Source organism: Bombina bombina, chromosome 7, assembly GCF_027579735.1.
Source record: "Bombina bombina isolate aBomBom1 chromosome 7, aBomBom1.pri, whole genome shotgun sequence".
Taxonomy (NCBI): domain Eukaryota; kingdom Metazoa; phylum Chordata; class Amphibia; order Anura; family Bombinatoridae; genus Bombina; species Bombina bombina.
In genome coordinates, this window is record NC_069505.1 from 100,451,693 (window position 1) to 100,523,781 (window position 72,089).

Consider the following 72,089-nt stretch of genomic DNA (forward strand, 5'->3'; position numbering starts at 1 on the left):
TGTAAAATTTGGTAAAAGTGTGTAGTGAAGACCAAGTCGCTGCCCTACATATCTGATCAACAGAAGCCTCGTTCTTGAAGGCCCATGTGGAAGCCACAGCCCTAGTGGAATGAGCTGTGATTCTTTCGGGAGGCTGCCGTCCGGCAGTCTCGTAAGCCAATCTGATGATGCTTTTAATCCAAAAAGAGAGAGAGGTAGAAGTTGCTTTTTGACCTCTCCTTTTACCTGAATAAACAACAAACAAGGAAGATGTTTGTCTAAAATCCTTTGTAGCATCTAAATAGAATTTTAGAGCGCGAACAACATCCAAATTGTGCAACAAACGTTCCTTCTTTGAAACTGGTTTTGGACACAGAGAAGGTACGATAATCTCCTGGTTAATGTTTTTGTTAGAAACAACTTTTGGAAGAAAACCAGGTTTAGTACGTAAAACCACCTTATCTGCATGGAACACCAGATAAGGAGGAGAACACTGCAGAGCAGATAATTCTGAGACTCTTCTAGCAGAAGAAATCGCAACTAAAAACAAAACTTTCCAAGATAATAACTTAATATCAACGGAATGTAAGGGTTCAAACGGAACCCCCTGAAGAACTGAAAGAACTAAATTGAGACTCCAAGGAGGAGTCAAAGGTTTGTAAACAGGCTTGATTCTAACCAGAGCCTGAACAAAGGCTTGAACATCTGGCACAGCTGCCAGCTTTTTGTGAAGTAATACCGACAAGGCAGAAATCTGTCCCTTCAGGGAACTTGCAGATAATCCTTTTTCCAATCCTTCTTGAAGGAAGGATAGAATCCTAGGAATCTTAACCTTGTCCCAAGGGAATCCTTTAGATTCACACCAACAGATATATTTTTTCCAAATTTTATGGTAAATCTTTCTAGTCACAGGCTTTCTGGCCTGAACAAGAGTATCGATAACAGAATCTGAGAATCCTCGCTTCGATAAAATCAAGCGTTCAATCTCCAAGCAGTCAGCTGGAGTGAAACCAGATTCGGATGTTCGAACGGACCCTGAACAAGAAGGTCTCGTCTCAAAGGTAGCTTCCAAGGTGGAGCCGATGACATATTCACCAGATCTGCATACCAAGTCCTGCGTGGCCACGCAGGAGCTATCAAGATCACCGACGCCCTCTCCTGCTTGATCCTGGCTATCAGCCTGGGGATGAGAGGAAATGGCGGGAACACATAAGCTAGTTTGAAGGTCCAAGGTGCTACTAGTGCATCCACTAGAGCCGCCTTGGGATCCCTGGATCTGGCCCCGTAGCAAGGAACTTTGAAGTTCTGACGAGAGGCCATCAGATCCATGTCTGGAATGCCCCACAGGTGAGTGACTTGGGCAAAGATTTCCGGATGGAGTTCCCACTCCCCCGGATGCAATGTCTGCCGACTCAGAAAATCCGCTTCCCAATTTTCCACTCCTGGGATGTGGATAGCAGACAGGTGGCAGGAGTGAGACTCCGCCCAAAGAATAATTTTGGTTACTTCTTCCATCGCTAGGGAACTCCTTGTTCCCCCCTGATGGTTGATGTACGCAACAGTCGTCATGTTGTCTGATTGAAACCGTATGAACCTGGTCCTCGCAAGCTGGGGCCAGGCCTGGAGAGCATTGAATATCGCTCTCAGTTCCAGAATATTTATCGGTAGAAGAGATTCTTCCCGAGACCAAAGACCCTGAGCTTTCAGGGATCCCCAGACCGCGCCCCAGCCTATCAGACTGGCGTCGGTCGTGACAATGACCCACTCTGGTCTGTGGAACATCATCCCTTGAGACAGATTGTCCAGGGACAGCCACCAACGGAGTGAGTCTCTGGTTCTCTGATTTACTTGTATCTTCGGAGACAAGTCTGTATAGTCCCCATTCCACTGACTGAGCATGCACAGTTGTAATGGTCTTAGATGAATGCGCGCAAAAGGAACTATGTCCATCGCCGCCACCATCAACCCGATCACTTCCATGCACTGAGCTATGGAAGGAAGAGGAACGGAATGAAGTATCCGACAAGAGTCCAGAAGCTTTGCTTTTCTGGCCTCTGTTAGAAAGATCCTCATTTCTAAGGAGTCTATAATTGTTCCCAAGAAGGGAACCCTTGTTGACGGGGATAGAGAACTCTTTTCCACGTTCACTTTCCAGCCGTGAGATCTGAGAAAGGCCAGGACAATGTCCGTGTGAGCCTTTGCTTGAGGAAGGGACGACGCTTGAATCAGAATGTCGTCCAGGTAAGGTACTACTGCAATGCCCCTTGGTCTTAGCACCGCTAGAAGGGACCCTAGTACCTTTGTGAAAATCCTTGGAGCAGTGGCTAATCCGAAAGGAAGCGCCACGAACTGGTAATGTTTGTCCAGGAATGCAAACCTTAGGAACCGATGATGTTCCTTGTGGATAGGAATATGTAGATACGCATCCTTTAAATCCACCGTGGTCATGAATTGACCTTCCTGGATGGAAGGAAGGATAGTTCGAATGGTTTCCATCTTGAACGATGGGACCTTGAGAAATTTGTTTAAGATCTTGAGATCTAGGATTGGTCTGAACGTTCCCTCTTTTTTGGGAACTATGAACAGATTGGAGTAGAACCCCATCCCTTGTTCTCTTAATGGAACAGGATGAATCACTCCCATTTTTAACAGGTCTTCTACACAATGTAAGAACGCCTGTCTTTTTATGTGGTCTGAAGACAACTGCGACCTGTGGAACCTCCCCCTTGGGGGAAGTCCCTTGAATTCCAGAAGATAACCCTGGGAGACTATTTCTAGCGCCCAAGGATCCAGAACATCTCTTGCCCAAGCCTGAGCGAAGAGAGAGAGTCTGCCCCCCACCAGATCCGGTCCCGGATCGGGGGCCAATATTTCATGCTGTCTTGGTAGCAGTGGCAGGTTTCTTGGCCTGCTTTCCCTTGTTCCAGCCTTGCATTGGTCTCCAAGCTGGCTTGGCCTGAGAAGTATTACCCTCTTGCTTAGAGGACGTAGCACCTTGGGCTGGTCCGTTTTTACGAAAGGGACGAAAATTAGGTCTATTTTTTGCCTTGAAGGGCCGATCCTGAGGAAGGGCGTGGCCCTTACCCCCAGTGATATCAGAGATAATCTCTTTCAAGTCAGGACCAAACAGCGTTTTCCCCTTGAAAGGAATGTTTAGTAGCTTGTTCTTGGAAGACGCATCAGCCGACCAAGATTTCAACCAAAGCGCTCTGCGCGCCACAATAGCAAACCCAGAGTTCTTAGCCGCTAACTTAGCCAATTGCAAAGAGGCGTCTAGAGTGAAAGAATTAGCCAATTTGAGAGCATTGATTCTGTCCATAATCTCCTCATAAGGAGGAGAGTCACTATCGAGCACCTTAAGCAGTTCATCAAACCAGAAATATGCGGCAGTAGTGACAGGGACAATGCATGAAATGGGTTGTAGAAGGTAACCCTGCTGAACAAACATCTTTTTAAGCAAACCTTCTAATTTTTTATCCATAGGATCTTTGAAAGCACAACTATCCTCTATGGGAATAGTGGTGCGTTTGTTTAAAGTAGAAACCGCTCCCTCGACCTTGGGGACTGACTGCCATAAGTCCTTTCTGGGGTCGACCATAGGAAACAATTTTTTAAATATGGGGGGAGGGACGAAAGGAATACCGGGCCTTTCCCATTCTTTATTAACAATGTCCGCCACCCGCTTGGGTATAGGAAAAGCTTCTGGGAGCCCCGGCACCTCTAGGAACTTGTCCATTTTACATAGTTTCTCTGGGATGACTAAATTTTCACAATCATCCAGAGTGGATAATACCTCCTTAAGCAAAATGCGGAGATGTTCCAATTTAAATTTAAATGTAATCACATCAGATTCAGCCTGCTGAGAAATGTTCCCTAAATCAGTAATTTCTCCCTCAGACAAAACCTCCCTGGCCCCCTCAGATTGGGTTAGGGGCCCTTCAGAGATATTAATATCAGCGTCGTCATGCTCTTCAGTAACTAAAACAGAGCAGCCACGCTTACGCTGACAAGGGTTAATTTTGGCTAAAATGTTTTTGACAGAATTATCCATTACAGCCGTTAATTGTTGCATAGTAAGGAGTATTGGCGCGCTAGATGTACTAGGGGCCTCCTGAGTGGGCAAGACTCGTGTAGACGAAGGAGGGAATGATGCAGTACCATGCTTACTCCCCTCACTTGAGGAATCATCTTGGGCATCATTGTCATTATCACATAAATCACATTTATTTAAATGAATAGGAATTCTGGCTTCACTGGCTAAGATATACCACAGGAGTCAAAATATTAAAATCAAATATTTATACAAGTCTTTAATAATTGACAAAAAATGACAAAATTTGACAAAAATTAACAAAAATTAACAAATGATGAGATCAGAATGTTGAACCAAACTAATAAACTCACTATAGTACAGAATCTAGGGAAAATAACCCTTTAATTCCTACTACATGAATATAATCCAGAAATGGATTGGTACAGCTCATAAATTTAAATAGAGTCGTGAAACATAAATGTCAATATAACCATAAAAATGAAAAACTGATTTCAAATAAAGAAAAAAATATAATAGTGAAGATAACAATCCAATTAAGGATTAGTTTCTTAGTGAAGGACCCATATTTTGAGCCTCAAAATAAATTCATTTATCAAATTTGGAATAGATAGTGATAGAAAATGGGATAAAAAATGTATAAATATATAGGAACAAATCAAATCCCTGCAATATATAATACTCTTGAGTGTAATGTGCAATAATATAGTACAATCCAAAAATAAGTGAATTAAAACAATACAATCAAATTATTCAATCAATGCAATACTATCAAAGTTGGGTGGGTCTCACCATTTAAAAACCTAAAACTCAACTAGGCTGGTACCAGCTGTAATTCTATTAGCTTTGGGACACACTGGTCTATTCAAATAATAAACTTACATAATAATTGATATAAATCTAGTTATAAATTCATATCAAGTAACAAATTAGATAATAAACTTTTCCAATAATTGATATAAATCTAATTATAAATTCATATCAAATAACAAATTAAAAAACAATTAAAACATTTTAAATGATAGAATGAAATTATTGAATGAAATTATAAAAACGAGTAAGAAAAAATTGTCCAAAAAATATAGTCCAAAAAATATATCAAATCCTGATGAAATGTAAATGGTAGTTCCTTCCTTAAAAGTAGAAGTCCTTGAGTCTATTGAAGTCCAAAGTCCTAATCCTTTGATAGATGTGTATACATAAAAAACCTAGAAAAAAGGAAAAAAGTGCACTAAACAAAATGTGCTTACTGGGTATGGACTATTGGAAATAGTCTTACCGTTCAAAAAGCCCGGTCCTGGATATGATTAGCCTCTCAATCTTAATTTTCGGATAGTCGTCTACGCGTTTCGGCCCTCTCAATGGGGCCTTTTTCAAGACATGTGGAGGCTTAATCAATATTGACCTTTTATATATTTTTGTATTGGGCGTTTCACAAAATTGCGCCAAAAAATTGCGCCAAGGAAATCCCGCCGAAAATTGAGTCCGATATTGCCAGTTTGTTTGTTGCCACTCTGTCTCACTTCCGCTCAACAACCGGATGTCTGTTGTAGGTGCTTCCGGTTTTTTACCACTTCCGGTGTCGCGGAACGGGCAAAGAGGAACAACAAATTTTCGGCTAGACCGGATGTCAATATGTGCGGTTCTTCCGGTTTGAAGAAACCATTTTGGAAAAGGGCAAATTTTGTCTGATATCGGGCTAATATATCCAGGACTTACAATGTTTATCATGTATATTTATTTCCATGACAATATAACCCTATTTTATGTTGTATTATTCAAATCTCATATATAATAAACTTAAATACCAATTGAAATAAAATCGTTGTTATATAAAATTCATAAGTGGAGTGAGTATTTGAAAATTAAAAAATAATAAATAAATAAAGTTTGCAAAATTATATATATAAAATATATATATAGAAAAATATAAAAAATATATAAAAAATATATATAAAAAATATATATATATAAAAAAGATATTTAATATCTTGGAGGGATTAAAGATATTTTTTATTTTGTATTTAACTTTCAATGTGTTTTAATCTAGGTCTAAATTCATTATCTAATGATGGATTTGTGCATGATATTAGGTATTATCTAGACTGAATTCAATGCTGGATTTGTGCATTATACTTTCATTAGATATTGTTTACTACCTTTATTTGGCTAATTAACAATATCTTTTTCTTTAAGAAGATACTGAGACATATTACTCAATATGGATTACTTTTGATAAACTCCAATTAGCTTAAACAGTTTACAAATGAGGTTCACAAAATTTCTTAATCTAATGTTAGACATCTTTTCTTTACTGTTGAATAATCAGATGAATTTTATACTGAGACCTATAAGTATTTTTCAGATCTTAAAGAGAATGCTAGGACCTATAGATTTCTTTGGATTGCCCTATGTGGGTTATTTTTGTGGGATTCAAATTAAGTTTAAACTGAGGTTCAAGAAATGAATGAGAAAGATTGATTTGTTTATCAGAAGAGGTGGACGATCTCAAAGTCAGCATTGAGACCTTTTGGATGGATACAGTCCAGGTTAAAGATCCATTTTGATTCTATTTTCAATAATTTTGATTCCATATCCCCTCCTCTCCAATCTTTATTCACTTTACATATTCCCATATATTTCAAGCTCTTATCACTTCCATCATGTACTTCTTTGAAGTGTTTATAGAGTGGTAAATCAACCTTCTTCCATTTGATCTGTAGCAGATGTTCTCGGATTCGGTCTCTCAGTTTTCTAGATGTCTGGCCCACATATTGCAGGCCACATCCACACTCGACCAAATAAACTACAGAATGGTCAGTACATCTTATAGTTTGTTTAATGTGAAAGACTTCATTTGAAACTTTAGACTTGATCGTGCTGGTTTTTATTCCATGTGAGCATGCTTTACAAAAATGGCATGGATAGAAACCGCATAATTTTTTGCCCATAATGTCTAAGGAATTTTTAGCTTTATTTTCTTTGGGTATACTTGGAGCCAGAATGGATTTTAGATTATTGGCCTTTCTATAGACAAAATTGGGTTGTACTGTTAGATGTTCGCCTATAATATTATCATTTCTGAGTATATGCCAGTGTCTCTTGATTATATCTTCAATTACCTTTTTCCTTTCACCATATTGGGTTATAAAAGGAATTTTTAGGCCTTCAAACTTGTCTTTAGTTGGTCTCACTTTGTATGTGAGAAGAGAATCTCTTTTTATGTTGTTCACTTCTGTGATGGTATTATCCACAAGGGATTCATCATATCCTCTTTCCAAGAATCTGGTTTTTAGCATTGATGATTGCTTGGTCCACATTTCTTCACTTGAACAATTTTTTCGGATTCGTAACAATTGTCCTTTCGGGATATTCGATATCCATTTCTTATGATGGCAGCTTGTGTGATGGATATAATTGTTCGAATCTACTTCCTTGAAGTGGGTGGATGTTACAATTCTTCCCTTTATCACTTTTATGTCCAGATCTAGAAAGGTGATGTGATCCTTGCTGATGGTATTAGTAAATCTTAAATTGGACTGGTTCAGATTCATAACTTCTAGTGTGTGTCTTAGATCTTCTTCACTCCCCTTCCAGATGATTAGGAGGTCATCTATATACCTTTTATATAGGACCAGGTCCGCGCCCGCCGGACAGGAATCCCAGAAAATACCTTCCCATTTTCCCATATAGAGATTGGCGTAACTAGGCGCGAACCTGGTCCCCATGGCTGTCCCACACACTTGTCGATAGAACACATTATCACAATAAAAATAGTTGTGTTGAAGGATATATTCAATTCCGTCCAGTATGAACCTCTTTTGGGTTTGTGGCATACTGTCATCTTTATCTAAGAAGTGACTAATGGACTCTAATCCCTTCTCATGTGGGATTGAGGTGTATAGTGATGTTACATCACTAGTGATTAAGATGTAGCTTTCATCCCATTCCATGTCATTAAGAATATTCAATACTTCGGTGGAGTCCCTTAGATATGATGGTAATGATCTAACGTATGGTTGAAGTTTTTTATCTATATATTCAGATAAATTGCTCGACACCGATCCTATGCCTGATATTATTGGCCGTCCGGGTGGGTTGGCTAAGTTCTTATGAATTTTAGGCAGATGATATAGTACTGGGATCTTAGGATGTTTCACGCTTAAATAACGGAATTCATTATTGTTGAGGATACCCAATTCGTTAGCTTCAGTGAGTAGATCATCGAGGGTTCTCTTGTATTCATTAGTTGGGTTGGCTTTCAAAACTTCATAGGTAGCTTTGTCTCCTAAAATTCTTCCAGATTCTTTCTTGTAGTCTGTCTTGTTCATTATCACAATCCCCCCACCTTTATCGGCCGATTTAATGACTATGTCGTGGTTCTTTTCTAATTTAGATATGGTGTTGAATTGTTGGGCACTAAGATTCCTTTTATATGCCTTGTTTGCTTTTAATTTCTTTATGTCGTTGCATACCATTATTTCGAATGCTTCGATAGCCGGTCCTTTACAGTGGGTGGGGTAGAAATGCGACTTCGGTTTCAGATCAGAGTGTTGGAATTGGTCCTCTGTTGTGGTGATTCCTGAGGAAAAAGCACTTCTCTCTATTGGTGACTTTAAGAAATATCTTTTCAATGTGAGTTTTCTAATAAACTCCTTCGTATTTAGATATGTTTGGAACTTGTCCAATCCTCTGGAAGGAGCATATGAAAGACCCAACCCTAACAATTCTTTTTCTTCACTTTCCAAATTTATGTTACTCAAATTAAAGATTCCTTTAACATCCCCTTTTCTATCCTTATTTTTATCTTTTTCATCTGTGGCTTGTCCAATTTTTAGTGTTTCTGATGTTGTTTTGACCAGATGGGGTCTGTTCTTATATCTAGATCCCGACCTTCGTCCCCTGTGTGTCTTCTTTTTACTGGGGTATCCACATCTTCCAATGCAATCTGCTTCCTTTTCCCTCTTTGTTCCAACACTGGAGGATCGTTCCGACCCACCTCTAAAAAAGGAGTGGTGGATGTGGATGCTGCATAATTATCGTCTCTAGGTGTATCAGTTGGTTTTCTTATGTTTGGAGTTACCAGAGGGGAAAATCTGTTGGTTACCTCAATGGTGTTGTTTCTCCAATCTTGGTGTGGTCCCCTATAATTTCTTTGGGGAGGATGGTTCATCATCTGGTCACTATATTGGTAATCGCCCTGTTGGTCTCTTGGTCGATGTTGTTGGTCAAAGTCTGAATTACCATACCTTTGTGGGAACTGCCCATGATTTCCTTTATTCATAAATGACTGGTGAGATCTATGGTTATACCCATTAAACCAACTTGATGGTTGGTAATTTCTTCTTGATTGGTGTTGAGATGTGTTATAAGGCTCATAGTTCCCATAGTTCCCATAAGATCTATAATGGTGACGGTAATTATTATGCCAATTTTCTCCATGTGTGTTGTAACCTCTATGATTTCTATTGTTCACATAGGGTCTTTGATATCCCATATTTGGATTTTCTCTTTGTTGGTAGTCTTGATTATTATCATCATATGATCTTCTTAATTGTGGTCTGTAGGAGGAGCTGTTTGTCATATTTCTATGTGCTCTTTGTCCTCGTATGTTGTTAATAGGTCTGTTTGGGTGACCCTCTTTGGGATAAGTCTCTATCCAATTTTCTTTGATTGAAGCCTTTGTTGAATTAGTTGTTATCACTGATTCAATTAACATTGGATCGTTCCCGTTGTTTTCAGGGTTTTCAGAATTCTCTTGAATTGCGTTAAGGTCCCTATTGATTTTTTTGGTTTTTTTAGCAATGGTGTCGTCTTTAAGTTTGTTTATTTTAGCATAAAGATGTTCTTGTTTCTCCTTAAAAGTCTGGGAGTCTTTATATAATTCCATATTTTTCTCTTCAATCGATATCTCAGAATCTAATTGAGTTAATAACAGCTCTCTATATTTGATAATGAGTCTCATTAAATCTTGTGAAGCCTCAGTAATAACTTTATTCCAGTTATCAGTAAACTCTTTTGAGTTGGTATTGAATGAGCAATCTTTGTTTATCATCAAACCTTTAGGTACAATATTCAATTCGAGGCATTTTTTCAAAAAAGAAATCTCAATTTTATACTTGGTCTCAGATATCAACAACTTTTCTAAATTCTTGAAAATAGTATTAATATCAGTTACAATATTTGTACCTGTAGCGTTATCCCTATTCAGGGCTATATTTATATCAGAACTCACATCAGCTCTTAGATTTCTAATAGAGAGAGAAGTTTCCATTTTTTAAATTAAATTAACAGATATTTAATGTATATCAGATTGTTTCTAAAATGGTAACTTCAAAAATTGCTAAAATGCTTTAAAAATTCCTTTACGAAATTATTATAGAGAAATACTACAAATAATGACTTCAACAAATTATAAATTCCGAAAAATTCCCCAAAAAATTCTCAAAAAATCTCTAAAAATCGCAAAGGATCGACTCCTGTGTCCGGCTGCTGTTACTTGTTTAGGTAAAGACAAAGCAATTCTGTATAAAAATAAGTAACCAGCGCCCAGGACTGATATCTGCTCACTATAATAAAGACCCCCTAAATAGGTCTAAAGAACAGAACATAGATTAGGATATATAGGAGCGCCACTGGCTAAGATATACCACAGGAGTCAAAATATTAAAATCAAATATTTATACAAGTCTTTAATAATTGACAAAAAATGACAAAATTTGACAAAAATTAACAAAAATTAACAAATGATGAGATCAGAATGTTGAACCAAACTAATAAACTCACTATAGTACAGAATCTAGGGAAAATAACCCTTTAATTCCTACTACATGAATATAATCCAGAAATGGATTGGTACAGCTCATAAATTTAAATAGAGTCGTGAAACATAAATGTCAATATAACCATAAAAATGAAAAACTGATTTCAAATAAAGAAAAAAATATAATAGTGAAGATAACAATCCAATTAAGGATTAGTTTCTTAGTGAAGGACCCATATTTTGAGCCTCAAAATAAATTCATTTATCAAATTTGGAATAGATAGTGATAGAAAATGGGATAAAAAATGTATAAATATATAGGAACAAATCAAATCCCTGCAATATATAATACTCTTGAGTGTAATGTGCAATAATATAGTACAATCCAAAAATAAGTGAATTAAAACAATACAATCAAATTATTCAATCAATGCAATACTATCAAAGTTGGGTGGGTCTCACCATTTAAAAACCTAAAACTCAACTAGGCTGGTACCAGCTGTAATTCTATTAGCTTTGGGACACACTGGTCTATTCAAATAATAAACTTACATAATAATTGATATAAATCTAGTTATAAATTCATATCAAGTAACAAATTAGATAATAAACTTTTCCAATAATTGATATAAATCTAATTATAAATTCATATCAAATAACAAATTAAAAAACAATTAAAACATTTTAAATGATAGAATGAAATTATTGAATGAAATTATAAAAACGAGTAAGAAAAAATAGTCCAAAAAATATATCAAATCCTGATGAAATGTAAATGGTAGTTCCTTCCTTAAAAGTAGAAGTCCTTGAGTCTATTGAAGTCCAAAGTCCTAATCCTTTGATAGATGTGTATACATAAAAAACCTAGAAAAAAGGAAAAAAGTGCACTAAACAAAATGTGCTTACTGGGTATGGACTATTGGAAATAGTCTTACCGTTCAAAAAGCCCGGTCCTGGATATGATTAGCCTCTCAATCTTAATTTTCGGATAGTCGTCTACGCGTTTCGGCCCTCTCAATGGGGCCTTTTTCAAGACATGTGGAGGCTTAATCAATATTGACCTTTTATATATTTTTGTATTGGGCGTTTCACAAAATTGCGCCAAAAAATTGCGCCAAGGAAATCCCGCCGAAAATTGAGTCCGATATTGCCAGTTTGTTTGTTGCCACTCTGTCTCACTTCCGCTCAACAACCGGATGTCTGTTGTAGGTGCTTCCGGTTTTTTACCACTTCCGGTGTCGCGGAACGGGCAAAGAGGAACAACAAATTTTCGGCTAGACCGGATGTCAATATGTGCGGTTCTTCCGGTTTGAAGAAACCATTTTGGAAAAGGGCAAATTTTGTCTGATATCGGGCTAATATATCCAGGACTTACAATGTTTATCATGTATATTTATTTCCATGACAATATAACCCTATTTTATGTTGTATTATTCAAATCTCATATATAATAAACTTAAATACCAATTGATGTGAGTTCTGATATAAATATAGCCCTGAATAGGGATAACGCTACAGGTACAAATATTGTAACTGATATTAATACTATTTTCAAGAATTTAGAAAAGTTGTTGATATCTGAGACCAAGTATAAAATTGAGATTTCTTTTTTGAAAAAATGCCTCGAATTGAATATTGTACCTAAAGGTTTGATGATAAACAAAGATTGCTCATTCAATACCAACTCAAAAGAGTTTACTGATAACTGGAATAAAGTTATTACTGAGGCTTCACAAGATTTAATGAGACTCATTATCAAATATAGAGAGCTGTTATTAACTCAATTAGATGCATTGATTGAATAATTTGATTGTATTGTTTTAATTCACTTATTTTTGGATTGTACTATATTATTGCACATTACACTCAAGAGTATTATATATTGCAGGGATTTGATTTGTTCCTATATATTTATACATTTTTTATCCCATTTTCTATCACTATCTATTCCAAATTTGATAAATGAATTTATTTTGAGGCTCAAAATATGGGTCCTTCACTAAGAAACTAATCCTTAATTGGATTGTTATCTTCACTATTATATTTTTTTCTTTATTTGAAATCAGTTTTTCATTTTTATGGTTATATTGACATTTATGTTTCACGACTCTATTTAAATTTATGAGCTGTACCAATCCATTTCTGGATTATATTCATGTAGTAGGAATTAAAGGGTTATTTTCCCTAGATTCTGTACTATAGTGAGTTTATTAGTTTGGTTCAACATTCTGATCTCATCATTTGTTAATTTTTGTTAATTTTTGTCAAATTTTGTCATTTTTTGTCAATTATTAAAGACTTGTATAAATATTTGATTTTAATATTTTGACTCCTGTGGTATATCTTAGCCAGTGGCGCTCCTATATATCCTAATCTATGTTCTGTTCTTTAGACCTATTTAGGGGGTCTTTATTATAGTGAGCAGATATCAGTCCTGGGCGCTGGTTACTTATTTTTATACAGGAATTCTGGCTTCCCCACATTCAGAACACAGTCTATCTGGTAGTTCAGACATGTTAAACAGGCATAAACTTGATCAGAAAGTACAAAAAAACGTTTTAAAATAAAACCGTTACTGTCACTTTAAATTTTAAACTGAACACACTTTATTACTGCAATTGCGAAAAAACATGAAGGAATTGTTCAAAATTCACCAAATTTTCACCACAGCGTCTTAAAGCCTTGAAAATATTGCACACCAATTTTGGAAGCTTTAACCCTTAAAATAACGGAACCGGAGCCGTTTTAAGCTTTAAACCCCTTTACAGTCCCTGGTATCTGCTTTGCTGAGACCCAACCAAACCCAAAGGGGAATACGATACCAAATGACGCCTTCAGAAGTCTTTTATAAGTATCAGAGCTCCTCTCACATGCGACTGCATGCCATGCCTCTCAAAAACAAGTGCGCAACACCGGCGCGAAAATGAGACTCTGCCTATGCTTTGGGAAAGCCCCTAAAGAATAAGGTGTCTAAAACAGTGCCTGCCGATATTATTATATCAAAATACCCAGATAAAATGATTCCTCAAGGCTAAATATGTGTTAATAATCAATCGATTTAGCCCAGAAAAAGTCTACAGTTTAAATAAGCCCTTGTGAAGCCCTTATTTACAATCGTAATAAACATGGCTTACCGGATCCCATAGGGAAAATGACAGCTTCCAGCATTACATCGTCTTGTTAGAATGTGTCATACCTCAAGCAGCAAGGGACTGCAAACTGTTCCCCCAACTGAAGTTAATTGCTCTCAACAGTCCTGTGTGGAACAGCCATGGATTTTAGTTACGGTTGCTAAAATCATTTTCCTCATACAAACAGAATTCTTCATCTCTTTTCTGTTTCTGAGTAAATAGTACGTACCAGCACTATTTGAAAATAACAAACTCTTGATTGAATAATGAAAAAACTACAGTTAAACACTAAAAAAACTCTAAGCCATCTCCGTGGAGATGTTGCCTGTACAACGGCAAAGAGAATGACTGGGGTAGGCGGAGCCTAGGAGGGATCATGTGACCAGCTTTGCTGGGCTCTTTGCCATTTCCTGTTGGGGAAGAGAATATCCCACAAGTAAGGATGACGCCGTGGACCGGACACACCTATGTTGGAGAAATTAATTTCTTTCATAGTGGCAAGAGTCCATGAGCTAGTGACATATGGGATATATATTCCTACCAGGAGTGGGAAAAGTTTCCCAAACCTCAAAATGCCTACAAATACACCTCCCACCTTACTCATACTTCAGTTTAACTTATAGCCAAGAAGTGAGGTGTAAAAGTAAGGAGTAAAAAGCATACAAAAAGAGGAACTGGAAAAAATAATGTGCTTTATACAAAAAAATCATAACCACAAAAAAATAGGGTGGGTCTCATGGACTCTTGCCACTATGAAATTAATGAATTTATCAGGTAAGTTCTTACATAAATGATTTTTTCTTTCATGTAAGTGGCAAGAGTCCATGAGCTAGTGACGTATGGGATATAATACCCAAGATATGGAAGTCCACGAGTCACTAGTGAGGAAGGGATAAAATAAAAACAGCTATTTCCGCTAAGAAATTAAATCCCAAAAAATAATTAAGTTTTCTTAAAAATTTCAGAAAAACTCAAATCAAAGGCATTAGAATTAAACTGAGACAACTGCCTGAAGAACCTTTCTACTAAAGGCTGCTTCCGAAGAAGCAAACACATCAAAATGGTAAAATTCAGTATAAGTATGCAAAGAAGACCAAGTTGCTGCTTTGCAAATTTGATCAACTGAAGCTTCATTCTTAGGAGCTCAAGAAGTGGCAACTGATCTAGTAGAATGAGCTGTAATTCTCTGAGGCGGAGACTGCCCCGCCTCTAAATAAGCTTTGTGAATCAAAAGTCTCAACCAAGAAGCCAGATAAATAGCAGAAGCTTTCTGACCTTTCCTAGAGCCAGAAAAAAATTACAAATAGACTAGAAGTCTTTCTGAAATATTTAGTAGCCTCAACATAATATTTCAAAGCTCTTACCACATCCAAAGAATGTAAAGACCTTTCAAGAGTATTCTTAGGATTAGGACACAAAGAAGGATTAACAATTTCCCTATTCATGTTGTTAGAATTCACAACTTTAGGCAAACATTTAAAGGAAGTCCGCAAAACAGCTTTATCTTGATGGAAAATCAGATAAGGAGACTCAAAAGAGAGAGCAGACAATTCAGAAACTCTTCTAGCAGAAGAGATAGCCAAAAGAAATAATACTTTCCAAGAAAGCAATTTAATGTCCAGAGAATGCATAGGCTCAAAAGTAGGAGCCTGTAAAGTTTTTGAAACCAAATTGAGACTCCAAGGAGGATAAATTGATTTAATAACAGGTTTGATATGAATCAAAGCCTTAACAAAACAGTGAATGTCAGGAAGTTTAGCAATCTTTCTATGAAATAAAACAGAAAGAACAGTAATTTGTCCTTTCAAAGTATTTGCAGACAAACCCTTATCCAAACCATCCTGAATAAACTGTAAAATCCTAGGAATTCTAATAGAATGCCAAGAATAATCATGAGTTGAACACCATGAAATATAGGTTTTCCAAACCCGATAATATATTTTCCTTGAAACAGACTTACGAGCCTGTATCATAGTGCTTATCACTGAGTTAGAGAAACCTCTATGACTAAAAACTAAGCGTTCAATTTCCACACCATCAAATTTAGAGATTTGAGATCCTGATGGAAAAACAGCCCCTGAAAAAGAAGGTCTGGCCTTAAAGGAAGTGGCCAAGGCTGGCAACTGGACATCTTGACAAGGTCTGCATACCAAAACCTGAGAGGCCAAGCTGGTGCTATCAGAAGCACATAAGATCGTTCCATTATGATCTTGGAAATCACACTTGGAAGAAGAACCATAGGCGGAAAAATGTAAGCAGGTTGGTAAAACCAAGGAACTGCTAGAGCATCCACAATCTCCGCCTGTGGATCCTTGGACCTGGAAAGGTATCTTGGAAGCTTCTTGTTCAGATGCGAGGCCATTAGATCAATTTCTGGAGGACCCCACATCTGTACTAATTGTCTACTCCTGGGTTGGATTCTGACCAAGAAAGTATCAGAGATACTTCTTTCATTGCTGAAGGACTGTGAGTCCTCCCTTGATGATTGACATATGCCACTGTAGTGACATTGTCTGTCTGAAATTGAATATAAAGTTCCCTTTTTAATAGAGGTCAAGCCTGAAGAGCTCTGAAAATAGCACAGAGTTCTAAAATATTGATTGGTAACCTCGCCTCCTGAGGTTCCCAAACCCCTTGTGCTGTCAGAAACCCCCAGACAGCTCCCCAACCTGAAAGACTTGCATCTGTAGTGATCACAGTCCAAGAAGGACAAACAAAGGAGGCCCCTTAAACAATAAGGTGATGGTTTAACCACCAAGTCAGAGAGTGTTGAATGTTGGGATTTAAGTATGTCAACTGTGATATCTGAGTATAATCCCTGCACCATTGGTGCAACATGCAAAGCTGTAGAGGTCTCATATGAAAATAAGCACAGGGGGATTGCGTCCGATGCTGCAGTCATGAGACCTAAAACTTCCATGCACATAGCCACTGAAAGGAATGATAGAGACTGAAGGTTTAGACAAGCTAACACTAACTTCATTTGTCTCTTGTCTGTCAAAGAAAGTCATGGACACTGAATCTATCTGGAAACCTAAAAAGGTGACCTTTGTCTGAGGAATCAAGAAACTCTTTTGTAAATTGATCCTCCAACCATGTCTTTAAAGAAACCACACAAGTTGTTTCGTGTGAGATACTGCTAAATGAAAAGATTGAGCTAGTACCAAGATATCATCCAAATAAGGAAACACCACAATACCCTGTTCTCTGATTACAGATAGAAGGGCACCGAGAACTTTTGAAAAGATTTTCAGAGCTGTCGCTAAGCCAAACAGAAGAGCAACAAATTGATGATGCTTGTTTAGAAAGGAGAATCTCAGAAACCGATAGTGGTGTGGATGAATCAGAATGTGAAGATAAGCGTCCTGTAAGTCTATTGTGGACATTAAATGACCTTGCTGAACAAAAGGCAGAATAGTCCTTATAGACATCATCTTGAAAGTTGGGACTGGAACAATCACCCCTGAAAGCTCTAGATCTGAAACACACTTCAGAAAAGCCTGAGCCTTCACAGGATTTGTTGGAACAAGGGAAAGAAAGATTGTTCCCTTGGAAGGTCTTATTCTGAAACCTATTCGATACCCCTGAGAAACAATATCCTGAATCTAATGATTTTGGACAGAATCTGCCAAAATGTCTTGAAACAATTTCAATCTGCCCCCCACCAGTTGAACTGGTTTGATCACCGCACCTTCATGTAGTTTTAGGGGCTGTATTTGGTTTCTTATAAGGCTTGAATTTATTCCAATTTGTGGATGTCCTCCAATTGGAACCAGAGGCCTTAGGGGAAGGAGTGTTTTTTGTTCCTTAATCTGACAAAAGGAACAAAAATGATTGGGAGCTTTAAATTTACCCTTAGATTTTTTATCTTGGGGCAAAAAAACTTCCTTACCCCCAGTGATAGTGGAGATAATAGAATCCAATTGAGAACCAAATAAATTATTCCCTTGAAAAGATATAGATAGTAATCTAGATTTAGACACCATATCAGCATTCCATGATTTAAGCCATAAAGCTCATCTAGATAGAATAGCTAACGACATAGATTTGATATCAATCTTAATAATATCAAATATAGCATCACAAATGAAATTATTAGCATGTTGAAGTAAAAGAACAATGCTAGACAAATCAGGATCTGATAACTGCTGCGCTAAACTGTCCAACCAAAAAGTTGAAGCAGCAGCAACATCAGCCATAGAAATAGCAGATCTAAGAATATAGCCAGTATGTAAATATGCCTTCCTAAAATAAGATTAAATCTTCCAATCTAAGGGATCCTTAAAATAAGTACTATCTTCCATAGGAATAGTAGTACGTTTAGCAAGAGTAGAAATAGCGCCATCAACCTTAGCGACTTTCTCCCAAAGCTCTAAATTAGACACAGGTAAAGGATATCGTTTTTTTAAACCTAGAAGAAGGATTAAAAGAAGTACTAGGTTTAGACCATTCCTTAGTTATTATATTAGAGATAGTATCTGGAATAGGAAAAACTTCAGAGATAACCTCAGAAGTCTTAAAAACAGAATTCAAATGTTTGCTATTCTTGTTATCAGGAGGACTAGATTCCTCAACACCCAAAGTAAACAATACTTCCTTTAAGAAAAAACAAATATTATCTTAAAAAGAAAGGTTGATTTATCAATTTCAGTGTCTGAAGTAGGATCCTCTGAGCCAGAGAAATCCTCATCAGCAGAAAATACTTCACAGTATGCTGTTGATCAATACAAACTTCATCAGATTTATGAGAAGTTAGGAGATACCTTTTACGTTTATTTGAAGGGGGAATAGCAGTCATAGCCTCCTCTATGGCTGCAGCAATATAATATTCTATATCTACAGGAATATCATGTACATTAGACTGTGAAGGTTTAACAGTAGATGTATTTGTACTTATAGAAACATCAGCATGAAATAATTTCTCATAACAAATACCACATATTTGAGCTGAAGAAGGAAGATCAGCTAATTTACAACATACACACTTAGCTTTGGTAGATTTGTTTTCAGGCAACTTGGTTCCTACAGTAACATCAGAGGCAGGATCAGTTTGAGACATCTTGCAAAATGTAACAAAAAAGAAAAATTAACATTTAAACAAAATATCCAATTTCCTCAAAATAGCAGTTTCAGGAATGGGAAAAAATGCTTATGAAAAAATACTTACATGCAAAACAAAAGCAAACATCATAGCCCTCTGTAACAAATGAAAGCAGAGAGCAAAAGAGGGAGAGACTTAATATAACAATTTTTTTGGCACCAAGAATGACTCCAAAAAAGATGACGCAAATGCAGAGAAAAAAACCTTTTGGTGCCAAAGTTAACAGGAAATGAAACAATTTGCGTCATGACAGGCACGACTTTGCACCAAAAAAATGACGTGACTCACGTCACAACGAACGCAACCTCCACGCCAAAAATATTTGCACCAAGAATGACACAATAAATAGAAGCAAGGGTAAATAGGTAATAGTAAGCGCTAAAAAAGCTTAAAAGGCTCAAAGAGGTAGATACAGTTTAATACAATATAAACACTAATATAGGTAACATACATACAAGGTTAAAACAAAATGCATGGATCCATGTCTCACAAAATTAAAAACTTGCAAAGGTTAAAAATATACCACAGGGTAAAAGACGAGAGATTGATCCTAAAATACTATGACTTGCAGCGAGTAGACTAGTATTGTTCTACATGTAGGGTAGTGTATACAAAATAATAGTGTGATTACCACAGACTAACGATAGATTGGCTAAAAACAGAATTTATGTTTACCTGATAAATTTCTTTCTCCTACGGCGTGTCCGGTCCACGGCTTCATCCTTACTTGTGGGATATTCTCTTCCCCTACAGGAAATGGCAAAGAGAGCACACAGCAAGAGCTGTCCATATAGCTCCCCCTCTGGCTCCGCCCCCCAGTCATTAGACCGACGGTTAGGAGAAAAAGGAGAAACTATAGGGTGCCGTGGTGACTGTAGTGTATGGAATAAAAATTTTAAACCTGACTAAAAGCCAGGGCGGGCCGTGGACCGGACACACCGTAGGAGAAAGAAATTTATCAGGTAAACATAAATTCTGTTTTCTCCTACATTGGTGTGTCCGGTCCACGGCTTCATCCTTACTTGTGGGAACCAATACCAAAGCTTTAGGACACGGATGAAGAGAGGGAACAAGTCAGGTTACCTAAACTGAAGGCACCACGGCTTGCAAAACCTTTCTCCCAAAAACAGCCTCCGAAGAAGCATAAGTATCGAATTTGTAAAATTTGGCAAAAGTATGCAGAGAAGACCAAGTGGCTGCCTTACAGATCTGATCAACAGAAACCTCGTTCTTGAAGGCCCATGTGGAAGCCACATCTCTAGTAGAGTGAGCTGTAATCCGTTCAGGAGGCTGCCGTCCGGCAGTCTCATAAGCCAATCGGATGATGCTTTTCAGCCAAAAGGAAAGAGAGGTAGCAGTAGCTTTCTGCCCTCTCCTCTTACTAGAATAAACGTCAAACAAGGATGATGTTTGTCTGAAATCCTTTGTTGCTTCTAAATAGAATTTTAAAGCACGGACCACATCTAGGTTGTGTAACAAACGTTCCTTCTTCGAAACTGGATTCAGACACAGAGAAGGAACAACTATTTCCTGGTTAATATTCCTGTTGGAAACCACCTTTGGAAGAAAACCAGGCTTGGTACGTAAAACTACCTTATCTGTATGGAATACCAGATAGGGAGAAGTACACTGCAAAGCAGATAATTCAGAAACTCTTCTAGCAGAAGAAATAGCAACCAAAAACAGAACTTTCCAAGATAGTAACTTAATATCTATGGAATGTAAGGGTTCAAACGGAACCCCCTGAAGAACTGAAAGAAATAAATTTAGACTCCAAGGAGGAGTCATAGGTCTGTAGACAGGCTTGATTCTAACTAACGCCTGTACAAACGACTGTACATCTGGCACAGCTGCCAGATGTTTGTGCAACAAAACAGACAGAGCAGATATCTGTCCTTTTAAAGAACTAGCTGACAAACTCTTGATAGAAGAAATAAAACTACAACTAACACCACATACTCTTTACCATCCCCGTGGAGATACTACTTGTTCAGAGCGGCAAAGAGAATGACTGGGGGGCGGAGCCAGAGGGGGAGATATATGGACAGCTCTTGCTGTGTGCTCTCTTTGCCATTTCCTGTAGGGGAAGAGAATATCCCACAAGTAAGGATGAAGCCGTGGACCGGACACACCAATGTAGGAGAAATTAATACATACAAATTCCAAATACAAACTTCAAATTTGAGTGCTTCACAAAAAATTGGGTGTAGGTGCTTCACAAAAGAATCCAAACGGGTGTGGGATAAATGAAATAAGATAAACAAGATAGAAATAGAGCCTGATGGAGTTAAAATGAGACCCACACCAGTGGGGGATGTGGAGTGTCCAAATGCCGCTGAAATGAATAATACAGTCACGATAATAGTTCCATACAAAAGTCTATCAAAAGATCCTCCCGGTGTCGTAAAGATGTGCTGTTAGGGATTAGGTGTGTTTAAAAATATAAAAATGTGCAAAAAATATGAAAAAGTGAAAAATACTGAAAAATAAAAATAAAAATAAAAATATTGAAAAATAATGAAAAAAACGTGTATTGTATGATCTCCACCAAAGAAGGGACACACCTAGTGCCAGGGATAAAAAACAAAATCCAAAATCACATATGCATGAATGAAGGCTGAGTGTCTAAAGTCATATAAGCATAATAAACGTTTGAAAACCTGAAAATGAGAAAGAGAGAAAAAAATAGTGCAACACTGTATACAAAGAACAATATTGGTAATTAAAAACAAGCTCACCAGTATGCCAACGCGTTTCGGCCTAAACTAGGCCTTTCTCAAGACTAGGATAGTCTCAAGACTAGGATAACTAGATCATAAATGCTACAAATCACTATTCAGTGACCCTACCACAGACTTTCTAACTCAGTATAGAAGAATAATTGAAATGGCTAAATCAGATTAAATTATTAACAACAAGGAATATAAGTACTTAACTGTAAATAAACCTAAGACGGCAACATTGTATCTACTCCCAAAGATCCATAAAAACTGAATGATCCCCCCAGGTATAGGAAGTCTATGCGAACAAGATACATAGAATTTTATACTGCTTCTACTCAGATTTGTCCTTAGCCACAACTATTTTGTCTTTAATGAAAAAAAATGTCTCCAATTACGGAGGTACTGCCATGTGGATGGCCTGTGCCCCCACATATGCCAATATCTACCTAGGATGGTGGGAACGAGAAACAGTATTTGGAGAAAAGATGGAGAAATACATAGATTATATTTTGTTGTGGCTGAGGTACAAAGATGACATTTTCCTTCTGTGGAGAGGGGATGAACATCTCTTTAAAACTTCAATAAGTGAATTGAATTTGAACTGAACTAAATCTGAAATTAACATGAAATAAACTTTAACAGGGTGACGTTTCTGGATCTAAGTATATCCATGGATATGTTCAGCAAAGTAAAGACCGAGTTACACAGGAAAGAAACGGCAACCAATTCCATTTTGGGATTTGAAAGTGCATATCTTGACACAAAAAAGCAATCCCTTTTGGGGAATTCTTACGCTTACGTCGTAACTGCTCAGAGATAGAAACTTTCAAAATGCAAGCTAAAGATCTCAAACTAAGACTGAAAGAGAGGGGTTACCCTAATTCTGGCCTAAAAAGGGCCTATCACAGAGCACTACATACTCCAAGAATAGAACTATTGATACCTAAAGTAAGGCATAAAAATGACAAAGTGAGATTTATTGGTACCTATAATGAGGCCCATAAAGAAATTACAGAAATTCTGAACAAACACCTATACATAATACATATAGATGTGGATATGGCCAAAAATGTGGGAGATAAAGTGTCAATAAGTTGGAGGAGAGCACCAACCATTAAAGACATAATTGCCAAAAGCAATTTTGTGAAACATGTGAGCAGGAGGAATGAAAACCTTAAAGGCACATACCCCTGTGGCATTTTTAAATTCTGTCCATACATGTACTGTGAATGAAATGGAAATCTTCCCCTGTGGAAAGAGATACATGAATGAAGTATATAACTGCCGAACCAGGAATATTATTTATTGCCTGGAATGTATGTGTGGAAAAAAGTACGTGGGTATATCCACTAGGGAGCTAAGAACTAGGCTGGGTGAGCGTTTGAGTAACATCAGAAATGCTAAAAAATGACCTTGAGAAAGAAAGAAAAATTACAACAGTGGCCAGACACTTTTTGAACCAACACAGTGGTAAACCGGAATTAAAATGTTGGATCCTACAAAGGGCTAAATTATGTCTTAGAGGAGGCAATATGGAAGCAGCTCTCTTGAGAGAAGAAACAAAGTGGATATTTTGGTTGCAAACTTTGGCCCCTACAGGCCTAAATGAACAAATAACATATGGTCCATTTTTGTAATTGTAAAATATAGGTAGACACTATACAGTCCCTGACAGACTCTGAGGAATAGGACTCTATGTAATAAGCTATACCTACACTCTGTAGTTTAATACATATGTACTAAAAATAGGAGTTATAACCCAAATAATTGTGATTGAGGGCTAATAATTACTAGACTTGGAGCATATCCTATCCTGATTCGCCTTGACAGATACATCAATACGTTAGCATTACCCACATAGGGAGAATATGCTATATGATGATTTTTGAAAACCATATATATGCATAAACAACTAAGGAGCAAATAAACCTTAAGTAAATGTGTAAATTGTGGAAAGAATATAAACACACTAGTTGCTATGTATTAAATTTTAAGAGCCGACATTAACATCCACAACGATTGATAACTGGAAGATCTATGATAAAAACTGTATGATTAACACTATGGATAATTGATATCTCAGCATAGGTTGCTGTAAAATGACAGATCAATACGTCATATGTATACTCTATATAATAATTAATCATAGGAAATGAAGATCTAACATCATAATACATGACATGAACAAAATAAAAAATACATATGAATCAACCTTATTGCGATGAGATAATGACATTTCAACTTGATGTGCCCTGATAGATACACCTATACATCAATATAATAGGCACAGAGAAAATAACCACTATGATGATTTTTGACTACCAAATAAGGCATAAATGATAAAGGATCCAATAAAAAACCTTATGTGTATGTGTAATTTTATTAAAAAGTGAAGAGAATTACAAATAAGTATGATTGAGAACCATGTAATTAATATAAAGACACTAATCGTTATGTATTAATAACTTACAAGATTACATTCATAAACGTTAGTGACCAGAACATCTATGACAAAATATGCATGATTGACATCATAGACTACCGATGGGTCAGCATATATGACAAATACCATATACTACCGATGTATCAGCATAAGACGTACTGATATGTTACATGTATATGTTTTAGACTAATGTCTGCACTCATAATAATTCATTGTATGAAATGACGACAATTCCTCTTTTCATAATTTGACATACATAATACGCGTTTGTAAAAAGGGAAATACAATCGATCAACATCCTTTCGCATATCGGTCTAAGTATTATCTGATCAGTCGTATAATAGAATAGACTTGTGTGGTGATTGGTGGAAGTCTCCACACACCTCCTTCTGATGATAAATCAGTAAGGGAACTCCAGATGACTTTGACCACAATCTGATTGGCTGCCAGAATCACATGATCCGGACACACCTCCCTTCTGATTGGAAAAGTGCTCTACAAATGAGCAACGATGAGGGTGATCAGCGCCTTTGACAAAGCAGTAGGCAAAATGCGCGTCAGGCATTCGTACTGCTTCTCCACAACAAGCTAGCTTAATCTGTTGGCCTTTATTGGCAATATAGGGGGTATAGCTAGAAGTCCGAAGTACTAATATAACTCTTTGGTGTCACGGTTCTCACAGCTTATTATTAGATGTAGTGGGTGTTATATATCTCCCTATCACATAAACTTTATAAATACATCCGTAGCTGGATACTTGGGAAGCGTTTATACTGCCTCTCAATACACAGCTGGTTTAATCTGTTGGCCTTAATTGGCAATAAAAGGGGTTGTAGCAAGGTATTTGAATTACGTCAGGCTTCTCTGGTCTTACGGCTCTCGCGTTTTATTATTATATGTAGTGGGTGATTTATACTTACCCTTCCAACATATAGGATGGTACTGCAAGACCTATTATTACCTGATACTTATATTTGTTGACACAGCCCTTATCCCTAGCCTATTCTATTAGCTAGTCCCCTATCATATGTATAGTATAGATACATTTCTAGCTGGATAATGGAGAAGCAATTCTTTTGATGAGATATACATATGTGTGTTTTTTAATAAAAAAATTTAAATGTGTGTACTAGTTAGATGGGTTATTGTACCCACTGCTATATATTTTTTATTCACCATTTATTAATAAAAGTTAGATTTTATTTACATTCAGTCCTCATCCATAGTTAATTGCTACTTATCTAAACTCAGGACTAAGGGTGCCAAATAATGCTTCTACTATTTCCTCTCTCTGTTTAAACCTATAAATAAATATTATAAAGAAGATGGACATGAAATATAAATACAAACACATATATGAAATTAAATTCAAGCTGTCTGCAGAAGCCTATAAATTTAAGATTAGCTAAGGGGTAGCATTTGCAGAGTATTTCATCTCTATTAGCTCCCATCTGTGTAAGTGACTATCTTTAAGTGACAGCACTAAGAATTAGACAAGAATTGAACAAGATTTGAGGAAGTTTTGAGGCAAGCAATATTTTCCTTTCAAACACAATTTTATGTATTTAATGTTTTGATATGTTTTCAGGACTGCTTTTCATTTTAACAGTCTAATGCCTATTTTACAGGCAGGCTCACACACTCATACCGTACCTTTCTCCACGTGCAGTTTTTATAGGCCCCTCTCTCCTTTCTTCTCAATACCTTAGCTTTCATTAACTACTTTCTATTTTAAAATCACTAAACTGCATTAACTCACAGAAGTACCCCCATTGCTACAAATCTCCTCACTACTCTTACTTTCCATCTTGCTGCTATTAGTATCAGGGGACATCTCTCCAAAACCTGGACCAACCCTCATTCCCCCCATTACCCAATCATGCACTCCTTATAGAAACTTTTCATAAAAGCAACACACAGTGTTGGGATCCTGCTCTCCCCCTCCTGCGCCTATCAGTACCTACCCCCAATCCCATCTCTCTCCTTCTCCTCCTTTGAAGTCCACTGAATTAGTTTATTCTCGCCCCTCTCTCTCTCAGAGTGGCAGTCATCTATCACCCTCCTGGACCAACCTCCCAATTTCTTAACAAACTTTGCCGTCTGGCTTCCTCACTTTCTCTCTATGAATATACCAACACTAATTCTTGGGGACTTCAACATTCCCATTGACAACCCATCTGCCTCCAAAGTTCTTTCACTCACATCCTCCTTTGGTCTTTCACAATCCATCCTATTCCCTACTCACCTTTATGGACACTCTATTGACCTGGTATTTTCCTACCTCTGTATCTGACCTCACCTATCACCCTTTTCCCATTTCAGACCATCACCTGGTCACTTATAACCTTAATGCAAGAGCTAAACCCAATTATCCATCCCACCCCCACACCTGTATAATTCTACACGCTGTGGATCTACTCCATTTTTTAAAAACCTTCCCTGATCTCATTACATCCCACTATAACAGTGCTTTCCAAACTGTGTGTCGGGACACACTAGTGTGTTGGCAGCAGTGTGTAGGTGTGTCCCTGCTTCAGCACAAATTTTTTTAAATTTAATTTTTTTCAACAATTTTTTTTTGGTTTCTGACTTTCCGCCTGCCTGCTACGCATATCACATGGTTGACACGTGATTGATACCTAGGGGGTCACAGATCATCTTAACCTATTGGCGCAGCTCAGTGGGAACTGAAACTATTCCCATTGACGGCACATTGGCTCCTGACTGCACGTGTAGTCTCCTCAATCGGCTCGTGACTGCATGTGTAGTTAGTGAGTGGGACAGCAGTGTGTTTGCAGCACAGACAGTAGTCATTCGGACTCGCAGAGATCTGAGGGCAGCAGCTTAAACGCTGAGCTGAAGTCAGAAGTCAAAGTGGGGTTTTTTTTTGCAGCTAGCTCCCAGTAGTGCATTGCTGCTCCTGCTCTTGATATATGGATAGGAAGTGGAAGCTTAAAAATGCTTGATGATAAAATGCGAGTGTTTTTATCTAATCTAATATTCCACCAAATATTCTGAAACTGTGTTCATCCCATCAACCTCATACATCCCATTAAAATAGTAAGTAGCTATTGGTGTTATTAAACATTTTTTTAATTCTTGCACATACATACTGTTACTTGTAAATACATTTCGTTATTATATCATTTATGTATGTATCCGTATCTCTTAAAACAAGTTAGTTTAACCTCCTGTTTGCCAGTACAACTGAATTACTGTGTCGCGAAATGATGTAGGTCTAAAAAGTGTGTCACCAACATGAAAAGTTTGGAAAGCTCTGCACTATAACAAAACACTTTCCTCTGCACTAGACACTCTCCTCTGCACTTGCTCCTCCCTAACTACGCAAAACCTTACACCGTCAGTTACAGCCCTGGCACTCTCAGCAAACATGCTATTTACAAAAATGCTCCCATACTTCTAAGCATGTCTGGAGGAAAACTCACTCTGAACCTGATTTCATACACTATAAGTTTATTCTTCGTTCATACACATCTGCCCTTCACTTAGCAATGCAAACCTACTTCTCTTCTCTCATTCATATCTACTCTTTCCTCAAACCCTAAATGACACTTCTCCACCTTCAACTCTCTCCTCTACCCACCCGCACCACCCCCTCTGTCTGTCTTTAGTGCTCAAGACCAGGCAGACTACTTTTTAAACAAAACGCATATTATCCGAAGCAACAGCCCAACACCAACCTGCAATCTTCTAACTCCAGGCCAAGTCAACTCCTCTGTCACCCTCTGCATCTTCCATCCAGCCACTGAGAATGAAGTTTGTTCTTTATTATCTTCCTCACGTCTCACTACCTGCCGCTCAATACTATCCCTTCCCATCTAATTCCCTCTCCGTCTTCCACCCTCACTTCTGCTCTTCCTCACATCTTCAACATATCTCTCAACCGAATCATTCCCATCTTCTTTCAAACATGCAAAGGTCACTCCCATACTCAAAAAACTCTCATTTTACCCTAATTCTCCTGAAAACTACTGTACCATATCACTACTTCCACTAACATCAAAACTTCTGGAAAAAATAGTCTACAACTGCCTACCCAACTTCCTGTCCTCTAACTCCTTGCTTGACCTCCTGCAATCTGGTTTCCGGTCCAAACACTTAACTGAGACTGCCCTAACCAAGGTTACTGACACTATTATTTCTGCTAAAAATAATGTCCATTACTCTATACTTACCTAACTTGACCTTTCAGCTGCCTTTGAAACAGTTGACCACCCCCTCCTCAAACAGACCCTTAGCTCTCTTGGCCTTTGGGACACTGCTCTTTCTTGGATCCACTCATCTTTCTCACGTCTTTTTCTGTGTCATTTGCAGGTGACTCCTCCTCTTCAATGCCTCTGTCTGTTGGAGTGCCTCAATGATCTGCTCTGGGTCCTCTACTCTTTTACATTTATACTTCTTCACTGTGTAAACTTATCAACAGTTATGGCTTTAAATATCACATCTATTCTGATGACACCCAGATCTACCTCTACACCCCTGCTCTCTCTCCCTCTGTCCTTTCTCATGTCAGCAACTGCTTATCTGATATTTCTTCCTGGATGGCCTCTCACCACCTAAAGATTAACATGTCCATAACTGAGCACATTCTAATCCCCCCCACTCTGACTTTTCTATCCCTGTCAACAGCATTAGCATCTACCCAACACCTCAAGTCTTCTGCCTAAGCATTACACTTGAGTCAAATCTATCGTTTATACCCTACATCCAATCACTTTATTCATCCTGCTGCAACCACCTACGCAATATTTCCAAGATTCACCCTTTTCTGAGCGCTGACATAAAGCAAATAATTCACTCCCTTGCAATTTTCCGACTTGACTAGTGCAATAACCTTATTACCGGCCTTCCTCTTTCCCACCTCTCCCCACTTCAATCCATCCTAAATGCCTCTGCCAGGCTAATCCACCTTTCCCAACACTCTGTATCTGTTGCGAGTCCCTTCATTGGCTCCCCATTCACAGCAGAATTCAATTAAAAATTCTCTTACATACAAAGCTCTCTCCAACGCCGCTCCCCACTACCTATCCTCTCTTATCAACAAATATACTCCAGCCCGACCACTAAGATCAAACAACAATCTGCTCTTTGCATCTTCAACTATCACCTCTTTTTATGCTAGACTCCAGGACTTCTGTCGTGCATCACCTACCCTCTGGAATGCTCTCCCTTCAGTTGTCAGACTTTCCCCTAATCGTTTTTCTTTTAAATGCTCCCTGAAGACATTTTTGTTCAGAGAAGCCTACCTCCCAACTCAGAATTAAATGAATTCCACTTACCTAATATTTCCCCTCATCTAACCCTGTATTAACATCATTATCACTCTTGCAGTCTTCACCTCCTGTTTCCCAACCTCCTACTTTTCTAGTTTGTAAGTTCTCATGGGAATAGGGAGCTCAATTCCTCCTGTATGTATTTGTCAAATTTTGTCTTGTCTCTCAAGTTGTATATCAATGTTTTATTTAAATGAATTGTACCCATGGACAGAGATACAGAATATGTTGGCGCTTCATAAATAAAGTATTATTATAATAAAAAAATTGGGTTCCCTTTAAAGAGCTAACAGATTCAATGATTTGTGTAAGGGTAGGATTGGAAAACGAGTTTAAAATGTCTGTTTTGCAAATAAAGTTTGACTGGGAAAAAACGTCCACCTCTATGGCTGCTTCTTTACCACTTATATCTGAGGGAGTTCCACCAATTGACTACTATTCTCAGGTTGGGTACCACAAGCCTCAGGCTAATGCAATTGGTTTTCATAATAAATAAATACACTAACTTGCTGTACACAGGTTCATTTGGGTTCAGCACTGTTTCCAAAGAAAATGCACAATTTCTATTGTTCCTTACTCTACAAAATCAGGCATCCAACTGTCTCTAAGCAGTATCTTGTGCTGTTTTACATTCTGAGCATCTACTAATCTCCACTTCTACAAAGTATCCAACACAGAACAACTAACCTACAAGGATAGTTAAAAATTAATAACCTCAGCAAATATCTGTAGTCCTGAGTGATGTTGAAGAGTAGACATTTACATTCAATTTCAGATGAATGTAAAAATGGCAAAGTATTCTATTTTCATTCAATTAATTCAAAAACAATAAACAAGTGGTCCACATCATAATTTTTAAAAAAAATTACCGAATGAATGCAAGAGGTAAAAAAACAAACAAACATTAATTAATTTGTGTGGTTAAAGCTCTAAAGTCAGGAAAGACTTTTCTGGTGAGAAAGTATTTAAAAGTTAAAATTTACACTATTTAATAAAAATTTAGCAATGTCCTTCTCAGTTGTTTTTTTCTTGAGTCAACCAATTAGCTTCACTTTTGTTCTTGGTCAGTATTGACATCATTAAAAAAAAAACTCTTGCTGCAGCAGTACTAGATAGTACATTTAAAGGGACAGTCAACTCCAACATTTTTATTGTTTAAAAAGATAGATGATCCCTTTATTACCCATTCCGCAGTTTTGCATAACCAACACAGTTATATAATATACTTTTAACCTCTGTGATTACCTTGTATGTAAGCCTTTTCTAACAGCCCCCCTTTCTCAGGGCTATTTATATTATCTATTGACTTGCATTTTAGCCAATTAGTGCAATGTCATTCACAACCCACGGGAGAGAGCACAATGTTATCTATATGGCTCAAATTAATTAGCAGTCTTGTGAAAAACTAATAAAAAAAAAAACTTGTGATAAAAGGGCGTCTGTAGTGACTTAGAAACAGGCAGTATATTAATATAATAATGTTTGTTGTGCAAATATGGGAAATGGGTAGTAAAGGCGTTATCTATCTTTTTAAACAATAACAATTTTGGTGTTGACTGTCCCTTTAAGCTGCTGTTGTTGGATGCTATTCTGCAATAGGAAAAGTATTTTCATTACCTAATAAATTCCGAATACCCCCTTAACAAATATACAAAATAATTTCTTTGTGAAACAAACAATTCATCTGAAACACATTTTTCTCTGTGCACGTCTACTGATAATACAACTTTAATCTCTCGCCAGACTTCGGCAACCTAAATTGCACAATACGCTCTTAAATCACTGCTTCTTCCTCAAGACATATCCAAAATTTTAATCCACTCACACATGATGTTTTATATTGACTACAATCCAAATGTAATGAAATGGTTTTGTATTTCTGCAGATCAGTGATAAACTCTGTGTTTAAGTATTACTGGTGCTTATATAACACAAAATAAGGTGTGTGCACACACACACACACACACACACCAAAGCAGCGCGAATAACCTGATAGTTAGAAATTAAGTTTCATGTAAAAATATAGCAATACCTAAATATGAATAAATATATAAAATTACAAATATAAATGACACCAAGTCCAATAGTGTAAACACAAGGAAAGTTCCTTATACTGGTTCCAAAATGGTGATAAAATAGTGCAAAGGACTCCAGCAGCTCCTCTGAAACAGGTGATTCCACAGACCTTGATTGCAAGCAAGTTTTTCTATAAAAATAGAGAAGAGAGGAGCGCGGACTCAAATGTAGAGTATAAACAATTTAATTATAATACACACGACAAATGGCCACTCACAAGATAAAAGCATAAAATCAGCATATGTGTAACAAAAACACCATAGACTTATCGTCTCAAACCGGCATCCTTCTGTGTCATGAAGTTGTCCAAGTTATCATGTCCCTCCCGGTGTTTTCCAGGTACTACCAAATCCAGGTTGGCAAGATGTGTTTGTGAGAAGTGTTCCAAGCAAAGTTCATGAGACGGCACCAACAATAACAACAATAAATGTGCCTGTACTTTGGCGCTAAGAAATGAGGCAAGGAGGGTGACAAACTAGATGTAAATATAGAACTGGAGTGTAGCGTTCCTCTGCTCTTATACCTCCAGGGCTACGAGTCTGGATCCATTCAGGATCCTTGGGTATTGGACATCATTTCTCAAGGGTATAATTATATATATATATATATATATATATATATATATATATATATATCCTGTATTAGGCTACAATGTGTGATTTTGTAAAATTTTGGGATGGTGGTGTGCCACAGGATATTTTAATGTAAAAAAGTGTGCCACGGCAAAAAAAAGGTTGCAAATCACTGCTCTATTTTATGCTTTGTACTGCCTGTCTGTTGTTGAATCTTGCTTTGCCTTGTGACCTACTCTTTTGCTTTGCCTTTTGGTACTCTGAAAAATTGGACTTCCTACCTATTGCTGAATCCTGCATTGTCTTGGGACCTACTCGTTTGCTTTGCCCTTTGGTACTCTGAATCCTGACTTCGCTTTTGTTTGCCGCTCTGTCATGCCTGCCATTTTAGACTCACCTGTGTTTTCTCCTTGCCTGAAGCAGTGTGTGTAATGCTGCTCACTACACCCAGACTCCCTCTTATGGCCAAACTGGAAAAAATCATCAGTGAGAGACAGGTTGCAGTCCCAGAATGATAATATCATCACTTAGTATTTAAGTGCATCAGTTCAGTCTGCCTTTGCCCTTGCATTGACTCTGACTTCTCTGTGAGTTCTTGACTCCATGTTAACTTGGCTTCTTTGACATCCCTTATGGTTCCTGATCCCTGGTTTGTTCCAGACTTTGCTGATCTTCGTGTTCCTGACCGCGGCTTGCCCGACTACTTGCTTTGGTTCCTGACCCGGCTTGTCTGACTAGCCGATCTGACTTTGACTCCTGGCTTGTTATTTGGCATTTGGACTTGGTGTGATTAATTTAGCATTTCACGTCTCTGTCTGGTTCCTGGTACCCTAACATTTGCCTTGTGACCTACTCTTTTGCTTTGTCCTTTGGTACTCTGAAAGATTGGACTGCCTACCTATTACTAAATCCTGCTTTGCCTTGTGACCTACTCTTTTGCTTTGCCCATTGTTACTCTGAAAGATTGGACTGCTTGCTTGCTGCTGTAACCTGCTTTGCCTAAGTGATCTATACTTTTGTTTTGTCATTGTGGCTGTACCTGCTTTACCTCATTCCTTTAATCAGATTAATTATAGTGCTGGGATTTTTCTTTATCTTTCCACTTGACGCCGGGACTACTGACCAGGATTGGTCTGATAAAGAAATATCCCACTGACATAACATTAGTTCCTTAATTCCTCAAACTTGTTTTTCCTTTCTGTGGTCCATCATTGACTTAGTGTAAAGGTGACTATCCATAATGGAGGAAAGCAGACTCAGAATCACAGCCTGCTCTATTCAACTCAATCTGTTTCCTTCTGTTGCTTAGTAATTGGAAGTGGAAGGTATAATGGTAGCTGTCTCAGATGCAGTACCTAGACTTGCCAGGTTTCATCTGTGACCTGTTCAGCTTGCAATGCACCAACAATAAAATGGAGACTATGAGGATCTGCCTCAAAGGATCTTTTTAGATCTCAAAATCAGACAGGCTTTAACTTGGTGGTAGACTCACAATTCCCTAATTCAGGGAGCATCCTTCTTTTGTCCTGCATGGACTGTGAGTACCACCGATTACTGCTTAATGGCTGGGGAGCTGTCTAGTGGTCCCTGAGAGCACAGGGCATTTATTCTCCTTCAGGGCTCTTCAGAGTTGGACAAACCTCAGGCAGAAGTTCTTCCTTTGTTTACAATTGGAAAATATTACTGCAGTGGAATATATAAAACACCAGGGAGGAACTTGCAGTTCCTTAGTAACAAAGCAAGTGTCCCACATTCTAACCTGGACAAAACATCAGTATTGTTTTATATCAGACATTCACATTCCCAGAGTAAACAATTGTGAGGCATTCAACAAGATAGTGAGATAGACCTCATGGCTTCTCGTCTGAACCACAAACTTCCTTGATATTGTGCCAGGTCTCGAGACCCTCAGACCGAGATGATAGATGCTCTAGTGGTTCCTCACTCTCAATGTCTCAAATCTCATCTTTTTTTACTCAGTTTGTGTTGCTATCTAGGGTGATATCCTAAATCAAACAGGAACAAACATCAGTAATTCTGATTGCTCCGGTATGGTGTTGCAGGACTTTGTATGCAAACCTGATTCACATTGGCATCTCTCTCTTAAGAACCTTTCTTTCATCAAGATCTGAAGAAACTGAATATGATGGACTGAGGATTGATCGCCTAGTCTTATAAGAAAGAGTTTTTCTGATAAAGTGATTGATACCTTAATACAGGCTAGAAAACGCAACACCATATTTACCATAAGTTTTGGTGTGCAAGCATGTTTATTCTTTTAGAATTTGTGCATTTCTTTACGACAGCCTAGAGACATTTTTATCAGCCAGTTCTCTTATATTTATGCCACATCAATTTTATACCACAAGAAAATTGCCAAGATTTCTAATTTCCACAAGTTTGTACAGACCTTAATCAGAATAAAACCAGTTATTCTCCCAGTTGCTCCTAACTGGGTTCTTAATATGGTTCTGAGGGTCCTTCAACCACTCCATTTGAAACTATGCATGATTTGGAACTCCAACCTTTTCTTCTTTTTTTTTTCTCTTGGCCATTTTGTCAGCTAGAAGAGTTTTTGAGCTTTCTCAATTATACTCTAAAATTAATTTCCAGACTTTTTCATCAGGACTATTCCTTTCTTCCCAAAGTAGTAACTACATATACTATTAACCAAGAAATTGTGTTTCTCTCTAAGAATTGTAAGAAGTGACTTATTCACAGCCTTGATGTTGTGAAGGTACTAATATTTTATGTTGAGGTCACACAAAAGTTTATACTTTCTTCATCTTTGTTGAGCTGTTTTTCTAGACCTTGCAAAGGACATAAAGCTACATCTGTTACCTTTGCTACTTGGGTCAAAGCTCTAATTTGCAAGGCATATTTGGTTGCAGGAAAGACTCCCCTTTGAACAGATTACTACTGATTCCAGGACAATGGATACTTCTTGGACTTTTTGTCCTGACACTTCTAAGGCAGCAACTTGATTCTCTCTTCAAACTTTTTCTAAATTTTACCATTTTGATATGTATGCCTCTTCTGTGTCAGATTTTGACAGGAAAGCACTGCGGGCCACAGTGCCTGATCAGTAACATTCCTGCCGTAACTGTATTGTCCTCCCAAAACATAGTGGTCTTGTGGACTTCACTGCTTGGGTATAAGATCCCACACATATGATGATCTTATGCACTCTCATCATCTTATGAATAAAAATAAAAATGTATTCTTATCTGATAAATATATTTATTTCATGATGGTGAGAGCCCACAAGCCCTGTCCTTCCCTGTTTACTGTTGACATCGGAACTTGTTTTACACTTCAATTGCCCTGATTTGACTTTTCTTCTTTCTAGCTTCCTTCCATCTATTTGGCCATATGTATTACTGAGAGATTCCGGGAGAGTGGGAAGTATAAACGCTCTGGTATTGTATAGTGTTTTTGCCTCCTCCTAGTGGACTGGAGTATAATCCCACATATGGAATCACACATCATGAAATAAATTTATCATTTAAGAATACATTTTGATCTTCTTCTGTGAGATATTAGTTTTATTCAATCTAGACCAAAGTCTGTCAGTACCCAAAGAGATAAGAAATACAGAAAAACTACATTTTACTTTGCAATGCAATATGTTTTAGCTTTAAATTGACATGATACCCATATACTAAATCACTTGAAAGTGTTGCAGCATAATTGTAAAACAATGACAAGTAAACATCACATAAACATATTTTACTGCCATCTACATGGTTTAAATAAAAAGACAATTACCAAAATCAATGCAAAGTTCACACTTTGCTTTAATGAAATCTCACGAGATTTCATAGAAAACTTCAATGAATTGAGGAGAGAAATAAATTGATTGTGCCTACACATGCCATGATGTGGCTAATGAGGAAATTTTGAAATAAAATGTCTTTTTACACAGAGATGATCAGTTCTATATTTTCTAGTCAGCTTTTTACATAAATGCTACATCACTTTTAAGTTATTCAACAGATGTGTATCACATCCCTTTAAGTGTAATTTCTAATTATGTGGGGGAAAAATAATTATTACATTAATTTGTAAGGTTTGCATTACAAAGGCTTATCATCATTAGCAACGGAAATTTGTGCTGGGTTAGACGTACTCTTTTAATAGAAAAATCAATATTGACGGCGGTCACAAAATATATAATTTTGTAGCTCACACTATAGCCTTAACCCTTATAACTACACAAGTTCTGAACTTTCCAGCCCATAAACCATAATTTTGACTTAATTTACAACGAATATAAGCAGAGATACCAGAAAGTAACGGGAGCATTGTTATAAGTATGGAGAGAATAGTCTGGAAAATAAAATTAGATTGGTAAAGTCTATATAAAATTTAGTTTTCTAGATTAAGATTCTAACTCTGTTTTCCGGGTTAAAATAAAGGAAATGAGTTGGTTGTTTAAATTCCCAATAAACAAGACTGGACCAGGGATTATTAAACCTCTCAATTGCTGTTTTAAATTCTATAGTTGTTGACATTTATAAATATGCTTCATTACTTCATAGATAGTTTTAATATAAAGTTAAAGGGTTATTGTACTGTAAAAATGTTTCCCATTTAACTGCTTCAAAGCACACGATTTGCCACTCTCGTCATGTTCACGCGGCCTGTGTGTGTATGAAGATCAGTTCTTGTCATGCAAGGGCAACATCTAGCAGAGACAGTTTTTGAAGAAACTCTGCACTATAAGCTAGGAATCGTTGGTGGCCTAATAGTCAGGACTCGCAAGTCTTCAAGAAGCTGAAAGTAATTTCCATAGAAATACCAAAATAAGTAACAATCTTAAGTTAAAGGGTAGCAGATTCAGGAAAAATGTGAGGAAGCTGTTTTTTTTAGAGACAGGGTGGTGGATTTATGGAACAAATGTCCAATAGAGGTGGTAAATACAGGGACTGTAAAAGAAAATTAAAAATGCCTGGGACATGCATAAGGCTATCCTAAGAAAGCAGTAACATGTAATATGGGTAGACTTGATGGGCCTTTTTTGTTCATATCTACTGTCAAACTCTATGTTTCTTCAATGAGAGTGCCAGTGGGGTTACTGTAAATGTATGGTAATGTTGCAAAGTGGTGGTACCAATATAGCTGCAATGGAGCTGGATGAGGGGATGGTTATTCAAACCCCTCGATCTCAGCTTATTTAGCAGCTACAGATGAGCAAGAACCCTTATTTGAAAAAGAATCATTTTCTCTTTTAAATAGTGTTGAGAAGCACCAAGCCCCCCATCAAAAACAAAAAGAAGTCAGAACATGGAGTTTTAATGGAGAGGAAATCTTAAAGGATTTAAATAAAAAAAATCAGAAATGTGTACAAAATCTGCAATAAAAGTAACCGAAACTCTGGGAAAGACTTTGTAAGTCAAGATATTGAACAACTGGAGGAATATAAATACAAAAAGGCATTTATTCGCACTCGTTTTCAAAAGATCTGCTTTAACTTTATTGTGTGGTGCTTTAAACTTCAGTGCACATGTGGTGTAGCGCTTCACTTACCACTCTTGGCAACGAGCAGATTGCTAAACTCTTGGCAGCACACACCCATACATTATAACAGTTCATGAAACACTGTGCTTAATTGTCTGTAACACAAGACACCATACTGGGGCAGGGGGAGAAGATAAATTGCAGCTAGCTAAACAGGTACATTTAATTCACAGTTATACAAAAAGTAATCATGTTAATTTCTTACCCCATGTCATTTTAAGACTATTGACCCTGCCCTACTGTGTGTTTAACTCCCATAAACTATGTGTTTAACACTGCACAGGTAATGTTCTGTTTAGGAGCCAACACATTCCAGCTCCCAAGCTGAACATGGCTAGAATTAATGGGTTGGATCTCCTGATTGACTTACCTGCAGTTTCTGGCTCATAAGAGGGACTTTAAATATGTGTTTAACTCATTTGTGAATTATAGCATGCCATTTTGTTTGCATTAGTATGCCCCATTAACACTTTATTTAGCAGAAAACATCTGGTGATTGGTTGATCAGCTGTATCCCGCTTGGGAGCTGCAAGGCTTGAGACTCCTAAAAGGGACTTTGCTGGGTTAAACACATACCTATCTAGGGTCAATAAGCAGGGGTACGGCATAGGAGCCAAATCAGGCCTGTCACCTATTTTATGGCACAAGCCATATGAATGTTTTTTTACAATTTTAAATGTTTTGGGGGGAAAAAATCAAATGGACAGTAGTATTTAAAAGGACACTGAACCCACATTTTTTCTTTCATTATTCAGATAGAGCATGAAATTTTAAGCAACTTGCTAATTTACTCCTATTATTATTATTTTTCTTTGTTCTCTTGCCATCTTTATTTTAAAAGCAGGAATGTAAATCTTAGCAGCCAGCCCATTTTAGTTTCAGCACCATGGATAGCGCTTGCTTATTGGAGGCTTACATTTACCCAACAATAAGCAAGCATAACCTAGGTTCTCAAACAAAAATGGATCGGCTCCTTTGCATCACATTCCTGCTTTTAAATAAGATAGCAAGAGAATGAAGAAAAATTGATAATAGGAGTAAATTAGAAAGTTGCTTAAAATCGGATGCTCTATCTGAATCATGAAAGAAAAAATTTGGGTTTAGTGTCCCTTTAATGACACATAAAAAATATATGAAATTCAAATGTCAGTGTCAATGTCTCTCTCATTCATTTATTTATTGTCTAAGGCTTATTTTGAGCTAAAATAGCAGAGTTCAATAATTCCAACAGATATTGTGGCACTCTTCTCGCTCCGCCCTGCTGCTTTGCACATTACAATATAAATCAACACAATATTCCTAATCAAAGAAAGCAATGGTCAGAAAAATTAAAATCAGAATCTCACCAGAATTTATTTGCAAAACAACAAATGAAAATTTGGCTACAACCAACGAAACTTTCCAAGTGTTTGCCGAATAATCTGAATTTCATCAATAAAAACTTTCGGAAATTTGTTTATCTTCGATTTTGCTTCTTGGCCTGCAAAGCCTAAAATATACAGAAACAATTGCCAACCTCTGCTTTAAATAATTAGAGCATGTGATTTTTTAATTAGAATCTTTCTTTTAAAAGTTCCTTTAAAAAAAAAAATCTCAATTGTTAGAGTTTTCATTGCCCCAGCCCATTTCCAGGCCGTCTATGCACAGGCAATAATCTTATCGAATAAGCAGTGCAGCCAATTCTTTTTATTTTTAGTGCAAGTCTCTTTACGGGCAGCCGCGATTATTTCTACAAAGAGGGATTACAAAGAATAAACAATCAAACATAAACGTGTCCACTTCTAGACGAGGGAACTGAGCGGCGGGAAAGTTCATGAACTACAATGTGTTTAGAATTTCTGTCAATAAAAAGGCATCACACCTCACAAATATATCTGGGCTATAAACACCTTGTATATAATGGCAATGGAACAATTTATACAAAATAACAAATAAAACTTATATACGGCTGTAGGGATCATATTAAAAAAAAACACTCATTCCTCATTCTGTTAGTTTCTTAATAAATGACATTTTGTGCAGCCACAAAAACAAAACAAAAAGGTTTCTGTACAGTTTTATTTGGTTTCCTGGGCTTTAGAAATGGAAAGTTATCATAACTTAGTATTTAATGTTCCTCTATCCTGTGAGTGAAGATTAAATAGCACATTTATTTTGTTTTTTATTAAATGGCATTTTCCATTTCAAAGATCTGAATTTTTAAGATCTATTACCGGCAGAAAAAATAGGATATGCAGGAACAGGATACCAATATATTACCTTTTCTAAACCAAACTGACAAACAATTATGTGCTTCAGTAAAAATGTCACATTGTTCAACAGACTCCTGTCATTAACTGTCACACTTCCTGTGAGGTTTCAGCAACTTCCAAGGTAGGCAGGGTCAAGCAGTATTTTAGAACTCCTAATAGTAACAATAAGTATTGCTAGGGCAAATTCACCTAAGTAGTTGATGTCACATATCATGGGTTAAAAACAAAATTCTTAAAGAGACATGGATGAAGGGAATGAATTAAAGGGACAGTAAAGTCATTTATGATTGAGATGGAGAATACAATTTTGAAAAAGTATTCAATTTACTTATATTATAAAATGTGCTTCATTCTCTGTTATTCTTTGTTGAAGAGATATCTAGATAGGTAGCGTGCACATGAATGGAGCACTACATGACAGTAAATACTGCTGCTATCTAGTGCTGTTGCTAATGTATAACATTGTTGCAAAGCTGCTGCCATTTAGTACTGCAGAAACATCCACACTGCAAATGATGGGGTCGATGAATCCGTATTTATCTGATCGTTGCTTCTATAACCTCTTCTCAACCTCTTAGGTGGAGAATTTCAATCTCCCCGGTCTCGTCCGACCCGGGAGATTGACAGCTCCTGTCCGCGCGTGATTGGCTGTGAACGGGCGGCATATATCGTTCTTCTGCAATGCTGACATGAATAAGGGCATTCTTCTTCATCCGTTCCCTCTATGCTGGAATAAAATTGAGCATTTAAATTGCAATTCACAGTGCTGTTGTTATTGTATTTTTACCTTTGTTTCTTGGAGTTGCAGGCCCCTGCAGCTTGCACGTGAGTAAAAAGGAAAGTGCTGGATAGTGATATTGACTGCAATGCTGAATTCCGCCAGCGGAATTCAGTCTGACAGAGGCGAACTGCGGCGGACAGGGGCGCATATGTACGACACGGTCAGCCGTAGCATGATAAATCGAGTCCTATGTCCTTCAAACATACATAATTCAGATAGACTATGTGCTTTTATAGGGACAGTCAACTCAAAATTAAAAATCAGATAGGACATGCAATTTTAAACAACTTTCCAATTTACTTTTATCATCAAATTTGCTTTGTTTGCTTGGCATTCTTTGTTGAACGCTAAACCTAGGTAGGCTCATATGATAATTTCTAAGCCCTTGAAGGCCACCTCTTATCTGAATGCATTTGACAGTTTTTCACAGCTAGTAGCGCTAGTTCATGTGGGCCATAAAGATAACAGTGTGCTCACGCCCGTGGAGTTATTTATAAGTCAGCACTGATTGGCTAAAATGCAAGTCTGCCAAACAACTAAGATAAGGGGGCCGTCTGCAGAGGCTTAGATAAAAAGGTAATCACAGAGGTAAAAAGTATATTAATATTACAGTGTTGGTTATGCAAAACTGAGGAATGGGTAATAAAGGAATTATCTATCTTTTTAAACAATAAAAAATTCTGGAGTAGAATGTCCCTTTAAACAATTTTTCAATTACCTTTAATTTTGAATTGTACTTTGTTAAAGGGACAGTCTAGTCCAAAATAAACTTTCATGATTCAGATAGAGAATGTAATGTTAAACTTTCCAATTTACTTTTATCACCAATTTTGCTTTGTTCTCTAGGTATTCTTAGTTAAAAGCTAAACCTAGGAGGTTCATATGCAAATTTCTAAGCCCTTAAAGGCTGCCTCTTCTCTCAGGGCATTTTTACTGTTTTTCACCACTAGAGGGCATTAGTTCATGTGTGTCATATAGATAACACTGTGCTCACGCACGTGGAGTTCCAGAGAGCAAGCTCTGATTGGCTAAAATGGATGGCTGTCAAAAGAACTGAAATAAGGGGGCAGTTTGCAGAGGCTTAGATACAAGGTAATCACAGAGGTAAAAAGTGTATTTATATAACTGTGTTGGTTATGCAAAACTGGGTAATAAAGGGCTTATTTATCTTTTTAAACAATACAAATTCTGGTGTAGACTGTCCCTTTAAGAGTAAAGAGAGGTAGGCTGAATGGAGCTCAGGAGTGTGCACTTGTATTTAGTGGTCTATGGCAACAGTCTTTGTATCTATGTATAACATTGCTATAAACAATGTTGCAAACACTGCTGCCAGATGGCTACAGACAGATGCACGCGCCTGAGTTCACCAAGGAGTACTCTTTGAAAAAGGATATCAAGAGAACTAGGCAAAATTTATATCAAAGGTAAACTGGAAAGTTGTTTAAACTTTCATTGTCATCTCCAATCCATTTAAGTTTAATTTATGACTACTGTCCCTTTAATGCACAGTCTGGAGTATAATAATCTATTGATGTATTTTTTGTAAAGTTTTATTGTTATTAGGTAAAACTACATAACAAAGGGAGGCAATAAAACTAAAAAATGTATAGACAAAACAGATAACTGAACAATAAATATTTAGTGAAAAAAAATGGTCTTTCATCTGTAGTCACTGTCTGTGAAGATTATAAAATAAAAGAGCATACTGACATTCAGTTTTGTAAGCCCCAGTTGGCTGCATAGTATGCTGTAAATCTCAAGGAAAACACTGATAGATGAAAAGACTATTTGTGTAACGTCAACTAAGATTACAAACAAGGCTAACGTTGGTGTACTAAGAGCAGACCCAATATCCAGGCAATACAGAACAGTTAAAGGCAAAATGACCCTGCAGTTAGTCTGAGTATTTCTGCTGCAACGCCATTGCTACGAGTTAGGTAGAGTTTCATAATCACAGAAGAGAAAGGTAGAAAGTGAAATATACCTTTTTTTTTATATACTGTATATTCACAATTAAACATGGTATGGGGAATTATTATTGTTTCTATATCCCTTTAATCTCCTCTTTGCTATGCCTCCCAATGTGCTTAGAGTGTTATGGCTGCACCTCACGAGGCCCAAAGGAGGCTGAAACGATCCTCTGGAGTTGCCATTTCCCTTGTTCAGAGGAGAATTGCCTGGTATTTTGGGGCTGGACTGACCTTATTAGGCATGATCAGACTGATATGCTTCACAAAAGTTTCCCTTGTGAAAAGCACAATTAGGCTAAACGAAGCTACTTCCAGGTGGTAACCGGCCATAGAACAAGCCATTGAGCTGTTGTTTGTTCCTGGCAGACTGCTTATTTTTTTGTTTGTATTATGAGCCTGGGGGAAGTCTCCTTAAGGGTGATGGGGGAAACCAGACGTGGACTCCTTGCCCAATGTGCTTAGAGGGATATGGCTGCACCTCACTGATGAGGCCCAAAGGAGGCCAAAACGATCCTCTGGGGTTGCCGTTTCCCTTGTTAGGGGTGCAACTATTATTTTCATAATCGATTAATCTGATTATTATATTTTCAATTAATCAACTAATCGGATAAAAACAAAATATTTAAAGGGACACTGAACCCAAATTTTTTCTTTCTTTCTTTCTTGAGTCAGATACAGCATGAAATTTTAAGCAACTTTCTAATTTACTCCTATTATAAAATTTTCTTCATTCTCTTGGCATCTTTATTTGAAATGCAAGAATGTAAGTTTAGATGCCGGCCCATTTTTGGTGAACAACCTGGGATGTTCTTGCTGATTGGTGGATACATTCATTTACCAATAAAAAAGTGCTGTCCAGACTACTGAACCAAAAAATGCTTAGATGCCTTCTTTTTCAAATAAAAATAGCAAGAGAACGAAGAAAAATTGATAATAGGAGTAAATTAGAAAGTTGTTTAAAATTGTATGCTCTATCTGAATCCCGAAAGAAAAAATTTGGGTTCAGTGTCCCTTTAAGCAGAAGAGCAAATTTTATAATTAGGCAACACAAAACAACAAACTGTTTGAAAAGAGGTAGGCTATCACTGTTTAGAACATTCTGTTATTCACTCTTTCAAAAACTTTGCATTGAAATGCAAAAATGTCAGCATGACCACATGCTCCTGGCTGAGGTGGGTTCTCTTTTTGCATCCTATTTTGCTGAAGTAGAAAAGAGGCACTCAGATAGTGTTGAGGTGCCTGAGATGCATAAGTAGGGTTTTTGCCAATTTCACCAAGGTGAAATATTTATCTTTTGTTAACCCTCCACCCTCCTTTGCAAGGGGCTTCTTAACAAAGTAAGCCTGGACTTCATTCCAACATAAAAATATCTTGAATATCTATATGCAATGGTAAATAACCAGCTATAAGGTAAGGGGAAAAGGAAATTTATGCTTACCTGATAAATTTGTTTCTTTTACGATATGACGAGTCCACAGATTTCATCCTTACTTATGGGATATCGCCTCCTGGTCAGCAGGAGGAGGCAAAGAGCACCACAGCAGAGCTGTATATATAGCTCCTCCCTTCCCTCCCACTCCAGTCATTCGACCGAAGTTAGGAAGAGAAAGGAAAAGCCAAGGTGCAGAGGTGACTGAAGTTTAACAAAATAAAGACATAACTAGAAAATGACAGGGTGGGCCGTGGACTCAACATATCGTAAAAGAAACAAAATTTATCAGGTAAGCATAAATTTCCTTTTCTTTTACAAGATATGACGAGTCCACGGATTTCATCCTTACTTATGGGATAAAATACCAAAGCTATAGGACACGGATGAAAGGGAGGGACAAGACAGGAACCTAAACAGAAGGCACCACTGCTTGAAGAACCTTTCTCCCAAAACCGGCCTCGGACGAGGCAAAAGTATCAAATTTGGAAAAAGTGTGAAGAGACGACCAAGTTGCAGCCTTGCAAATCTGATCAACAGAAGCATAATTTTTTAAATGCCCATGAGGAAACCACAGCCCTAGTAGAATGAGCCGTAATTCTTTCAGGAGGCTTCTGTCCATCAGTCTCATATGCAGAACGGATGATACTCTTCAGCAGGACCGTCTTTAACACAGGGCAAAAGGGGCAGCTGCCCAGGGCCCAGTCTCTGTTGAGGGGCCCAAGAGTCCTAAAAAAAAAAAAAAAAAAATTTTTTTTTTTTTTATGGTTTATACCAGACTGTTGATGTGACATGGGGAACACACACATTCAGTCCTAATACTGTCACAGTCAAAAGTACTCTGCTTATAATTTTTTTTTTTTAAACTGTGCCAGACCGTGCCAGTGTCATGTGACATGCCAAGCTATTGCCATGTGCTGTTTTAGATATGCACTGTGCAGCACTGAATGCAAAGCCCTAACTCGGCATCCAGCCATTCCCACTTACCACTGTTACCAGGTAACTGCTCTGGTGGTGGCGATTGTTTCTGGGTAGGGCTGACTGTAGGCGCATGCAGCAGAAAGCTGGAGCGGCAGGGATGTGAGGATTTGAGCATCTGTGCAGTTGCATACACTGCTCTCTTCAGTCTTGAGGCTGTGTGACTCATCTCACACTGTATCCATGCAGCCTTGGACAGACAGCATCCATTCTGCTGGTCCCCTTAGCCCTGCTATTTCTTCTATGGCCCTAAGATAAACTAACTGAAATTTGTTAGGGGAACAGTGCTTTGTAGAAAGTTGTCAGTGGGAAGAATAAGTGAGTGCACACACGCCCCTCCCCATGCAGTATTGTCTAGTGCAGGGTGAGAGGGAACTTGTTCCTAGCAAAGAAGTTACATGTGCTGCTGTGGCTGATGTATAGTGTCATGCTGATACTTCACACATTAATGTAAGGTTTATTTTTATAGTTTTTATTTTCTCTCTGTCTCAGATTTTACAGTTTCCCATAGTAGTTCTGCTGTTCTAGTCAGTAAACTTATATTTGTCTGCACCTCCATGCTTCCTCCTCAGTCTTTACCTTGCTTTGCTCCTGTTGGCTGCCCTAAATCTCTTTAACCAGCTAACCTCACACCAGAATCACTTTCAAAAGAATATTAAATGAATCCGCAGTGGAGGAATTTATATATTTATTTACTTATTAGTACTGCTTAGATCCAGTTTAACATATTGCAATTTATTTCATTTTTTTAAAATGATTAGCCCAGCAGTGGATGATCCACGGCTGGGCTAATAATTAAAAAATAAAAAATAAATTGATTTAGTTGTTTTTTGGGATGTTGGGGGTGGAGAGCGAAATTGCATGGGGTGGGGGGGGGGGGCCAAGAAAATGTTTGCCCAGGGTACAGTCAATATTAAAGACGGCCCTGCTCTTCAGCAAGAAAGAGAGAGAGGTAGCCGTAGCTTTCTGACCCCTACATTTTCCGGAAAAGACAACAAATAATGAAGATGATTGACGAAATTCTTTAGTCGCCTGCAAGTAAAACTTCAGGGCGCGGACCACGTCCAAGTTATGTAACAGATGCTCCTTCTTAAAAGAAGGATTAGGACACAAGGTAGGAACAATAATTTCCTGATTAAAATTCTTGTTGGAAACAACCTTAGGAAGAAAACCAGCTTTGGTACGTAACACTACCTTATCGGAATGAAAAATAAGGTAAGGAGAATCACATTGTAATGCTAAAAGCTCAGAAACTCTGCGAGCAGAAGAAATAGCAACCAAAAATAAAACCTTCCAAGATAACAACTTAATATCTATGGAATGCATAGGTTCAAACGGAACCCCTTGAAGAACCTTAAGAACTAAATTCAAACTCCAGGGAGGATCAATAGGTCTAAACACAGGCCTGATTCTAGTCAGAGCCTGTCAAAAAGCTTAAACATCTGGAATATCTGCCAGATGTTTGAGTAGCAAAAAAGCAGAAATCTGTCCCTTTAAGGAACTTGCTGATAACCCTTTCTCCAATCCTTCCTGGAGAAAAGATAAAATCCTAGGAATCCTAATCTTACTCCATGAGTAGCCCTTGGATTCGCACCAATAAAGATATTTACGCCATATCTTATGGTAAATCTTACTAGTAACAGGCTTACGTGCCTGGATCAAGGTATCAATGACCGAATCAGAGAACCCACGCTTAGATAAAATCTAGCGTTCAATCTCCAAGCAGTCAGCTGCAGAGAAACTAGATTCAGATGATGGAAGGGTCCCTGAATGAGAAGGTCCTGCCTCAATGGAAGCTTCCACGGTGGCAGAGAAGACATGTCCACCAGATCGGCATACAAAGTCCTGCGAGGCCACGCAGGAGCGATAAGAATCACTGAAGCCCTCTCCTGTTTGATCCGAGCAATCACCAGGGGAAGGAGAATAAACGGCGGAAACACATAAGCTAGGTTGAACGACCAAGGCACTGCCAAGGCATCTATCAGTTCGGCCTGAGGATCCCAGGATCTGGATCCGTATCTCGGGAGCTTGGCATTCTGATGAGATGCCATAAGATCCAGCTCCGGTCTGCCCCATCTGAGAATCAAATTGGCAAAGACCTCCGGATGGAGATCCCATTCCCCTGGATGAAACGTCTGTCTGCTCAAAAAAATCTGCTTCCCAGTTGTCCACTCCTGGGATGTAGATTGCTGACAGATAACAAGAGTGAGCCTCCGCCCACCGAATTATCTTGGATACTTCTGTCATCACTAAGGAACTCCTTGTTCCTCCCTGATGATTGATGTAAGCCACAGTCGAGATATTGTCCGACTGAAATCGGATGAATTTGGCCGAAGCCAACTGAGGCCAAGCCTGAAGTGCATTGAATATTGCTCTCAACTCCAGAATATTGATTGGAAGTAGAGACTCAGACCGAGTCCACACACCCTGAACCTTCAGGGAATCCCAGACTGCGCCCCATCCTAGTAGACTGGCGTCCATTGTCACTATCACCCATGAGGGTCTGCGGAAGCACGTCCCTTGGGACAGATGATCCGGCGACAACCACCAAAGAAGAGAATCCCTTGTCTCCTGTCCAGATCTATTTGAGGAGACAAATTTGCATAATCTCCATTCCATTGTCTGAACATGCTCAGCTGTAGATGTCTGAGATGAAACCGAACAAACGGAATGATGTCCATTGCCGCCACCATCATTCCAATTGTCTGTACTGAGCGAGGATTGAACTGAAGGAATCGGCAAGTATTCAGAATCTTTAACTTTCTGACTTTCGCCAAAAAAGATTTTCATGGATAGAAAGTCGATTAGAGTTCCCAGGAAAGGAGCCCTTGTCTGTGGAATCAGTGAACTCTTTTCGAGATTCACCTTCCATCCGTGAATCCTTAGAAAGGACAGCACAATGTCGGCCTGAGACTTTGTCAACTGATAAGACGACGCCTGGAGCAGAATATCATCCAGATAAGGCACCACTGCAATGCCTCGTGACCGAGGACCGCTGGCAGAGACCCCAGAATCTTCGTGAAAATTTTGGGCGCCGTGGTCAGACCGAAAGGAAAAGCCACGGACTTAAAAAAAAGGTTTGTCCAGAAAGGCAAAACGGAGGAACTTGAGAGGATCTTTGTGGATAGGAACATGGAGATATGCATCCTTTAGATCCACAGTAGTCATAAATTGACCCTCTGATCAATGAAAGAACGGAACGAATAGTTTCCATCTGGAAAGATGGAACCCTGAGAAACTTGTTTTAGCCTCTTGAGGTCTAAAATGAGTCGTAACGTTCCTTCCTGTTTGGAAACTACAACTGATTTGAATAAACCCCTGTCCCTGTATTGGAGCGGGACATATTACTGGGAAAGAGGCCTCCTACACAACGTAAGAAACGCCTCTCTCTTTATCTGTTCAACAGATACTCGAGAAGAAGGAACTACCTGATACTCCTGAGACACCATGTCTAGTGTCCAGGATCCTGACATCTCTTATCCAAGCCTGGACAAAGTGAGAAGTCTGCCCCCTACTAGATCCGGTACCAGATCAGGGGCCGCCCTTCATGCTGACTTGGTAGCAGCAGTTGGCTTCTTGGATTGTTTACTCTTGTTCCAAGACTGGTTAGGCTCCCAAGTGGACTTGGTTTGTGAATAATTCTCTTCCTGTTTCGCGAAAGAGAAAGATGGAATCCCCCTGAAATTTCAAAAGAAACGAAAATTACTTTGTCGCCCTCACTGATTGGGCTTCATATCCTGAGGGAAGAGGAGACCCTTGCCTCCCATGATATCTGACATAAAATCCTTCTAGTAAGGCCCAAACAGGGTCTTCCCCTCGAAAGGAATAGCCAAAAGCTTAGAATTAGCTGGCGTATCCGCAGATCAAGAATTCAACCATAAGTGCATGCTAAGATGGAAAATTTAAAACAGCTTGCTAGCACACATACAAAGTGCAAATAGCTACAGCTGGTTCCAAACTGCAAACCTCACGCTTGCTAGACAGCTAAGCTAACCTCAGGTTACTACAGCTAGCTGTTGACTTGGTAATCTGCAAGGAAATATCAGATATTATAACTGAAATAGCTAAGTTAAGAGGTTTAAGGTTTAAGTCCTTGTACATCTTAAAGGAAAACCTATTGTTGTGTGCTACTGTTCCATCCTAAGCCACAAAGGATGAATGCACCCAAAGTCCTAATTAAAATGACCCTTACTGTCCCCTGAACTGTAAAAACATATATTATTTACTTTTATTGTACAAAAGCAAATGAAAGTCGCGTGCAATATTGCATTGCATAGCGTCAGAAAGTTACATGTAAAGTTGGGTTAAATGTAATCTCCCTGTAAATGTGTATTGTCAAAGTGATAAGTTGTTGCTCTGACCATTATACTACTTCAGAGCACTCACTGAGTAGAAAAAACTTAACACAAGTTTATTTCAATAAGGGAGGAAGCAACAAATAAACAGTACTGTCGCTTTAAATCTGAAAGTGACTTATCTTTGTGTCTATGAACTACATAATGTCCCTTGTGCCATCCAATTTATAAAGGATGAGAAGGACAAATAAACCCCTGCAAGTCATGCAATAAAATTTACAGAGAAAAAAAGTTACTGTCTCTTTAAATTTAAAAGAATGTCTTATCTCTTATAACAAAATATTGCAATGAAAACCTTGCAGGGAGCCACAGAGCTCAGACTATTAACAGATGTTGCTTCAGAGAAAGGATTTATGACAAACATCAATCCATAAAAACACAACACTGTCTCTTTAAACCTAAAGCGACTATGGATAGTGAGTACTGTCCTCCTAAGTCAACGGATGAACTGACACTTACAGGCAGGAATCCTATATAACACTTTGTTCCCTGCAAGACTGGCTCTACCAGAATACACTGCTCAATAGATACGGACAATAGTGCTGTAACTTCCGAAAACCGGAAGTAAGCGCAACTGATTAGATTCTTCCATTGCTTGTTATCGTATAACAAACAGAGAAGGACCAGCAATTAAAGTCCTCCACTCCGTGAGAAGTGAGGAAGAAGAAGCAGTCTTGGCGCCCTTTCTTTGGTGCTCTATGTGTACTCCGACTTTTGTGGGCGTACAGCCAACTATCTCCCGGTCGCCATACACAAATACACATGGCAATGTTGCTTCTGCATATAACCCTCATTCCTTTTGAATTGTTATAAAGACACATCTGCCTTGGGGACAATGAGAGACAAAAATTTTGGCAAATAAACCGATAGGCTACTGATTTTCAAACAGCCCATACCGGATTAAAAACCCCTCGTGGGTTAAATTAGCTCCCGGTCGCCATTAAACATCATAATAAAACCTCCGGTGTTTGACACAGTCGCTAGGTCTCCACATTCCACTACATGCAGTGGGGTAGTGTATAACAACACAACTGCCTTGCTAGATAAGGCCATAATTCCCCGGGAGTGACAACAAAACCTGTCCTATTAAAACAGTGTAGCCTTCTCCTCTGGGGCCTCCTCTGCCCCGTCACCACTTTCTGTCGGAGTACCGCAAGGCTCTGTCCTCTGTCCCCTTCTCTTCTCAATCTATACATCATCACTAGGTTCCCTAATTAAGTCCCACAGTTTCCAGTATCATTTGTATGCCGATGACATCCAACTCTTTCTCACATCTCTTACTGGATGTCCTCCCACTACCTCAAGCTAAATCTCTCCAAAACTGAGCTCCTCATTTTCCCCCCTTCTTCCAAAATCTCCACCCCCAATATCTCTATAACTGTCGACAACTCCATCATTACCCCTACCCCGCATGCCCGATGTCTCGGGGTCACATTTGACTCAGATTTTTCCTTCACGCCTCACATTCAGTCCTTGGCTAAAGCCTGCCGATTCCACCTTAAAAACATCTCTAAAATTAGACACTTCCTTACACAAGACACAACTAAGATTTTAATCCACTCTCTCATTCTTTCCCGCCTTGATTACTGCAACTCTGTCCTCTCTGGTCTCCCCACCTGCCGCCTAGCTCCTTTACAATCCATAATGAATGCCTCTGTCAGACTCATCTTCCTTACACGTCGCTCTTCATCTGCTGCACCTCTCTGCCAATCCCTTCACTGGCTTCCTCTTGCCTCCAGGATTAAACACAAAATTCTCACTCTGACATACAAAGCCCTCAACTTCACTGCTCCCCCCTACATCTCAGACCTTGTCTCCAGATACTCTCCCTCCCGTCCCCTTCGCTCTGCTCATGACCTCCTACTCTCCTCCTCTCTTGTCACCTCATCACACTCCCGTTTACAGGACTTCTCCAGACTGGCTCCCATCTTGTGGAACTCTCTGCCTCACTCCACAAGACTCTCTTCTAGTTTTAAAAGCTTCAAGTGCTCCCTAAAGACTCTACTGTTCAGGGATGCATACAACCTACACTAACCTTTCTTTATACCAGTTCCTCTCCTCCATTGCTATCCCCTGAACCCCCTTAGCATGCAAGCCTAAAAGTCCGGCTGTTTGTAGATCACCTTCTTAAGAGCTGACTACAACAGTGCAACCAGGACCGTCTTTAACACAGGGCAAAAGGGGCAGCTGCCCAGGGCCCAGTCTCTGTTGAGGGGCCCAAGAGTCCTAAAAAAAAAAAAAAATTTTTTTTTTTTTTATGGTTTATACCAGACTGTTGGTGTGACATGGGGAACACACACATTCAGTCCTAATACTGTCACAGTCAAAAGTACTCTGCTTATAATTTTTTTTTTTAAAACTGTGCCAGACCGTGCCAGTGTCATGTGACATGCCAAGCTATTGCCATGTGCTGTTTTAGATATGCACTGTGCAGCACTGAATGCAAAGCCCTAACTCGGCATCCAGCCATTCCCACTTACCACTGTTACCAGGTAACTGCTCTGGTGGTGGCGATTGTTTCTGGGTAGGGCTGACTGTAGGCGCATGCAGCAGAAAGCTGGAGCGGCAGGGATGTGAGGATTTGAGCATCTGTGCAGTTGCATACACTGCTCTCTTCAGTCTTGAGGCTGTGTGACTCATCTCACACTGTATCCATGCAGCCTTGGACAGACAGCATCCATTCTGCTGGTCCCCTTAGCCCTGCTCTTTCTTCTATGGCCCTAAGATAAACTAACTGAAATTTGTTAGGGGAACAGTGCTTTGTAGAAAGTTGTCAGTGGGAAGAATAAGTGAGTGCACACACGCCCCTCCCCATGCAGTATTGTCTAGTGCAGGGTGAGAGGGAACTTGTTCCTAGCAAAGAAGTTACATGTGCTGCTGTGGCTGATGTATAGTGTCATGCTGATACTTCACACATTAATGTAAGGTTTATTTTTATAGTTTTTATTTTCTCTCTGTCTCAGATTTTACAGCTTCCCATAGTAGTTCTGCTGTTCTAGTCAGTAAACTTATATTTGTCTGCACCTCCATGCTTCCTCCTCAGTCTTTACCTTGCTTTGCTCCTGTTGGCTGCCTCTTCTCTTTAACCAGCTAACCTCACACCAGAATCACATTCAAAAGAATATTAAATGAATCCGCAGTGGAGGAATTTATATATTTATTTACTTATTAGTACTGCTTAGGTCCAGTTTAACATATTGCAATTTATTTCATTTTTTTAAAATGATTAGCCCAGCAGTGGATGATCCACGGCTGGGCTAATAATTAAAAAATAAAAAATAAATTGATTTAGTTGTTTTTTGGGATGTTGGGGGTGGAGAGCGAAATTGCATGGGGTGGGGGGGGGGCCAAGAAAATGTTTGCCCAGGGTACAGTCAATATTAAAGACGGCCCTGAGTGCAACTCTTGGCAGAGCCCTCTACCCATTTGATCCCTATAATTGTTTTGTTCTACTCCGCCTTTGTTAATAGCGCTGCGGAATCTGTTGGCGCTCTATAAATAACCGATAATAATAATAATAATAACAGAAATATGTAAATACGTGCAGCCAGTTTACAAAAATAATACTGCAACACGCTGTCAGGGAGAAGCTCTTCACAGACAGCCCCTGCTTCCCATAAGTATATTTAAGTGCAGAATTCCCTGAGGTATATATCTACAAGAATACCCTATAGAGAAATAAAAACTGCACTTACCTCTATATGCTGTCCGACAGCAAGACAGCCGCAACAGGGTTCAGAGGTCCATTAGGTCCCTCCTGTAGTCCTGTAGAAAGATGAAGCCTGAGTCAGATTCAGCTTAGGCTATCACAGAAAGGGCAGCATCAGAATGGGAGGCGCAGTGAGAATATAATCCCACCAGTTCCCATTGCCTTAAAGCCACCAAATGCTTCTCTTTTCTATTGAAGAGACTGATCTGGTCTAGGTTACACCCCAGAATAAAGCAGCACTCAGCAGCACCACTTTTAAAACAATAAACTCTTGATTGAAGAATCTAAAAACTAACACTTCACTTTACCTCTTCCTATCACTAACACAGGCAAAGAGCATGACTGCAGTGGGAGGGAAGGGAGGAGCTATATATACAGCTCTGCTGTGGTGCTCTTTGCTTCCTCCTGCTGACCAGGAGGCGATATCCCATAAGTAAGGATGAAATCCGTGGACTTGTCATATCTTGTAAAAGAAATGATCTATTCTGCTCTTAAAATAACAGATATACAGTATACTTAGAGGTTGAATTTAGTACATATTAGAATTAGTCAAAAGGGCTAAGGACTATATATCAATAGCAGGACAAAGCTTTAAACATTTATCTATACAGTACATATAATCAGAAATAACAAGCAATCCTCTAATAATTGTGCAAACAGATAATAGTGCACATCAAATCAAATAACAAATCCCATCAATCTAGAGCTAGGTGTAAATAGCAAGCTCAGCACTATATCATGCAAAGTATAGTACCAAATCACCTGGTTTAATATAAATAATCCAAATGATGACTCCAATTTTATTTCTGGGTTGCACATAAACCAGTAGTTGTAAACTTATACTGTTCTGAAAAACTCAAAAGTAAATGTCTGTATACGTCCTTTAGGCTAAGGCAGGGATGGGGAACCTTGGCCCTCCAGATGTTTCAGAACTACATTTTTCATGCAGCTCAACTGGACTTCAGAGTGCCTAAGCATCATGGGTAATGTAGTTCTTAAACATCAGTAGTGCCAAGGTTCCCCATCCTTGGGCTAAGGGCATAACCATAAAACACAATACCAAAACACAATACCATGTGCATAAACTCATAGGAGTGCACAGACCAACTAATTGCAAACCAACTAATCGATTATGAGATTCATTGACAACTATTTTCATAATCGCTTATTATTGATTATATTGATTAGTTGTTGCAGCTCTAGTTTAAATGATTGGAAAAAACTGATAACATGCAAAACAGAAAATGAAAATCAAGAGTTTGTCTACCATGAATCAGAAGACATGGCAATTAATATTAGATGTATAGAACAATTATGTTTGTAAGTCAGGAAATCAGATAGGTATTGAGATTAAAAATAACACGTTAGATAACACTAATAAAATAACTACATTATATCAATTCACCTGCACTAATTAACTAATAAAAATCTTTAAAAAATGAAAGAATGTTAAAACAATGGAATTAAAAAGCCTACACTATTATAGATAAAGGGTGAAAGATCATCACTTTGGAAAAACAGGAATGAAATAAAAGCTGCAGCTTAAAAATACATTTCCATGATCACCTCTGGCTTTAAGTTACGAAACCGGACAGGGTGGGCCATACGTAAATGAATGTCCACAAGGTGTGCTAGAAAGTTCTCATTCTGATCACCTGTGCTAAACCCTTGCCAACACAGGCCTAGTTTTCATTGATGTGGTAAATTGTGGAAACTACAGATAAAAACATTTATCTCCATTAAAGTTTATTGCAATTTTTTATGTTACCACCAGTTTCCACCTCACTGAAAACTAGGCCACAGTCCACAATAAGTGTTTAAAACAGCATTTTGATTTGAATTTAGCCAAATAATTCCCAAAGGTTAACTAAGTTCATTAAGTTAACTAAGGAAGTGGCAATGACTTATTCCCTTTGGAGCATTGCCAAAAATATTACTGAGAAAGTTGCACTTAGTTCCTCCTCTGTTCTACGCACCCACCTCCCCCCCCCCCCCCAAAAAAAAAAAAAAAGCCTCAGTGATGCCTTGGGCCCATCACAGAGCTAAGCACAGTTGTTCAGACTTTTTTCTACAGTATGAAGTGTAGGTCTGGGGAATTAATGGGGAAACTTGATATTGACTTGGCAGATGGGTTGCTGCCTACCTACCCTTCCTACTTTAGACTAATGGTGTCTTTTCAGTGGTTGGTGTGTGTTTGAGGCATCTTAGTATTTAGGTGCCTTCAGTTGTGGTGTTCTTTCCCATGCATTTTTGAAGCATTTAGCTCATTCTTGCACTAGGCAGTTGGGTCTGCATTATGACTCACTACCTTTATTACTTTTTGCTGTTAGGTAATGTCGGTAATGTGCAGAGCTAATGCTAATCATGAGGTCTGGGTTCCTCTCATTGAGGGTGAGGCACTGGTACCATGCATGTACCTTTCCCTTTCTAGGCATAGAAATAAACACTTTGACCATGATGTGCAGGATGCTAGATGATAACGTGTGGTGAATGCCAGAAGAGGTTGGGACAAAGCATATGCTTGGGTGCAATAACTTTCAGTCTATGACAGCTTTGATTTAGTATGAATGATGGGGTTTCTGATGTTCAGGTTGAATTTAAAATATAGTTTTGAAATTAAGATGGAGGTACATAGTACTGCAAAAAGGCACTGTACAGTGTTTGAAGGATTAAATAGGAATCTGGGAAGAGTGGTCATGGACCTATGTGTATTTGTCATTAGGCAAAATAACATCACTGCCTACAAAAAAACTCTGTATTGCCCTGATGGGACTTCAGCTTTAGATCTTTTTTTTACTGATAATTTGTAAAAGGTATTATTGCTACATCTTTGTTTGTTCCTTAATGGTTGAAGGCAGCAAAAATGATTCACCCAAAGAAAGGAATGGGGGGTGTTTGAGGTTTGGTTAAACTCAGTGTAGATGGTCACAGCACAAAAATCACCTTTAGACAGACAGACAGATGATAGGTAGATAGATAGATAGATAGATAGATAGATAGATAGATAGATAGATCATGAAGCCTAAGCGATTTGGGATTCTAACCATTATCTCACAACAACATCAGATATCTGCTTAGCAGCAAGTAGTTTTGAGGAGTCAGCAATCTGAACTATTTTTATCAGCTATTGCTGTTTTAATTCTGACTTACCTAACAACAGGTGAATGATCTGATTTGTCACAGCTGTGTAGGAAGCTTCTGACTAACTAAATTACATTTAATAATACGCATTAGCTGCACTGGCTGAAAGATGGTAAATGCTACATACAAATTAAACTAAAAATGAAAGCCCTACATAATTCCAGCAGTCTCAGATAACCACACTCCCAACCAGACATCTTAAAGAGACATTAACCCAAAATTGTATTCTCCATAAATAAAAGGGGCATGAAACCCAACCTTCGCTTTCATTATTTAGACAGAGAATACAATTTTCTAAAAAGTTTCCACTTTACTTCTATAATCAAAATTGCTTTGATCTCATAGTATTTTTGTTGTTGAAGAGATTCCTAGGTAGGTAGAGTGCATGTGTCTGGCGTACTATATGGCAGCAAACATTGCTGCCCCTAGTGCTCTTGCATATATATAACATTTGTGAAAAGTATTCTTTCAAAACTGCTGCCATATATTCCTCCAGACATCTGCACATCTGAGCTACCTACTTGGTTTTCAACAATGGATACCAAAAAAAAAATTTAAAGAAGCAAATTAAAAATGTATTTATTCATTTTCAATTTTTTTTATTTCATGTCCTTTTATTTTTATTTTTCTCTTGGAATCCTTTGTTGAAAAGCATAGCTAGGTAGGCTCAAGAGCTGCACATACATAATAGAAGTACATTGTAAAGTTATTTAAAAGTGTATTCTCTATCTGAATCATGAATCATTGGGTTTTAGGTCCCTTTAATCAGTCGGTGAATTGCATATTTTGAGACAAACTCACCAGCTTCCATTCGGCGACATAAATTAGTGAGAGATCAGTAGGGGTAAAATGCCCAGCCCACTATCTTAGGCTGGGGACTCATTTCGCATTAAAGGTATAGTTTAGTCAAAATTAAACTGTCATGATTCAGATAGAGCATGCAATTTTATGCAACTTTCAAATTTACTCTTTCTATTAAATTTTCTTTGTTCTTTTTGTATCTTTATTTGAAAAAGCATGAATGTAAGCTTAGGAGGGGGCCCATTTTTGGTTCAGCACCTGGGTAGCGCTTGCTGATTGGTGGCTTAATGTAATTCACTAATCAGCAAGCGCTACCCAGGTGCTGAACCAAAAATAGGCTGCCTCCTAACCTTACATTCTTGCTTTTTCAAATAAAGATACCAAGAGAATGAAGAAAATGTGATAATAGGAGTAAGTTAGAAAGTTGCTTAAAATCACATGCTCTATCTGAATCATGAAAGTTTAATTTTGACAAGACTATCTCTTTAAATAAATACAATTTAAAAAAATGTGCTTGAAATTTGATTTTTACTTTGTGCTATGAAAACAGAATTTATGCTTACCTGATAAATTACTTTCTCCAACGGTGTGTCCGGTCCACGGTGTCATCCATTACTTGTGGGATATTCTCCTCCCCCACAGGGAAAGGCAAGGAGAGCACACAGCAAGAGCTGTCCATATAGTCCCTCCCAGGCTCCGCCCCCCCAGTCATTCGACCGACGGTTAGGAGAAAAAAAGGAGAAACTATAGGGTGCGGTGGTGACTGTAGTGTATAGAGAAAGAAATTCGTCAAACCTGATTAAAAAACCAGGGCGGGCCGTGGACCGGACACACCGTTGGAGAAAGTAATTTATCAGGTAAGCATAAATTCTGTTTTCTCCAACATTGGTGTGTCCGGTCCACGGTGTCATCCATTACTTGTGGGAACCAATACCAAAGCTTTAGGACACGGATGAAGGGAGGGAGCAAATCAGGTTACCTAAACAGAAGGCACCACGGCTTGCAAAACCTTTCTCCCAAAAATAGCCTCCGAAGAAGCAAAAGTATCAAATTTGTAGAATTTGGACAAAGTGTGCAGAGAAGACCAGGTCGCTGCCTTACATATCTGATCAACAGAAGTCTCGTTCTTGAAGGCCCATGTGGAAGCCACAGCCCTAGTAGAGTGAGCTGTGATTCGTTCAGGAGGCTGCCGTCCGGCAGTCTCGTAAGCCAATCGTATGATGCTTTTCAGCCAAAAGGAAAGAGAGGTAGCAGTAGCTTTTTTGACCTCTCCTCTTGCCAGAATAAACGACAAACAGAGAAGATGTTTGTCTGAAATCCTTTGTTGCTTCTAAATAGAACTTTAAAGCACGGACTACATCTAAATTGTGTAACAAGCGTTCCTTCTTTGAAACTGGATTCGGACACAAAGAAGGCACAACTATTTCCTGGTTAATATTCTTGTTGGAAACAACCTTTGGAAGGAAACCAGGTTTAGTACGCAAAACAACCTTATCTGAATGGAACACCAGATAGGGCGGATTACACTGCAGAGCAGATAATTCAGAAACTCTTCTAGCAGAAGAAATAGCAACCAAAAACAGAACTTTCCAAGATAACAACTTGATATCTATGGAATGTAAGGGTTCAAACGGAACCCCTTGAAGAACTGAAAGAACCACATTTAGACTCCAGGGAGGAGTCAAGGGTCTGTAAACAGGCTTGATCCTGACCAAAGCCTGAACAAAAGCTTGAACATCTGGCACAGCTGCCAGTCGTTTGTGTAACAAGACAGATAAAGCAGAAATCTGTCCTTTTAGAGAACTCGCTGATAATCCCTTATCCAAACCTTCTTGGAGAAAGGAAAGGATCCTAGGAATTTTAATCTTACTCCATGAGAATCCCTTGGATTCACACCAACAGATATATCTTTTCCATATTTTATGGTAATCTTTCTAGTCACAGGTTTTCTGGCTTGTACCAGAGTATCTATCACAGAATCCGAAAACCCACGCTTAGACAAAATCAAGCGTTCAATTTCCAAGCAGTCAGCTGGAGAGAAACTAGATTTGGATGTTCGAATGGACCTTGTACTAGAAGATCCTGTCTCAAAGGTAGCTTCCATGGTGGAGCCAATGAGATATTCACCAGGTCTGCATACCAAGTCCTGCGTGGCCACGCAGGAGCTATCAAAATCACAGAGGCCCTCTCCTGTTTGATCCTGGCTACCAGCCTGGGAATGAGAGGGAACGGTGGAAACGCAAAAACTAGGTTGAAAGTCCAAGGCGCCACTAATGCATCCACTAGAGTCGCCTTGGGATCCCTGGATCTGGACCCGTAGCAAGGAACCTTGAAGTTCTGACGAGATGCCATCAGATCCATGTCTGGAATGCCCCATAATTGGGTCAACTGGGCAAACACCTCCGGGTGGAGTTCCCACTCCCCCGGATGAAAGGTCTGACGACTCAGATAATCCGCCTCCCAGTTTTCCACTCCTGGGATGTGGATCGCAGACAGGTGGCAGGAGTGATCCTCCGCCCATTTGATGATCTTGGTCACCTCTCTCATCGCCAGGGAACTCCTTGTTCCCCCCTGATGGTTGAAGTAAGCAACAGTCGTCATGTTGTATGATTGGAATCTTATGAATCTGGCCTTTGCTAGTTGAGGCCAAGCCCGGAGAGCATTGAATATCGCTCTCAGTTCCAGAATGTTTATTGGTAGAAGAGACTCTTCCCGAGACCATAGACCCTGAGCTTTCAGGGAATCCCAGACCACGCCCCAGCCTAATAGACTGGCGTCGGTCGTGACAATGACCCACTCTGGTCTGCGGAAGCTCATTCCCTGGGACAGGTGATCCTGGTCAGCCACCAACGGAGTGAGTCTCTGGTCTTCTGATCCACTTGAATCACTGGAGACAAGTCTGTATAGTCCGCATTCCACTGTTTGAGCATGCACAGTTGTAATGGTCTTAGATGAATTCGCGCAACAGGAACTATGTCCATTGCTGCAACCATCAACCCTACTACTTCCATGCACTGAGCTATGGAAGGCCGTAGAACAGAGTGAAGAACTTGAAAAGCGTTTAGAAGCTTTGACTCTCTGACATCTGTCAGGAAAATTTTCATTTCTAAAGAATCTATTATTGTTCCCAAGAAAGGGACTCTTGTTGACGGAGACGGGGAACTTTTTTCTATGTTCACCTACCACCCGTGAGATCTGAGAAAGGCTAGAACAATGTTTGTGTGAGCCTTTGTCTTTGAAAGAGACGACGCTTGAATTAGGATGTCGTCCAAGTAAGGTGCCACTGCAAAGCCCCTGGGTCTTAGAACCGCTAGAAGGGACCCGAGCACCTTTGTGAAAATCCTTGGAGCAGTGGCTAGTCCGAATGGGAGAGCCACAATAGGTAATGTTTGTCCAGAAAGGCGAACCTTAGGAACTGATGATGATCTTTGTGGATAGGAATATGCAGATACGCATCCTTTAGATCCACGGTAGTCATAAATTGACCCTCCTGGATTGTAGGTAAAATCGTTCGAATAGTTTCCATTTTGAACGATGGCACTCTGAGAAATTTGTTTAGAATTTTTAAATCCAGAATTGGTCTGAAAGTTCCCTCTTTTTTTTTTGGGAACTACAAACAGATTTGAGTAAAACCCCTGACCTTGTTCCACAGTTGGAACTGGGTGTATCACTCCCATCTTTAACAGGTCTTCTACACAATGTAAGAATGCCTGTCTCTTAACTTGGTTTGAAGATAAGTGAGACATGTGGAACCTTCCCCTTGGGGGTAGTTCCTTGAATTCTAGAAGATAACCCTGAGAGACTATTTCTAGTGCCCAGGGATCCTGAACATCTCTTGCCCAAGCCTGAGCAAAGAGAGAGAGTCTGCCCCCTACTAGATCCGGTTCCGGATCGGGGGCTACCTCTTCATGCTGTCTTGGTAGCAGCAGCAGGCTTCTTGGCCTGTTTACCCTTGTTCCAGCCTTGCATTGATTTCCAAGCTGGTTTAGTCTGGGAAGCGTTACCCTCTTGTCTAGAGGCTGCCGAGTTGGAAGCCGGTCCGTTCCGGAAATTACGAAAGGAACGAAAATTGGACTTATTCTTAGCCAGAGCGCTCTGCGCGCCACAATTGTAAACCCTGAATTTTTTGCCGCTAACCTCGCTAACTGCAAAGCGGCGTCTAAAATAAAGGAATTAGCTAACTTAAGTGCGTAAATTCTATCCATGACTTCCTCATACGGAGTCTCCCTACTGAGCGACTTTTCCAGTTCCTCGAACCAGAACCACGCCGCTGTAGTGACAGGAATAATGCACGAAATAGGTTGAAAGAGGTAACCTTGCTGTACAAAAATCTTTTTAAGCAAACCCTCAAATTTTTTATCCATAGGATCTTTGAAAGCACAATTGTCCTCAATAGGAATGGTCGTGCGCTTGGCTAGAGTAGAAAACTCCCCCTCGACCTTAGGGACTGTTTGCCATGTGTCCTTCCTGGGGTCGACCATAGGGAACAATTTCTTAAATATAGGAGGAGGGACAAAAGGTATGCCTGGCTTCTCCCACTCCTTATTCACTATGTCCGCCACCCGTTTAGGTATCAGAAAAGCATCAGGGTGCACCGGGACCTCAAGGAACTGTCCATCTTGCACAATTTTTCTGGGTTGACCAGATTGTCACAATCATCCAGAGTAGATAGCACCTCCTTAAGTAATGCGCGGAGATGCTCTAATTTAAATGTCACAACATCAGGTTCTGCCTGCTGAGAAATTCTTCCTGTATCAGAAATTTCCCCATCTGACAAACCTTCCCTCACTGCCACTTCAGATTGGTGTGAGGGTATGACAGAAAAATTATCATCAGCGCCCTCCTGCTCTACAGTGTTTAAAACAGAGCAATCGTGCTTTCTCTGAAATGCTGGCATTTTGGATAAAATATTAGCTATGGAGTTATCCATTACTGCCGTCAATTACTGTATAGTAACAAGCATTGGCGCGCTAGAAGTACTAGGGGTCGCCTGCGCGGGCATAACTGGTATAGACACAGAAGGAGATGATGTAGAACTATGTCTACTTCCTTCATCTGAGGAATCATCCTGGGCAACTTTACAATTTGTGACAGTTCTGTCCTTACTTTGTTTGGACGCTATGGCACAATTATCACACTATATTTGAAGGGGGAACCACATTGGCTACCATACATACAGAACATGATCTATCTGAAGGTACAGACATGTTAAACAGGCTTAAACTGGTTAATAAAGCACAAAAACCGTTTTAAAACAAAACCGTTACTGTCTCTTTAAATGTTAAACAGGGCACACTTTATTACTGAATATGTGAAAAACTAGGAAGGAATTATCCAATCTTTACCAAATTTTCACCACAGTGTCTTAATACATTCAAAGTATTGCACCCCAATTTTCAAGCTGTTAACCCTTAAAATGTGGAAACCGGAGCCGTTTTTAATTTTAACCCCCTTACAGTCCCAGCCACAGCCTTTGCTGCAACTTCACCAATCCCAGGGGGGTATATGATACCAAATGAAGCCTTCTAGGAACGTTTTTAGTGGATTCCAGACCCTCACACATGCAGCTGCATGTACTGAACTCAAAATTAACTGCACAGTAATGGCGCGAAAATGAGGCTCTGCCTACTACAGAGAAAGGCCCTTCCTGACTGGGAAGGTGTCTTAACAAGTGCCTGGTGCTAAAAACGTTCCCCAATGATATAAAAGTGTGAAATACAACTTCAAACTGCATATAATACTTAAATAAAGCAATCGATTTAGCCCCTAAAAGTGTCTACCAGTTTATAGCCCATAATAAGCCCTTTATTCTGTTTGAGACTAAGAAAATGGCTTACCGATCCCCATGAGGGGAAATGACAGCCTTCCAGCATTACACAGTCTTGTTAGAAATATGGCTAGTCCAGTGATGTGCAGTCACTAGAGGCAGGTGAGGCAGTGCTTCACCTCTCATATGGGCAAAAATATATTTTTTTTATTGGCTTTAAAAAAAAAATGTAATTTTTTTTTCCCAGCATTTTTTTTTCTCACAGCTATATGTTGTGCAATGAAGAGGCACAAGCAGGTCTGCCCACCATTACACAACATGCTGCGCCATCTACTGGATGCAAGTGGTTAAGATCATTGCATGGCCCATTAACTGCTTATTTGAGGCAGTCCTATTTGGGCTGAACCAATCCAGCGAGAGGCATTAGTAAGTGGAACATAGGGTTGGGGCTGGATGTTAAATCATATAAAACAAAACAAAAACGGAAAAAAACAACTTTCATATATTTTGTTGCTGTCCTGTGAACCTGCTAGCTTTGCTAAAGTGAAAAAGAGAGTTCTGTTCTTCCCCTCTAAGTGCAGTGGAATGTTCCACTGTCACTTCCTGAATCCTTCCAGAGCAGGAGAGAGGCACAGAGAGCAGTGTTTCACCCACATCTTATTAAAGTAAGATTTTACTGATAGGGATTCTGTTAGTGAAAATGATAATTTAATGAATGTGGTTTAGTGTTTTTTTTACTCTTTTACAGCAGAGTCGTTTTTGTATTTTGTTTACTCAAACGTTACACCCACTAACTTAGCAGCTTGCCTCTGTACTTCACACTAAATTATAGACTAATTTTCTGAACTCTCTGTAGCTCTGCTGTTTTATTACTTTAAAATGCTGTGGTCCCTCTCCCCCCCCCCCTTGTGTGTGTGTGTGTGTGTGTGTGTGTCTCTCTCTATCTATCCATCTCTCTCCTTATGTGTTGTTCTCCCCCATGGTCTCTTTCTCTCTCTCTGTCTCTCTTCCTCCCCCTCTGACTCTCATCCCTTATGTAATGAAAGAATCTATAAGCATAATTTGCAGCATTAAAGTAAAAAATATGTTTTAAACATATTTTAATGGGCATGGATTTCTAGATCTCATGATCAGAGCAAGCATTGTGTTATCTGGCAAGAGTTTCTGTTACAATCCTTTTAGACTAAAATCAGATGTTTACTAAGTTGACCAGTTTTCCAAGACACCATTTAAAGGGACATGAAACCCATATGAAACCCATATACAAATTTAAATAACTTTCCAATTTACATCTAATATCTAATTTTCTTCATTATTTTTATGTCCTTTGTTGAAAATCATATCTAAATATGCTCAGTAGCTGCTGATTGGTGGCTGCACATAGATACCTCATGTGATTGTCTCACCCATGTGCATTGCTATTTCTTCAACAAAGGATATCTAAAGAATGAAGGCATATCCTGCCACTGCCTCACCAGCCTCTGACGTCACTGCACGTCACTGGGCTAGTCATACCTTAAGCAGAAAAGTCTGCTAACTGTTTCCCCCAACTGAAGTTATCTCATCTCAACAGTCCTATGTGGAAACAGCAAACGATTTTAGTAACTGCTGCTAAAATCATATTCCTCTCACAAACAGAAATCTTCATCCTTTTCTGTTTCAGAGTAAATAGTACATACCAGCACTATTTTAAAATAACAAACACTTGATAGAAGAATAAAAAACTACAACTAAACACCACAAACTCCTCACCATCCCCGAGGAGATGCTACTTGTTCAGAGCGGCAAGGAGAATGACTGGGGGGCGGAGCCTGGGAGGGACTATATGGACAGCTCTTGCTGTGTGCTCTCCTTGCCTTTCCCTGTGGGGGAGGAGAATATCCCACAAGTAATGGATGACACTGTGGACCGGACACACCAATGTTGGAGAAATTACAGTTTTTACATTCTACTTTCTGAATGAAGTGCTTATTTTATTGAGCAGCTATATATCGTAGTGTAAGTGTCTGTGTATTGAATATCCCCCAGCACAATACGCTGACCTCAAGGTAAAATGTGCCTATCCAGAATCTATCAAGGACCTCGTCATCAATGACAGAATTCTTAGACCATCTTGCCTGAGAGGAGAACTTTAGAGAATTGGGCCATATCTATTTAATCCCTGCAAACTGGTAAAACATATGTAGTGTTCTCCACAGATTAATTTGGCCAGTGGGGTGCATTATAAAGTAGTCAAAGAAAAATGGGGGTGCTTTGGTTGGGTGTGTACGCAGTATAAAATTTCATATATAAATAGAATGAATCACATTTCATAACCAGCTTGGATTTTAGGTCATGCAATGTCAGTGGGTCAACCCCCGCCTCCCCTGACAATTGCTATGTTAGAGTGAAAGTACTTTTTTAGAACTCACCAATAATAAATAGTGTTATCACTTATATATGTGTCTCAAAAGACTCACCACAGTCCTGATTCTGGTTATTCTTTCCTCCCGTTCCCTGTGGTGCTGCTGGCTTGATACCTGTTATAAGGCTCCTGCTTGCAATTGGTGAGTGTCCAAGCTGGAAAATGCTATACCTCCGCAATAGGGAATATTAGTGGTATTTGAACCTGCTTGATGTGCTCACACTGCCCATTACTGGTAAATTCAAAAACAAAAAATAGTTTGGAGCACCAAAAAGCTTGTGAAAAGCAAATTTATTGTTTGACAAAAGGGTTAATTAACCCCAGGGTAAGAGTGTTTAAGAATATTACAATTGAAATACAGAGAACAAAAGGCTGACCGGTTTCGGCGTCTGCCTTAATCCTAGCCTGCTTAAAAAATGTTTGTAAGTTCACAACTTAAAAACCCACCTCTGTGTTTCAATTGGTTGTGAAGTTCACACCTTTTAATTCATTAACCAATGAAAACATTCATTTTAACTAGACACCTGAATTCCCTACTGACCTCACTGCTGTCAGATGTGGCGATGTTGGTTCAGCCCTCATGAAGTTTTAACTATAAACTTTCCATTGCTGACACACCAATTCGCATAAAACTGCTCATCACCACCTCTGTTCAAGTTGAAAATTAAATAAGCGTTATACATCTGATCTGACATTGTTTCTTATAACCATATATTATCGATTACCATTGTATGTATACTTATCTTTGTGACTATTAACTTAATTTAAATATACTCACAAATATCTTACGTTCGTTGAACGTTACTGCGTTAATAGAAAGTAAAGAAAAACCTCAGATTGACTCGATCCGTTGCCACTGGCTGATACATCAAATGTAAACACTCATAGTATCGGATCGGATCTCAGCTGCAGGGAGAGTGTGTATATTTGTTTACAGCTATGACGTGTTATCCCCTCCTCCTGCAGCTCCCTATGGGCTTGTATTCCTCTCAACTCCTATAACAGAACTACGCCCACTCCATGTGCTGTATGCGGTGAAGGGAGATGTGTAAAGTGCCCAGTTTCTTTTTGCACAGATAGCGGGATCGCTAATAGTGCTACTCTAACATACTGCCCTCAACTTACTATTTTCTTCTTTTATCAGAAAATATCCGTGCCCCTTGAAGGTGCTGCTATGTAAATTTAACCCGCAATCTTGCTATGGACCTCGTCAAAGTGAAGTAGGGGGTGTACGTTGGGTAGGGACAGGCATGGAAATGAGGAGGTGCAGCTACCAAAAATTGATTAAGTCAAACTCAGAGTTGAGACCTTCTGGAGACCTAGTTCTCAACCGAAAGATCCAGAAGGCCTCCCTCTCCCCCAGTTTGCGGGTTCTCTCTAGCCCTCTGTTCTGTACAGGGACCTTCTCGATGATAGTCCACGTGAAGTATCTGAGGTCTTTTTGGTGTGTCACAGAAAAGTGATTGATAAGAGGCGTTGTTAACACGCCTGCTTTTATATCCGCCAGATGTTCCTTTATTCTAACTCTTGCCTCCCTGGTCGTTAGACCTACATATTGGAGGGCACAATGTGTACATGATATCAAATATACCACAAAATTTGACCTGCAATTTAAGCACAGTCTTTTCTGGAAGGTTTCACCCGTGACTAAGGATCTAAATGAGTCTCCCACTACCACTCTTTCACACGCCTTACAGGAAAGAAAATTACATCTGTATGTGCCATTCAGTCTTAACCAGGTTGAGCCACTGGTTTCCTCCTGTTTAAGTTTAGTGGGGGCTATTATGTTGCCTATCGTGCGATTCCTTTTGTAAGCGAATCGTATACCTTCATTCACTATATCTTTTAGTGCGTCATCAGCTAACAGAAGTTGATAGTTGCTTTTAATTATCTGGCATATCTGGTGGTACTGCCGTGAATAGTCAGTTGTAAATTGGATTTTACTACCTTCATTTAGTTGTTCCCACCATTTCCTATCTTTTTTCTTATTCCTGTTTTTGTTCTTAAGCCTGCTTCTAGATTGTTCAAGTAGCTTCGCCCTGTCCAATCTATTAACCAAATTTCTTTCCTTGGTAACTACTGACCTTTGGTATCCTCTTTCTAACAACCTAGTTGTTAGTTCATCCGCTTGTTTATCATATGTATGATGACTAGTACAATTTCTCCTCAAGAGGATGAACTGTCCTCTCGCTACCCCTTTGAAGACCCTCTTTGGGTGGCAGCTTGTTGCATGTAGGAGTGAGTTACCTGAGATCGGTTTTCGATAGGTTTCAGTCCTGATTTTATGACCTGCCTGGCCCTTCAGTGTGATATCAAGAAAATTGACTGTATGTTCCTGAACTTCTGAAGTGAAACTGATCCCTACCGGGTTTTGGTTTAGACCCTTTATAAACTCCTCTAGATCATCTTTCGATCCCCTCCAGATGAACAACAGGTCGTCTATGAACCGCCTGTACCACACTATCTCCTGCCTGAAGGGGTTTCGCTCACCAAAGACGTGGGAGAGCTCCCACCAAGGCATGAATAGGTTGGCGTATGAGGGGGCAAACTTGGCCCCCATTGCCGTCCCACGCCTCTGGAGAAAGAACTCCCTCTCAAACAGGAAATAGTTGTGGGTAAGGAGAAACTTGGTTACTCTTATAACATACTCTATAAACTCTTGATTCCCTGTGTACCTCCTAGAGAGAAAGAATTCAATAGCCTCTAGTCCCTTTTCGTGAGGTATAGTTGAATAAAGAGACCTGACATCTACAGTAAGCCAATAGTAATTTCTTTGCCAAGTCACCTCAGTGAGTAAATTAAGGACATGTTTTGTGTCGGCTAGAAAGTCCAAAGGGTGCTTACCATTGGCTGTAGAATGTCATCCAGCCATTCTGAAAGGTGTTCAGTAAGTGAGCCAATTCCGCTGACAATTGGTCTCCCCTGGACATTTTCAATAGACTTATGTACTTTCGGTAAATGATTAAACACCGGTACAGCTGGGTTCTGTACAAGTAAATACGTTTTAGTTTCCTGATCGATAAAGCCCAGATCAACCCCATCGTCCACCAGGGAGACAATTTGACGCTGAAATGTCCTAGTTGGATCCTGTTGTAGTGTTTCATAATCTAATTCTGTTCTCAGCTGCCTCAAAGCTTCTTGAACAAAATTAGTTCTATCTTGAACCACAATGGCTCCGCTCTTGTCAGCAGATCTTATCACCAGACTCCTGTTGTTTTTTAAGCTATTTAGTGCTTCCTTTTGTTTGCGTGTTATGTTGGATTCCTGGCCCCTTTGTGTGGTGTATTGGAGTCTGACTAGATCACTTTCTACTCTTCTTTGGAATTTCTCCAAAAGGGGACCCCTGCTCTGTAAGGGGTAGAATGAAGATTTGCTTTTTAATTTTGGAGTAATTAAGCTCCTCGCCCCTTCATCTTCTATCTCCCCTTGGAGAGATTTGAAAACCCTAACGTCACAGAGTTCCTGAAAATTCATAACTGTACTAGAGTCCCCACTCACTAACTCATTGTCAATGGAACGTGGACTCTCATCCGATTCGTGGGACTCTCTTGTTTCCATCTTGAAATGCTTCTTTAGGGTCATGTTACGTATCATTTTGTTAACGTCCAAAAGGGTCTTGAATAGGTTGAAGTCCATAGTTGGTACAAAAGTTAAACCTAAGCTAAGAACCTCCAATTCAGATTTATTTAATACATAACATGACAAATTGATAACATTTAGTCCCTGTAGTTGCCCCTCATTCGTCCTCTTCATTGGGGGTATCTTCTTTGTTCTCTCGGCTGCTGATAATGCTCTGATGTTCTTGGGGGTACCTGAAAAACCTGCTCAATTTGGGATCTTTCAGTTTCACCTAAGGGCCCTTGGTTTGTTCTTGGTTGTGCCGGTTCTTCCCTATAGTGTGAAGTCGTTGGTACTGAGTCTTGCCCCTTGTTTTTCAGGATCGGGGGGAGCCGATTCGAACCTTCTTTTGGTCTTACCGTGGCTTCCTGTCTTGCTTGATCTTCTCCTGAGGAGGAGCCTTCATCCCAGGATTCTCCCTCACTCTCCTGAAAATTTACTCGTCTGTCTCTGTTGGTCCTTGACCTGTTGCCCCTTCTGCCCCTGTTGTAATATGGGGTTTGTTTATTTTGTTCCTTTCTTAGGGCAAAACGATCCCTCCTATTCCAGACGTACTCTATTTAGATTGTAATCTTGTAGATCCCATAGATATTTTGTGCGTTTTGCTTCTAATAACACAGATTTGGCTTCTGCCAATACCCTTTGTAAAGTGGCATCAAATTACAAGAAGCTCGGTTCCTCACTTCTCTTATTGAGTTCGTCCTATAGTTCCTTAATTTTGATGCCAAGATCCTCAATGGCCTTTAACTTGAATTCACAAATCAATTTCATTAACTTGAAAGAACACTGCGTCAGATGGTCATTCCACCTTTCTATGAAAGATTTATCATCTGTGATGAAAGTTGGAAATGTATTCAATCTCAAACCTCTAGGTACCAGGCCTAGCTCCAGATATTTATTCAACGTATTCACATCCCATTTTAGTTGATCTTCTTTTATGAGGAGGAATTCTACTTCTTCAAAAAGATTAATCAGGCTATAGTTAGTTTTGTTGAGCGAGAAGATTTGGTTGCAGTCCCAGGCTGCTGTTTCTCTCTCTTCAGCTGTGCGTAGGGAAAACAAAACTGGTGTCCTGGACATAACACTCTCACCCTGCATATCCTTTATTGCGGAGTAATAAACAAATAATGTCACGTGCGCACCACACCCTGAGCTCGGCCATAGCTCAAGCCGATGCTCAAATAGTCAAAGAAAAATGGGGGTGCTTTGGTTGGGTGTGTACGCAGTATAAAATTTCATATATAAATAGAATGAATCACATTTCATAACCAGCTTGGATTTTAGGTCATGCAATGTCAGTGGGTCAACCCCCGCCTCCCCTGACAATTGCTATGTTAGAGTGAAAGTACTTTTTTAGAACTCACCAATAATAAATAGTGTTATCACTTATATATGTGTCTGAAAAGACTCACCACAGTCCTGATTCTAGTTATTCTTTCCTCCCATTCCCTGTGGTGCTGCTGGCTTGATACCTGTTATAAGGCTCCTGCTTGCAATTGGTGAGTGTCCAAGCTGGAAAATGCTATACCTCCCGCAATAGGGAATATTAGTGGTATTTGAACCTGCTTGATGTGCTCACACTGGCCATTACTGGTAAATTCACAAACAAAAAATAGTTTGGAGCACCAAAAAGCTTGTGAAAAGCAAATTTATTGTTTCACAAAGGGTTAATTAACCCCAGGGTAAGAGTGTTTAAGAATATTACAATTGAAATACAGAGAACAAAAGGCTGACCGGTTTCGGCGTCTGCCTTAATCCTAGCCTGCTTAAAAAATGTTTGTAAGTTCACAACTTAAAAACCCACCTCTGTGGGGGGAACTTCCGGGTGGCAGCCATGATAGGCTGCATAATTCCATACTGCTCCTGCATTTTATCCATCTCTAATTGAAATAACTTTCTAAATAGCTCAATCATTAGATATACTAATAGATTCTCATCTCACTCAACAACCTGCATTTGATGAGCCCAACACTGACGAGATATCTGCAGTTTTGAGCTCCCGGAGCACAGTGGAAGGTTGAGGCCTTTTTTTTTACACCCCCCCGGCGAGGCACATTTGGACCTTGTCGTTAGGAGGCACGCAGTGCCGATTACAAGACATTGCTGGAACTATTGTGTATCATTTGTCTGCCAAAGGAACACCACTACATACATATCATGGAGATACCCTACTATTTATTAGGGGAGATACGCAACCTGATTGATGGTCACTATGCTGCTCTTGCGGATTCACTAAATAGCCTAACATATGTTTGTAGCAGTAGCCCGGTCCCACAATTATTTCATCCTAAGCCTGCCGAGATGGAAGGAGGGGGGGTGGCGTTTTGGGGCCCCGGCGCCTACCTCTCACCCCCATTACCACTATGGAAGACGCGTTTGCAGGGTCTACAGAGCCGGTAAAGCACTTTGGGAACTACACGGAGATCCCCACAGCTTAATTCCCGACAGAGGAGACTACAATCATAAAGCATGACCCAACTCTGCCACAGCCTTGGAACACTCTTAAAAGGGACTCACATGCGTTCTCCACTGATAGAACGGGACAATCAATTGCACCCTGGCAGATCCAAGACATGCACCCTGCGGTAGGAACGGAGGACAGCATAATAGGCTTCAGCTTCGCTGCGCAACAGTTACTTGTAAAATATGCTTCCAGGGGGCCATTAACAGAGAACTGTACTCAGACCAACAATCCCCCACAATTAAAAGCAGCGCACCTTACAAACTCCCTGCCTTACAGGTGCCTGCTTTTATACAACTCTGCTGAGCCTAAATTGGGATCCCGGCGGGCAACACTTAATTGACACAGGACTGCCTCTCGAGACTATTGCGAAGTAAGTGGGGGAGACTCGATATCACTACCGGTACAGGTTTGCTAAGCCCATGCTGAGACTCTGGTATTCTCTCTTCCCTTACGCACCGGACTGGTCACTAATGCATAAGTTAAGAGGATCTAGCGTTAGTATAAGCATGTGTCTGCTAAAGCCCAGATGGGACATTTTGCCTGTCTTTTTTCATACGATCTGTTCACAGATTGCAGATCCCTTACACTGTTTATGATTTATTTGATATTTCACAATATACAGTGTATTATCACATTAATCTTTACTGTGTACATATAGATGTTAAGCCTAGCAACATAATACCTTATTCTTTGTAAATTACAGTCGTAGTCCCACTTTAGCAATGCACTCCTGTAACACACATATAGCAATTTAAGGATCATTTACT